The 63,042-nt window shown below is 41.5% G+C and overlaps 4 protein-coding genes across 5 annotated transcripts; 1 reads left to right on the top strand and 3 right to left on the bottom strand.

The window, feature by feature from the left end:
* Window positions 1-2,707: 2,707 nt before the first annotated feature.
* Window positions 2,708-5,356, bottom strand: c24hxorf58 (chromosome 24 CXorf58 homolog). The gene is made up of 8 exons (XM_053485923.1): window positions 5,269-5,356; window positions 4,327-4,435; window positions 4,145-4,239; window positions 3,955-4,060; window positions 3,725-3,856; window positions 3,627-3,646; window positions 3,291-3,420; window positions 2,708-2,929 (listed from the first exon to the last, which is right to left on the bottom strand). The coding sequence occupies exons 1-8, from the start codon at window positions 5,280-5,282 to the stop codon at window positions 2,750-2,752; spliced, it is 786 nt and encodes a 261-aa protein (XP_053341898.1). The 5' UTR covers window positions 5,283-5,356; the 3' UTR covers window positions 2,708-2,749.
* Window positions 5,357-6,693: 1,337 nt separating this feature from the next.
* On the top strand, window positions 6,694-17,002 carry apooa (apolipoprotein O, a). 2 transcript variants are annotated; one of them, XM_053484837.1, is made up of 8 exons: window positions 6,694-6,750; window positions 7,450-7,548; window positions 7,642-7,761; window positions 14,906-14,960; window positions 15,161-15,256; window positions 15,429-15,520; window positions 16,478-16,573; window positions 16,769-17,002. In XM_053484837.1, exons 1-8 carry the CDS (start codon window positions 6,742-6,744, stop codon window positions 16,814-16,816), a joined length of 615 nt encoding a protein of 204 aa, XP_053340812.1. In that variant the 5' UTR covers window positions 6,694-6,741; the 3' UTR covers window positions 16,817-17,002. The 2 variants fall into 2 exon arrangements, with proteins under 2 accessions (XP_053340812.1, XP_053340813.1); XM_053484838.1 differs by lacking the exon at window positions 6,694-6,750 and adding an exon at window positions 6,752-6,773.
* A 1,846-nt stretch (window positions 17,003-18,848) lies between these two features.
* sat1a.2 (spermidine/spermine N1-acetyltransferase 1a, duplicate 2) lies at window positions 18,849-21,800 on the bottom strand. The gene is made up of 6 exons (XM_053486050.1): window positions 21,563-21,800; window positions 21,335-21,386; window positions 20,251-20,334; window positions 19,697-19,798; window positions 19,310-19,350; window positions 18,849-19,175 (listed from the first exon to the last, which is right to left on the bottom strand). The coding sequence occupies exons 1-6, from the start codon at window positions 21,626-21,628 to the stop codon at window positions 19,011-19,013; spliced, it is 510 nt and encodes a 169-aa protein (XP_053342025.1). The 5' UTR covers window positions 21,629-21,800; the 3' UTR covers window positions 18,849-19,010.
* Window positions 21,801-41,838: 20,038 nt separating this feature from the next.
* LOC128512576 (paraneoplastic antigen Ma1 homolog) lies at window positions 41,839-43,892 on the bottom strand. Its single transcript, XM_053485922.1, has 2 exons — window positions 43,766-43,892; window positions 41,839-42,719 (listed from the first exon to the last, which is right to left on the bottom strand). Exons 1-2 carry the CDS (start codon window positions 43,890-43,892, stop codon window positions 41,839-41,841), a joined length of 1,008 nt encoding a protein of 335 aa, XP_053341897.1.
* Window positions 43,893-63,042: the final 19,150 nt, after the last annotated feature.

The following is a 63,042-nucleotide window of genomic DNA, read 5'->3' as shown; positions in this document are numbered from 1 at the left end:
AGCACTGAGCATTCCTCATGTATATTGTAGCATTTTATATTGATTGAACAGAAATGGGTTTTTCTCTTTTATTTAAGTCTTAGAACGGATTATCAACTTCATAAAACTTGTTTTTTTTAAATCTCTCCAGCTACGTCATTCTATTCAGTCTGAAATGAGACCGGGTGGAATCGGCTGGGAAATGTCTGATATTGGGAATCAGCTCCTTCTCCCCAGGGGGCGCTGATGGGTCAGATCTCCCTTTGATCAGTAACATCTTCACCTGTCAATCCTCCAGGAAAGGTTTGGGGAAGGGACGTGGGTCGATCCTTCACCGATGAAGAACGGCTCTCTACATGTGCGGAGGTTTATAATGAATCAACTTCAATCTCTGTGCATGAGCAAAACTTTTCTTTAAATTCTTATACAGAACATGTCTCACCGTTAAATCTCCCCAAATGTATCTCAGCTGTGTTTAAAATATAATTCAGAAACAGGAACATTAATGCATCTATTTTGGGAATGTAAATAAATTCCAGCTTTTTTGGCTAGAAAATTCACTTTGTCTCGTAAAATTGTAAAACATCACTAGATCTCCCTTCTGATTTAAACTGTTTACTAAATTTCATCACGTATCTGACAAAGCAATGTTTACTTATCTTATAGTCATCATCTTGTGTAAACTCTAAAGATGTGTTTGGTACAAGTGGCTCATCTTCTCCCTTTGGAAAAACTTTCATACAGAACAAATCTGAACCATTCAGATGGATATCGGCACCTTTATGGGATTTACGTGAACAATCGAGACCCCAGTCCTGTTCACTTTTTTCCCTTTACTCTCTTTCTTTTATGTTTTCTTTCATTGGACTGTTTTGCCATTTGACTTTTCCATAATCACTCTTTAATATGAACAGAATATCGTTTGTATTGGTATGTTTGCTGTGGGTGTGAAGTGTCTCTTCATCTGACTCTGCTTTGTTTGTTGTTGTTAAAAATCAATAAAAAGGAAATGAAAGAAAACTGGACGTGACTCACGTGTTCTAAATAAACTTTCATGCTGTTTGTACAATATAAACCCTGAGATCCACATTACACAGCCGATATCCCACAATGCATTGCGGGTGGTCAGGGTCTGAACCCTGTCACTCGTGGTGTGTAGATACACAAATTACCCATAATGCACCGCCGTTTATAGGAATAAGGTGTGACACAGCTGTGCTCTGATGCATTAGACCTCGAGGCAGTGCATGAGATTAACCACGTTATTCAGAGACAGAGGAAGTTGTGTAAGATTGTTCAGCAAAACCAAAACCACACACACACACACACACACACACAAAAAGGATTCTTTTCCTCACAGCAGCTGATGATATTTGGGTATTTTTTTCTGTTTTCAAGATGAAGAACAATAACGACTTTTTTTTATTTTTTTTTATTAAAACTTTAAAACAACACATATGGATTTGGGTAATTAGGTAACAACAGCTACAGTCAGTGGTTATGTTAAGACATGAAGGTCTGGTGTTCTGGATCAGTTCCTATAAGAACAGTATTGTGTCGCGTGTGTTTGTAAAACCCATCAAGCTCCATGATGATGAAACTGTCTCTCATGAAGACCAAACCTGAGCTCTGCTGCAGAGGAGAAGTTCCTTTAGAGTCACCAGCCTCAGAAATCACCAATTAACAACCAGCAGCTCAGATTAGAGCCGTTATGAAGCTTTACAGAGCAGAAGGAGCAGATAAACATCTCAATATCAACTGTTTAGAGAAGATTATTGTGTGTTTGGGATAATAAACGCCTTCAGTGTTGTTTTACAGTGTAGAGAGAAATAAACCTCAGGGACGAGCGTGGGGTTAGAGAGGGGTGTACAAACTTTTGACTGATATTACCCATCAGCCCCTGCAGTCACTAATCACTCACACCTGTTTCCTGTCTCGCCGTGATTAGCACCACTGTTTAAAGCACACTGCCTCGAGGTCCGACTGTCGAGCTCTTGGTTGTTTTTGTCATGTTTTGTTTTTTAGTGATTCGATCCAAAATCATCCACCGACTGAATCGTTCCTCTGGTCCAGTTAAAAAACTCCAGCTCTAGTACTAACACACCTGGGACTAATTATAAGACACGGATATAAGAGACGCGCGTACGTCCGGTCCTCACGATGTGACTGGGTCCCGTGTCGTTACCGAGTATTTTTAATCTTTTGGATCTTGACCCTGTTTGTTTTTACCTTTCTGGGTTTAGCCAGTTCCAGTCCGTGCCTGGTTACTGGACTTTGGATTTGGATTGTCCTTGCTGGTTTTGATTGTCGTGTTTCTGAAACAGTGTATTGATAAACGTCTCACCTGCACTTGTGTTCTCCGAGTCTGGGTTCTAACAGATTCTTATACTTATTTATGTTTAATGTAAATTAATTAGGTCTTATATGTTTATCTACACGGTTATCTGTGACTTTAAATATTAATCAATTCAATTCAATTTTATTTATATAGCGCTTTTAACAATGGTCATTGTCTCAAAGCAGCTTCACAAAAATAAAAGAAAATCATTTTTTTCCAAAAAAATAAAAAATAAAAAACATAATAAAATAAAATAATAAAAAAAAAATAATAATAAATTGTGTATGTGTGAGAAAAATGTGTAAATCTTAATAAGGGCTGTGACCAACACCACGCTGAGTCTCACTCTGACTGACTGGGTTGGAGGAAGGAGTCAGGGACAGTGTAGACTTTATGTCAAAAATGAGACTGAAGTCTAAAGACTGAGCTGAATTAAATCCAGTCCAGTGTGAGCTGATTGGACCAGGAGCAGAGTAGCTCCGCCTCCTCCTCCCACTCGCAATCGGAAACGTCGCTCAAAGCCACACCTTCAGACGCAGCAGGGAAGAAAACACACTCCTCATCAGCTGAGCGTCGCTCGCTCACATTTATCACCTGATCTCCATCTTTAACCTCAAAGTCAAAACACACACACACACACACACACACACGTTAATTTACACTTTGAGTTTTAAACCTCAGCTTAACTCCACTGTGTGTGATGTTTAAGATCATGGATGCTGATTACACGTCTACAGACTCTGCGGCGGAGCTCAGCGTGTGATGTCAAGTTTTTAATCGATCATTTTCTTATTTGAGAGGCCATGGTGTGAAAATCTTGTTCCTCAACACTTTTATTCCAAATTATTATTCTTGCTAAGCAGCTTAGCCAGCTGTGTCTGAATTAAAGTGATGAACAGATGTTGGTGGTCGAGTGAATGTCATGAAACAGAGGTCGGGTGTGACGGTAATGTCATGAAATGTCACTCCTCACTGTCTTTGTCCCTCGCAGCGTGTAAACACGTCTCATGCGGTCAGTGAGTGTCCGAGCTTGGGGTGAGCGCCGTTTTGGAGTCCTGGGTCCCCGAGTGGACACTGCTGAGGGCGGGGGGGCAACTGGGGACCTGCAGGTGGGGGACAAATGAGTTTCATATTAACATTATATCTGTTATTAATATAGGGGCCACATTGGGGAGAACATACGGATCAACATCATGACAAGGGCAACTTCCTGTTCAGAGTTTTAATTAATTCAAATGAATTTGTTTATTATTTCTATAGTGCTGTAGTGTCACAATAATCATTTTGCAAAACAGCTTTACAGAATCAAAAATCCAGGTGACTCGAGTACTGAGAGGCGAAAAGACTCTACTGCGCTGTTTTTATCTCAACGTCCATGAACTGAGTAACGAGCGTAGCATCTCTCACCTGCATGTAGTCTCTGATACACGTGACGTCTGCAGGACGTGAGATGATGCGACCCTGCCAGTGAACCTCGTCCTGCTGCATCAGGTCCATGAACTTCCTGTTTCCCATCATCCTGCAGGAGTCCACTGTGGCCTGGGGTCAGTAACGACTCTACACGTCACACACAGAAAAGCCTTGCGCTTTCAGCAGGTGTAGTATAAGCGTCAGCTGGAGGGACAGGGAACTCTCACCTGATTGGACGGCTGGAAGACATTTTTCCCGGACAGGTAGCGTCCTCCTCGACCTGTCTGGAAGATCTTAAATACAATCACAGGAGGAAACTGAGGACCTGAGAACCTAAAGAACACAAGAAACACAAAATAAATACAGCTTCTGAGCTGTGTGTGTGTGTGTGTGTGTGTGTGTGTGTGTGTGTAAAACCTGATTCGAACTTTACACTGAAGACTCTGGTCTTTCAGCAGATTTGCTTCTCGAGGACTGAGCTGTCGGAGAACTGCAGGGGTCAAACACTCCTCCTGTGCAAATCATCATGACCCTGTAGTGACCTTCAGTGACCTTAAGCTCGTCAACAGTGAGAGTAATAAAGTGTGATAGAGACTCACAGCCGAGCGCGCGGTGCTCATGAGCAGCTTAAACACTTTCCTGTCCCGACGAGCTCTCCAGAACACCTGAATTCTGCGAGCATAAACCTCACACACGTCCTGCTCACACCTGTACATCACACACACACACACACACACACACACACACACAGGGCGATTTTAAAACTCTGCACAAAACATAGAAAAGTTTCCTGAAAGCTGCACCGGCCAATACTCGAACCCTCTTCACCACAGTCGATGGTCTCCCACTGCACCGGAGAATGTTTACAGGGACGACACCAGGGACGACACCAGGGACGACACCAGGGACGAGAGAGATGTGCACGGATGCAGAAAGGAGAAACCAGCATCAGAGACAAACCACATGTTATGACATGGGTACAAAAGTTTTATCGGAAGGTTTTAAGAGGGTTGGAGAGCTGGTGATGACGATGGTGCAGACACAGGCTTGTGATGGAGACTGTGTCGAGTCGTACCTGTATATAGAGACAGAGTTCCTCTAACAACATGTGCAGTTTAAACCAGCTGTGTTTGAAATGTTGTACCCAGTTTTATGTTACTTTCGGTGCAGCCCGTGTATTAAACCCTTTATTTCTCAATGTCTGCTTGTTTTATCGATTTATTTCAATTCAATTCAATTAATTAAGATTTGTATAGCGCTTTTAATAATTGTTATTGTCACAAAACTGCTTTACACAATCAAAAGAGTTATGGAAGTTTGTATGAGATGTGAGTGTGTATGAATCAGAATGATCAGATTATTTCTATTCTCTCGACTGACTATGAGAGATATCTGACTCGAGGATCAGTTTGTCTTTAATATTCGCTCATTTCATTACACTGGACTGATTTTGCCTTTACGTGACCTCTTAAAGAACTTGTTCTGCTTTATACTTAACTATTCACAATCTCATCTCTCACATTCCACTGACATGGACTCACCCAGAATCCATCATGTCGGCTCGTCTGTTACTCCGAAACAGCTTTCGATCTGTTTATACTTTTAGTTAAAGCTGAGTGCTGATGGACGTCCATGCAACTCCACTTCCTGTTTAGTCTTCAGTGCGTCTCAGTTGCTAGGCAACACAACAACCAAGATTTATTTATTTATTTTTTAATCTGATTGCCTTAACTTTTGTAGTTAAATCTTGTTTAAAAAATACTTCAGAGCTGAAATGCAAGAATGTAAGATATCTTTTAGTTACAAAATATGAAATAATATAAAATATCTAATATTTTTCTAAAATTATATAAATTACTTTATATATCTTTATTCTATTTGCTTGTTTCAAAATCTTCCATTATTTTATAACTGACTAATCTATATAAATAAAAGAACGGTTTGGTCCCTCGTTCTTTCTATGATATCTTTACACTTTACATTGGAGGACCAGAAACCAGTCTCAGAAAGAATTCTGTGTGTCTGTGTGTATGTCTGTCACAGCATCACGCAAAACAGTCTAAACAGAATTGAATAAAAACAGCAGTGTAACTGCCACCATAAATTAAATCAAAATGTTGAGTTGAAGTGAATAAGCAGTTTTGTGCCGGATTATAAACCTAGCAAATGTTTGACAGCAGACTGCGCATGCATCAAACTGTGGGCGCGTCTTAAATCGACCGCTGGACAGAATTGACTGAATCTCCTGCAGTCCTTAGATCTCTACCTGAAGTTTAATCTGCACCATCAGTGAATCTAAATGTGGAGTAAAAGTGATGTTATGAACAGTTATGTGTGGGATTTAATAATCTACTGTAAAATAATCTACTAATGCGCTACTGTCTCAATGTAAACAAACACCTGCACCAATAGATATTAATTAGAGAAGATAAAGTGAATATTTTTACTGGGATTAGTTCATATTTTCACTTTGGCTGAAATAACAGCGCTGAAGTGGTATAAGTGAATTTTAACACGCTGGAGTCGTTTTAAGACAAAACTTCATCTTTATCCTTTAATCTACTTTTTCCATTTCTCATCTGTGATTCACTCTCCGATTACCGAACAGGGAGTGTATTTGTCTGAGCACCAAAGAAGGACAACTTAGTGTAAACAAGGCGTAAGATACTCAACCTTACAGAATGGGATTTCTTTGTATTAATAAGTTAGACAGAGAGTTCTGCTGTACAGAGAGACACACAGACATGGACGTGGGCTTCAACCTCTAATAATAATCATAATAATAATAATAATAATAATAATAATAATAATACAGATTATATTAAAGATCTGATTTTTTTTGCTTTAACCTTTTAACTATTTTCACACACCCTGTAAACACTAGTGATAGAATATTTCATCCATTCCATCCATTGTCTCTGAGACGCTGCAGTGCCCGGTTTAACCGATAGATGGCAGTGCCGAACAGGCGCTCACAGACTCGCCGCCGAACTGCGCTGAAGAAGAGCGAGATCATGTACAAGGTGAGGAGATAAACTTTTGAATGGTGAATATTTCCGCAGCTACATGCTAACGTCCCGAGCTCTGGGGAATATTCATGTTAGACTCGATAGATTCTGTTGGGTTTTAACATTATAGCGCGTGTAATAAACGTGTGACAGAAGAAGGGTCGATTTCTTCTTCGCCGGTTGTTTGGGCAGAAGGACATTACGAACTTATTTGTTTAGAGTGAAACAGTTTTGCTTTTGCTTCAGTTTCGAGCAGTTTTTAAATAAACAAATAAATAAATATATTACTGAGTGATGTGTGTAGTTCTGGTGTGTTTATAAAAGCAGCTCGTGACGTGTTTATCTCATATTACAGTGAAATTTAATACAAAAACTGGAGATTTCTTCGAGTGAGGTTGTTTTAATTTAAAACTCGGATAATTTATTTTATGTAAATTGTTGGACAAATGATTAAAGATTTAAATAAACTCCCACTCGAATTTGCCCTATGTTACTTCCCTAATTTAAAACAATTTAACTGGTTCTTTGTTCAATGCAATTCCATCTCTTGGCCACCAGATGGTGCTGCTGCTCTACATTCAGTTAGCTGTACTGTACATTACACATAATGCACAATTGATCATTATTCCATTAAACACACTTTAATTAAGATAATGTCTTCATTCTGATGATGTAAATGCCTGAGTTAGTGTCGGTCCTGTTACTCTGTGGCAGGTTGGTGGCGCTGCTGCAGGACTCTCAGTCGCTGTCACAGCCATGGCCTCGACTGCATCGGATCCAGAAAAACCTAAAGAAGAAATCAACCTTGACGAGGTTCGAACTCACCTGATCGACCTGATCACATTACACCAGTACTGCAGGAAATACAAGTTCTGATTCTTATGTGTGTGTGTGTGTGTGGTGCAGCTCTCCCTATACACAACCCCTCAGCAGAAGTTCCACTATTTGGAGCCAGAGAAAGGAAAGATGGAGGAGAATGTGACCAAGCTGAGGAAAATGGCTGAGCCTTATATAACGTGGTGTCAGGTATAAACACACACACACACACACACACACACACACCCTGGTGTAAGTTTATATCAGGTGCATAGTCATAATGTGCATCACTCCGTCCCATGTCTTCAGGTTCAAGTGAACTGATCTGAATGAACTTTGATTTGTTTTATTGCGAGATGAAGTGTAGCTCACACTCCCCCCACCTCAGTGCTGCTTTTGCAGAGCTCAATTTTAGCGTTAAAACTGTTTTATTTTAAAATTAAATACATTTCAAACAGTGTATAATGTCTGAATCAGCTGACACGTCCCTGGAGTGTTCTCTCTCGCTCTCTCCCCCACTTCTTTCTTCTACCAGAACAGATGATCAATCAGTTTGTATCAGCTCATCTAAGTGACTCTCTTAAGAGCTGTTCCCAGAGAGACTGATTTTCTTCCTGAATTAAAGTTCAAGTTAACAACGTAGCCAAAGCTCATTAAAATAATTAATAAGATGAACAGATTATTATTAACAAATGTAACGGGTTCGACCCTTTGTGCACGGGTGACACCACATGTCATATGCAAAAGGTAAATTTTATTTTTAAAAAATGGGGAAGGAGAAGGTTAAAGCAGAGAGGAAGGATAAAAGGGGAAGGAAAGAGGTAAATATGTGCACGTGCAGATCCATCGGTGCTCAGCTGGCAAAAGTCAGCAGCAGGCAGAGTGGCAGACAGGGGCACACGGAGGTAGCACTCCTGCACGCTCCCATGACAAGGACCTCTCCCGCAGAACTCGGGGGCCTTTTCCTCTTCGGCTGCGGGGATGCGAAGACGGGCTCTGCGCAGGACTGAAGGTGCCGCGGGAGCTCGACCAGCTCTTTCCAATGCTGTTCATTCGCTGAGATTCAAGGGCAGCATTCCGGTCCCCTCTTTAAAGTGTCTGGGTGTGTACCATCATCGCGCTGGCATGCCACTCTCAAATAAATCCACTGTGAGACGCTTTGCTCTGCTTCCGGACCCCGGACTAAACTCCGAGCTTCGCTTTTATAATGTGGAGAAAGCCTGCAGAAGTAGGGAGCCCCCCCTTCTCGCACCTGCAGAAGGGGACGGGTGCCTACGTAGGGCCAACAGTGTGAGCACGGAGCTATCACCAAATAGATTGAGGTGGACTCCTGTCACTGATACGCTGTGACCCAAATTATAAGGATGTATGAGGAGAAACACTAACATGAATAAACATGCGGGAGAAATGAGTCGGCCTCATCAATTTCAATAAATCAGTTATTCAGTCAGTAAAGCCATCCTGATGGTTAATAATCCTAATTTTAGAACAGAATAGAACAGAGTTCACAGTCCAATACAGTGGAAAACAGCTCCGAGACAAAATGGCGTTTGGTCACGATTTAACTTCTGGTTGCGCCACAGGATGGCAGCACTGACGAGGGCTCCGATACAACTTATTATACTTTTGCTTATACAGTGGAACCTTGGATTACAAGCATATTTTGTTCTGGAAGCGGACTCGTATTCCAAAAAACTAAAACCCAAAAATAACCAAATCGAAGAATTCCCATAAGAAATAATGGAAACTCAAATGATTTGTTCCACAACAGTAGGCGCTGTGTATGTAGGTATGTGTGTGTGTGAATCTAAACTAAGCTACCCACTCCCTCATCTTACACAGTTACCCTTTCTCCACTCTTTTCCACAAATTCGCGGAATAAAGATTGATGCAGACTCCGGCAAAAGGAGATGATTTGCTGACGTAATGCAGGAACAGTACACTACCAGAACAGCAAAATTTCCTAACCACTTCCTTTTCACTACTGGGAACACATTTACATTTAGGCATTTGGCAGACGCTCTTATCCAGAGCGACTTACATTTTTATCTCATTACACATCTGAGCAGTTGAGGGTTAAGGGCCGCGCTCAAGGGCCCAACAGTGGCAACTTGGTGGTTGTGGGGTTTGAACCTGGGATCTTTCGAACCGTAGTCCAATGCCTTAACCACTGAGCTACCCCTGGCCTGTGAACACGTGACACACATGTGCGTTCAAGACAAGCAAACTACTGTATATTTTGGCGCATACCGTATTTAGCAATGAGTGAATAGTTTAAAGTGCTGCAGGATCATAGAGGAACAGCAACGTTTTACTGTCTCATGCAAACCTATAGTGGTGTATTATAATTAGAAATTAATTATAAAAATATATAGTTTGGACTCAGTGTGGGGATACATGATTTGTCACACAATTTTTTCATTTTTGCTGCATGTTTCCTAGAAAGTTTTTTCCAGATTGTTACGACTGTTTGTTTGGTTAATAGAGTTTTGTTCAATTGTTTCTTCTATTTAGTTTAATTCTGTGTTAATATATCCTTTGTTCTTTACAGACAAGTTGCGTGTTAAAATGTGTTGAGTTGTCGTGTGCTGCAGTCTCTGTATTGTGAGTTTGTTGGGTTCTCAGCTGCTGTCTCGAGCTTTTCCCTGCACTTTACCTTTGAAAAGGATCGTAACAGAGCAGTGTTTCTGTGTAGAGCAGAGGGATTGTGTGTGTGTTTCTGTGAAGGTAAAAGTAGAAGGGGTCTGTGCGTGTGTGTGGCACGGTGTTCAATGACGCACACACACGCTACGCAAAGAGCAGGCTGAGTCTAGAGCAGAGAGAGAAAATGGATCTTTAATCTCTCTAATGAGACTTGATTTTGCTTTACATGCGCGCTGTACAAACACGCATACAGACACAAAATAAAATGTTTTACACACACGCACACATGTGATCACAGTGTTATAGTAAACAGTACACACGTGCACGGATGTTGATTATACCAGTGAGAGACGCGCACTAAGACCCAGCAGGGAAGACGATTACCCACAATTCCGCAGTGCAAGAGAGAGAAAAACCGTTTGTGATCACGTGACGCTCGGTTTCAAAACAGGAACGCATACATGATACTCGCTACTCGTAGACCAAGACTTGTTCGTTTTCCAAGTCAAAATTCAAGGAGAGGAAATCGCGTAGGCGTGCTGTGCAGAGCCCGGCAGAGAAATAACAGACCCTCTCTGTTCTTCATACTGCTTCCAAACGTCCAGTCTCTGGATAATAAACTAGACGGACTGCGTGCACGGATTAAATACCATCAGGACATCAGAAATTGCTGTGTTTTTGCACTCACAGAGACATGGCTTAAGCCCAACATTCTTGATTATGCCGTTACGTTGGACAACTTTTCCTTCTACCGACTGGATAAAACAGCAAACTCGGGCAAATCCAGGGGCGAGGGATTGTGCGTTATGGTTAAATCTGTGTGGGCTACAGATGTCTGTAAGAATAACTTACTGCCTACGTGACCTAGAGCTGTTAGGCCAGTCTACCTCCCAAGACAGTTCAGCACAGTCCTCCCTACAGCTGTTTACGTCCACCCACAGGCTGACAAATCACAAGCCTTGGAGGAACTGTCACAAGGTCATAAACGGATTTGAAAACTTACACCCAGATGCTGCTTTAATTGTTTTGGGGGACTTTATCAGGGCAAAGATGATAAAGGTGCTTCCAAAATATCAACAGCACATTACTTTTCCCATCAGAGGAGAACAAACTCCTGATCATTGTCTCACTCCTTTCAGAGACGGCTATGAACTTCTTCCCCGGCCCGCTTTTGGGAAATCAGTCCACTGACAAATTTTCTTGTTACCAGCATACAGACAAAAGCTAGGACAAGGTAAACCGGTTTTTAGAGGCATTTACAAATGGACCAGGGAGACTGCTGAGACACACACACACACACATACAAATTTACAAGTTGTCTGTCTCTTCTCATCCTAAGTATTTCATTGTATTGTGTTGACATGCATATGACAAATAAACTCGAACTTGCAGAGACAACACTGTTAGATTAAGTACTTCTTGGCCGCAGTTACGTTTTTTGGCCACATGATGTCAGTGTTGGGGAAAGGGGACGGAGATTTAGTCAAGTGGATTGGTTTGCTTTATATAGTATATTTTTGTCAAAGGCGTATAAGACTTACTTTGTTGGACTGAAGAACAAATTGGACTTACGATCGTGCTCCTGGATCGTTTGGTGTTCATATCGTACACGCAGCTTCTCAAACAAATTCGCGGAACAAAGGTTGATGCAGACTCCCGCAAAGGGAGATGATTTGCTGACGTAATGCAGGAACGGTACACTACCAGAACAGCAAAATTTCCTAACCACTTCCTTTTCACTACTGGGAACACATGACACACACATGTGCGTTCAAGACAAGCAAACTACTTTGGCGCATACCGTATTTAGCAATGAGTGAATAGTTTAAAGTGCTGCAGGATCAAAGAGGAACAGCAACGTTTTACTGTCTCATGCAAACCTATAGTGGTGTATTATAATTAGAAATTAATTATAAAAATATATAGTTTGGACTCAGTGTGGGGATACATGATTTGTCACACACAAGTATTTCAATAACCGAGTCAATATTTTTCTCCTCTCTCAATATTACTGTATTTATTCATTCTGTTGCTGATGTTATCTGGTCCACATGTTCTGGTGTTTGAGATGTGCTGTCTCTGGAATTTGGGTGTGTTTTGACATCATTTTTCATTTTTGCTGCATGTTTCCTAGAAAGTTTTTTCCAGATTGTTACGACTGTTTGTTTGGTTAATAGAGTTTTGTTCAATTGTTTCTTCTATTTAGTTTAATTCTGTGTTAATATATCCTTTGTTCTTTACAGACAAGTTGCGTGTAAGAAGGTGTTTAGAGTTGTTGTGTGCTGCAGTCTCTGTATTGTGAGTTTGTTGGGTTCTCAGCTGCTGTCTCGAGCTTTCACACTCTTCACTGAACCGTGCCTGTGTGACTTTTGTTTCTTATTAAACATATCTTAAGAGGTTTAATGTTAGAGATCAGTGGCTGAACTCAGGTCAGTGTTAGAGCTGGACACGGCGTGTGTTCGTAACAATGTCACTGTCATAGACACACACACACACACACACACACACACAGTCCACATGTGCACAAGGTCTCCATCTTGATTTCCGCTGTAGATATGGATACAGCACTGGATCAGCAGCAACCTAAACACCATCATTGTAAAACAGGGTTGTTTATAGAGAGAGCTGCACACAAACACACACACACACGCACCCACCCACCACACATCAGAACCTGTATTTCTTGCAGTATTAACGTGAGAAGGTCGATCAGTTGAGTTCATACCTCATCTTGGTTGGGTTCCTCTTCAGGTTTTTTATAAATTAGCTTTGCTTGACTTTCCATTGACACAAACAAGTTCTGAACGGCTCCCGGGCATGCGTGCGGCCGGCTCAGGCACTTGTATGTCAACAATGCTTTGTACGTCGTGACAAATCTTGAGGCGAAAATTTGTAAGACAGGACATCCCCCATGCCGTGGTGTGAAAATAATTTCTTGTGCTCCCAGAATCATTCTTACACACTCTGAGTCCTGGATCATGTCCGAGCCATCAGGGAAGAAGAAACCCTCCATAGATGTGATCCTCTGGTGGTTCAGTACATTCAGGTGGTCAGCTGACTTCATTTTATTGCCCCATAACGTTACTGAGTCTAGACCTGAGTAACTGATCAACCCCAGATCATAACACTGTCTCCAGAGGCTTGTACAGTGGACACTATGCATGATGGGAGCATCGCTTCATGTCCTTTTTTACTAACTAATCTTTGTGTGCTGACGGACATCACCTGACCGTGTGTGTGTGTGTGTGTGTGTGTGCGTCTTTGGTCATATTTCTGCAAAAGAATTACTCAAATTAGACGCTGTTTGTAACGTACCAAGAATACCAACCACTGTAGTGTTATTGGTGTTAAATTCCAGTAGTTCTGTCGGGTAGTTTGAAAAATCGTTGTTCTGTATTTACTTACGTTTAAGTATACTTTAAACTAATACTTGTAAGTTATTAACTTTAGTTTTTCTAGAAAAAGCTGTTTTAATTTTATCCACTATTTATTTTTATTTTTCTGAATGTATCAGTTCAGCCACTGTTTAGTCACTGGTACCATTTTAAAACTACGGTTTTGGCACCAGTGTAATAAAAACCCCAAACGATACCCAACCATACTCATCAGGTCACATGACCTTTTTCCATGACACCAAAGTCCAATCTTTATGCTCCCTAGCAAACTGAGTCCGTTTTTTCCCTGATGAGTCTCACTAACGAGAGGTTTTGTTGTGGACACGCAGCTGTTTTGTCCCAGTCCTGTAGGTTCTCAGCACATGACTGTTTTCTCCAGGTGTTATGGTGGTGGTGTTTTGGTTGCTACTGTTTCAGTGTTGTATCCATGTCAGATACAGAAATCAAGAAGGAGACCTCATGCACATGTGGACTGTGGAGTATGTGTGTGTGTGTGTGTGTGTGTGTGTGTGAGAGTGTATTGAAATGCTTTATCACTGGTTTCTACTGGACATTTTTTACCATGCTTCCTCACCGCGTGTTTACGTGATCTCCATTCAGGACGTGTTTCTGAAGTCGAGGGTTCAGCTCTGTCCCTCCAGGGTTCGATCAGCTTTAACTCCTTAGCTGTGTTGTTCTGAAGCTGTGATTATTGTGGGTGTGTGTGTGAGGCTCTAACACTCGACTGCAGGACACATGTTCTGAGCGATTAAGTGTCACAGTGTCATGTGGTTATTGTGCGCCTCTCACTGATGGTGGTGTTTTTGATTGTGTGAAGTTGTGTGTTTTATATCTGTGTGTGTGTTTGTGTGATCAGCAGTTCATTAGTTACACTGCTGTAGGATCTGTCGGTAATAAACGAGTGTGTAAAATGTCTGATCACATCAGCTGATTGGCTCGGGTCCAGTCCTGACACACTGTCCTCTGTAGTGTGTGTCCTCAGTGCCCTTATGTAACTTTATAACAATCACTTTCCCCTTCAGAGGACCATAAACACATAAACATGTCATAACTGCTAATAAACATCAACCCATTAACGGCCGAGTCAGAAACCTGCTGAACTTCTGCACCTATAAGGAGACCTTATGCAACACACACACACACACACACACACACACAATGTGTCTACTTCAGCTTCTTGCTTTTATTGTCTTGGTTAGAGGTTAGAACAGCATTATGGGTAACACACACACACACACACACACACACAGTGAAACCGAGAAAGGCTGAGACAAAATTTTAATTTCCTTTTTTTTTTCTTCCTGTGTGAACTGTAGGGCGTCTACGGAGTGATGAAACCCAAAGTAGACAGAACTGTTCAGTTTGGCCAAGGTGACACACACACACACACACACACACACACACACACACACACACACACACACACACACACACAGACAGACAAATAGACACTGTCTGTCTATCTCTGTGTAGATCTGCCAGTCTGTAACTGTCTGTCAGTCTGTCTGTCTGTCTGTCTCTGATAACGCAGCTTGTTGTTGTTGTTGTTGTTGTTGTTGTTGTTGTTACAGACGGTTATGCGTACGTGAGCAATCCTCCTCCTGAGTTTTATCCCAGAGCTGGAGTCATCGCATTCGCCGGCATCCTCGGCCTGTTTCTGGCAAAACGTAACACAACCACACACACACACACACACACACACACACACACACACACACATATACTCTCATACACACGCATGCACACACATACTCTTATACAGTACATGCACACACACATATACAATAACAAGTCATTGTGTGTGTGTGTGTGTGTGTGTGTGTGTGTGTGTGTGTCCAGGCTCCAGGATGAAGAGGCTGATTTACCCGACAGGTTTGATGACTCTTGGTGCTTCTATGTACTACCCTCAGGAAGCAGCTACTATCGCAAAGGTGTGTGTGTGTGTGTGTGTGTGTGTATATATAATGTGTGTGGGTGTGTAGCTGAGTGTTTTCTTTTCCGTTTCTTGTAAGTTGAATCTGTTTATTAGACCACGCTCCTCACTGCAGGGTGATTCTAACCCGTTAGCGAGACGTTCCTGTCTCGGCTCCATATGATGAATCACAACTATATACACATACGTTACTTAATTTTAAAAGTTTATGGGCGGAGTCAAAGGACAGAGCCTGTTGTTTTTATTTCCTCTACTCTCACACAGACTGCAGGTGGAATTCTCTCAGACACTGTGACTGTTATAGAAAACGAACTAGCCAGAGTTTGGGAGCCGCTGATCCTCGGTACAGTGGAGGAGTTTCGTCGTGCAGTGCTGCGATAAAGTCTCGTCCACGTTTCATCATGTTTCACTCCCAGTGTCGGACTTCCTTATATGTGCTGGACAGGTCGAACACAGATCTCAGGGCGGCTCAAGACTTCTGCACAGTAACACAAACCGAACAGAAAATTAAATTAAACATTACTGATTGCTTTTAGCTCCGCCCACACGCCCCTGTTTGGTTGTGAAGCACAGAGACCTGCTTGAACACAGAGACATTCAGAATAAACACCGTTAGAGCTCGCTCTCATGTTTGGCACGGAGTGTATGTTTATCCAGCGCTGCTCACACTCACCCCTCACTTCCTGTTCCCTCCTGCTGAGTGAGATATGGTGAGAAAGCGGCAGAGGAAGGGAGTGGACCAGTGATTCGCCCCGCCTCGCCCCACACACACACACGGGGGACGCGGGGTTTAAAACTGCTGCGGTTCATGAAGAGAGAGAGCAGGGTGGTTTTAAAATAATGATAAAGGTGGTGATTATAAATAGAAATAGTTGGTTTGATGGTTATTTTCTTCTGTATTGCCTTTCTCTAATTACGTGTGTGTGTGTGTGTGTGTGTGTGTGTGTGTAAACAGAATACAGGTGATGCTGTGTATGAATTCACTCTTCAGACGTATGTCACCGTTGAAAATCTCATTAAAGGGAAGTCTGCAGCAAAGTCCGAGGAGAAGGTGTGTGTGTGTGTGTGTGTGTGTGTGTGTGTGTACAACAGCACACTGGGAGTTTACAGTCTCATGTTTTTTTTTTATAAAATAATATGTGAGTACCACAAGAAACATTCAACACATTTTTTACACACACACACACACACACACACACGTGCTTCATTATGCATTGTGACCTTTAACCTTTTCTTAAATTTCTAGGTGATAAAGGCAGAGGAAAAACCGGTCAGTGGAGAGACGAACACATAGGTAGAGATGACATCGTAAAAGAGCTTCTGCTTTTGTACTAGCCACGCCCCTTAGCCCATCAATCTGTGCAGAAGGGGCGGGGCCTAGTGAAGCACTTTTAACCTGGAGTGTGTGGGTGAGGCCACGAAACGGCATTGCAGCGTGTATTTATGTACAAACATCAATAAAAACCATTTACATATTTCATTCCACCTCTAAGCTAATTTTTATAATGATGGAATTGATTTATAATCTTGTTTATTATTTACATCATGGTTTGTACATGGTGTGGTGTTCGAGTCAAACTGGGACTTTCGATTGTACAGAATAAATAATAAAAACTTTCTTTCTTTCTCTATATAATCTCCTGATACACTAATGCACTTATCACAGTGTTTCACGAGTGCTTGGACACCATCAAGGTAGAAGGTTCTCTCACGGTACAGATCAGGTCTGTCTGATTCACATCCTAAACGTCGGCCTCCCAGGAACTCCTTTAACGGCCCAAACGCGTGGAAATGTCTTCGAGTGAGGTCAGGACTGAACGGGGGGTGTGGCAATAAGCCCAGCCGAGTTCCTGTAATGTTTGAGTGGTGTCGGTGAATGTGTGTGTGTACGGTTCCTACACACAGATGTGTCTCTCTTACACAATCTGGTGACGTCGATTTTTAAGGACCCGGCGTTCCACTCTCTGAGTGTTGACAGGAACGACTACAGTGAGCTCTGAGCCACCTCGGCCGAGATCATCATGCAGAGACGTACAGCCTCCTTTAAAATGTCTGCACCATTCGGGTGTTTTACCGCGGCTAGGAGTCTCATCACCGTACTTGAAGCGAGAATTCAAGTCTTCTGTAAATTTCAATCACTTTTATGCCTTTGTTCACCAAACATTTTAGGTGAATAAGTCCCAGTTTGATTTGAACCTACCTTGTATTTGTTACTAGAACTATTTGGTGCATCAGGTACCATGAGCAAAGGTATCTGATAAGTTATATTCATAATTATGTATCGAATTATTAACACAGTCATTAATCCTGGCGTTAACTGATGTTAATATAATAGCTTTAATTAAATGAAATTTTAAATTATATTATCCATAAACATTATGGAGTCATGAAGAGACATTTAGGGGTTAACAGGCTGAGGGTGTGTGTGTGTTATTTCTGTGGAAAATCCGGGCAGTCTCAAACAGACCTCTGAGTTTGTGGTTAATCACTCTGACCTGACTCTGTGTGTGTGTGTGTGTGTGTGTGTGTGCATTACCTCACAGCACCACGCCTGTGTCTTTCCCCAGTGTGCACATTCACGCAATCCCTCTTCCTGTAGGTTTCACCCCGAACACACAAACACACTCACTGTTCCTCTTGATACTGGAATGAACTGGTGTGAATTTTATAGTCCTGCTGTAATAAATCTCCTGTGGCAACTGCAGGTTAACTATTAATGATTCATTTCCTCGGCACAAAGTAAATTTAACTAATAAGCTGATTATAAGTGTTTTACTTTCTTCAGTGTAAGTAGCACCGGTGGTGTAAATGTTCAGTAAGTGCTGCCACGGGAGCTTTTTCACGAACCTGGAACTCAATCCTCAATAATGTTTTTTTACCATTAATGAGCAGAATATTGTTTTTTCCAACCTCAGGGTCCCCGCACATGATGTTTAAGGTTCTCAGAACTGTTCTTCTGTGGTGTCAGTGTTTGTGTGTTAGTTCTGTTCACATAGGAGTGCTGGCTCGATTGTATTTATTGAGCCTAACAGGAAATAACAGCAACTGTAATAAACTGCAGCCTTTTGCGATTAATTAATTCCATGGGTCTGTAGTGCAGCCCAACACAGATAATAAAAAAAAAACTGGAACTGTAAAATGTTTTGTCTACAAGCCTTAAGACATGACATACATGAAATGCTCCACATTAGTAATTGTAAACACTGAAGTATATTGCGATGTTTTCCAACACACTCGAACGATCCTCACTCCTTCCTACACTCGCCGTTTCACTCTACACAATTTCAGAGATCCAACATCTGTTTCATGAATCACAACAGAAGCTGTTTATAAGTGTGTGTAAAAATTTTATTTATTCCATCTATTTATTTTTTTCTAAAAACATTGTGTGCAATGTTTATTAAAGCAGATTAACTTTGACTTCAGCGTTATAACACCAAGTAACTAAAATTAAACACGCAGCGTTGTCTTCATATTTTCCATCTCGTCTACTTGACCATTTTGATCAGATTCTCCTTGCTGATGGCGAACAGCCTCCAGCCCTCCTCCAGAGAGAGGTCACTGGCACCGCGCCGCTTATAAAACTCGATGGACGACTTGTTCCACTCCGCGACAATGAACTGCAAACTGCTGCAGCGAGACTTCACCGCCACCTGGGGAAAAATAATCAATTTAATGGTTTTTTTTACCCCCCAGGATCATTTGTTTCAAAATTAAACATCACAAACATTAATGATTTAAATCATTAATGAAACAGTGCAGGAGGTTCCTGAGGTGTTAAACTCACGTCACTGAGCTGCTTCAGGATTTCGGAGCCGATGCCGTAACCTGAAACACAACGTGACAAAACTAAGGTTAAATAAACTTCGAGGATGGAAATTGGTTTGCAAATGTTAAGCACTTACTAACCGTACTAATATACTGACTGGAATTATTTATACTCTACTGCAATGGAGCTCACAATGACTGTACAAATCCACACTACATTGCTGTATAATTAATTGTAATAATAATACATTAATTTTAATGAGACAATGTTACTATGGTAACACATCTGTAGGTAATGTGGGAAGACTGATCTGTAGGTTTGAATGTCTACTGGACATTTATGGAAGGAGTCTCCAGGGTGAGTGCTTTATGTGATTGGCTGAGGACTATAACCCCGCCTCTGTACCTCTGAACTCCCCCATGACGTAAAAGTCCTCCAGGTAGAGCAACTTCCCGATCCAGGGGTCGTAGGTGAAGTAGTACATGGCGAAGCCGACCACCGTGTGACCTGAACGCAAGAAAAAACAAGAACAATTACACACATCACATGCACTGTCTGAAGCCTGACTCGCTCCTTTATTGGATCGATGTTAAAAGAGCTTCACTGATGTTGATGCATTTAATAATAAACCACATGTTCAGAAGGAAGAGCCGAATCCTTACACAACTCCCTCAGAGTAAATTGCTACACAGCTTAAGGTGTAGAAACCTTTCAGTCATACATTACGTAGGGAGTGAGGATCTTTATTTATTTAATGTAATGTTTAAAAAAGGAAAAAGGGAGCAGTTTGGAACACAGCCTCGGTCCTAAGCTACAGTACGTGCTGCACTTTTACGTCCAGGCTGTGTGAGCGATTCTTCTCACAAGAGCCAACGAATCTTTTCCAGGACTCTGAACGGAGAGAGAGAGCGAGCTGCATCTAATCAGTTTTATTTTACAATAACTTTACAGTAACTTGCCCTGTGAACTTTGCTTGTCCTTGGGCACTTCGGCGATGATGCAGTGGTAGAACGGATGATCTCCGAACCCGTCCTCCAGCAGCTCTAGAACACCAACAGGAACATGCAATCAATAAATTACAGTTGTAGAGTACACATAAACATACTGTACAGCCTGGAGAATAGACAGGTGTGCTGCAGCTTTACGTTTAACCATCACTTTTATGTTTTTTGTGTGTATATATATATATATATATATATATATATATATATAGCGGTACCTTCAGTTTGGTTTTTAAAGCAGCTGGTGCTGAGAGGAATCATCATCAGACTTTATTTCATTTACATGACTTTTTAAAAAAATGTTTAGATTTTTTGCATTAAAATGCAAAAATATAATTTATGTTGTAAACTGGTAATATTTGTGTGTGGCTGGAGCGGATTATCTGCATTTACATTATTTCCTATGGGAGAATGCGTTTCACAATATGACATTTCACCTTAAGAACTCGCCTCCGGGGAACGGATTAAATCATATGTGAGGTACCGCTGAACTGTGACTGTAAAGTGGGCGTGTCTGTACATTAAAATATTTGAAAAAAAAAATGTTTTGTGTGGAAGCAAGATAAGTAATAGAACACGTCAAGATTTCAGTTTCTGGAACGTCTGTGTGTCTGTGGACGCATCACGTAAAAACTACTAAAGGAATTTTAATGGCGAGCTTGAGGAAACCAGCAGGCTCTGTTTCATTACAGTCGGGATGAGGAGATATGATACTTGGGAAATTAAATGGAAAACACCATTAAATCACTAAAACATTTTTTTTGTCATTTCAAAATTCAACAGATGGCGCTGTACATTTTTAACACGCACTTATGAGTGTGCAACACACACACACACACACACACACAGTACTTTGCTGACTGAGGGAAGATGTCTTGGATGATAATCAGACACACTCCTGTCACACACACACACACACACACTATATCAGAAGTTGATATCCTCGGGCGTCACACCCTGATTTCTACAGAGAGGGGGTGGGATTTAAAGCGGGAAAAGGTGGCCAATCAGAGAAGAGGGGGCGGGACATCCGGGTGTTTACCTTTCTCGGTCAGAACGACCTGCTCCTCCATTTTCTCAAACTTCGCGAGTTCCTGAAACAATCCGGAGAATAAACAGCACGATTAGTTACTTACAGACACATTAGGGATAAAATTATTTTTATATATATTTATATTTATATATACACACACACTGTATAATTCAGAAACAGACAGGCGATGAACCTTAATAAATGATAATAAATAAACAATAGCTGTGTTTTTTGTACCTTTATGAGACGGAGAATATCGGACACATCCTTGGCTTCTGCGTTCCGTAATATAAAACTGGCCATTTTCTCCTTTTGCTCTTCTTCCCTTTTCTCACTTGTCCTCTGTATGTGAAGTAAAGTAAGATTCGTTTCTTCATTCGGTTGTAAGCGGAGACCCTCAGCGCGGAGTCGGAGCCGGGCTGTGCGGATCACATGGACGCAGTGAGGCTGAGAGACGGAGATCTGACCGCCTGCCGCCTCCACAGCCTATTAATACCCCTCATTACGTCATCCGCGTCTGTGTCTGTGTGTGTGTGTGCTTCCCCATGACTAAGAGGCTCGGTCTCACACACACACACACACACACACACACCGCACTAGAAAGCGAGCAGTAGTGATTGTGTGTGTTCCCTGTGTAGGGCCCCTAGGTAGTGAGGATGGAGCGGTTCGGGCTCGAGCCCGTGACTCAGTGTCTCAGCGGCTCCGCTTCTTTCCAGATCAACGCCAAGTTACTCACCAGTCGGAGGGATTTTCCAGGAAGTGACGTTAAAAGTCTGATAAATTTGCTCTGTCTAACCGACTCCTGTTCTTTTAGGAAGTTTAGCTTGCTCAACCCCGATTATTAGATTGATTAATCAATCAGTTTGTAAGTAGATTTTAGTTTATTTATTTTATGAATGATTAATAAATACAGTAAAACCTCGGATTGTGAGTAACGCGGTTTGCGAGTGTTCCGCAAGACGAGTAAAGATTTGTAATTAATTTTGACTTGGAAAACGAACGAGTCTTGGTTTACGAGTACCGAGTATCATGTATCATACATGAGCTTCTTGTTTTGACGCCAAGCGTCACGTGATCACAACTGAGCCAACTTTTTTTACTCTCTCTTTCGCTGTGGAATTGTGGGTAATCGTCTCCCCGCTGGGTCTCTCACTGGTATAATCAACATCTGTGCACGCATGTACGGTTTACTACAAGAGCCTTTTTCCATCTTAGAAATATCGCCAAGCTTAGGAGCATCTTATCCGCAAAAAAAGCTAGTTCATGCTAGGTCCTGGACTATTGTAATGCATTACTAGCTGGTTGTCCTGCATCCTCAATAAAAAAGCTTCAGTTAGTCCAAAATGAAGCTGCCAAGGTTCTCACTAGATCAGGAAAATATGATCATATAACACCTATATTATCATCTCTGCACTGGCTACCTGTTCAGTTTAGAATTAATTACAAAATAGTACTACTTACACACAAGGCTGAGGGTGTGGTTTAGCTCCCACATACCTAACCAGTCTTCTGATACGCTATAATCCACCACGCTCCTTAAGATCCCAAAACTCTGGACTTCTGGTAGTTCATAGAATATCAAAATCTACAAAAGGGGGTAGGGCTTTTTCATATTTAGCTCCTAAGCTTTGGAATAGCCTTCCAGACAGTGTTAATCTGGCATACGCGTAACTCATCCCATAACCTCATACTCCAGTACACCTATCCTGAATGGCAACTACGCTAATTCTCTCCATCTGTTCTGTACTTTTCTACCCATCCCGAGGCATCTGGAGATTGTACCAGCTTCAGTAGACAAAGGCCAACCCTGTGAGGATCCTGAGGCATCCAGAGAAGGACCAGCTCCAGCTGGATTCTGCTTTATGATGGCTGGAGCTACACATCCTGCTCCTGTGCTTCCAGTGACCCAGACCCCATCTGCCCTCTGCACCTACTGACTCCCAGCGCTGAACTGGACTTCATGTTAATTTAAAGAATCTCTGTTATATTGAACTTTCAGCTGCATAACACACATGATGTTATATCATCTCTATCTGTTATCACCCAGATGAGGATGGGTTCCCTGTTGAGTCTGGTTCCTCTCAAGGTTTCTTCCTATTACCATCTCAGGGAGTTTTTCCTTGCCACTGTCGCCGTCACCCTTGGCTTCTCATCAGAGAAATTTCATTCATTAATTATTCATTCATCTCATTATTATCTAGAGACAGGTTTCTTACTCATACACACTTCCAAAAATTTTCTTTAAAAAATTTCTTTTATTTTTGTGAAGCTGCTTTGAGACAATGACTATTGTTAAAAGTGCTATATAAATAAAATTGAATTGAATGGAATTAAATAATTTTAACACGTGTGTGTGTGTAAAACATATTTTATTTTGTGTCTGTATGCGCGTTTGTACAGCGCGTGTATAAGCAAGTCTCATTAGAGAGGTTAAAGATCCATTGTCTCTCTCCCTCTCCGTATCAGCCTGCACTTTGTCACTGGATACCATTCTCCTTCACACACACACACACACACACACACACACACACACACACACACACACACTCTCTCTCTCTCTCTAATGGAAACACTGCTCTGTTGCCATTCTTTTCAAAGGTAAAGTGCAGGTTCATTTGTTTTATTTTTACTTTACAGCAGTTATTCCGTTAGTATGCGAATGTCATTAGCGATGTTCCTTGTTTTTTTCCGATAAATATATGTGTGTGTGTGTGTGTGTGTGTGAAAAACTCGAATAAAAGAGGAAGAAGGGTTACTGTGTAAGACGAGAACAGGTAGACGGGTGTCTAATTCCTCCTCTCCGCTTATTTAGCTTCACACACACACACACACAAAGTATTTTTACTTTATATTTTGTATTAATTATTTTTATGTCTTTATTTTTGGAGGCTGTGGAACAAATAATTTTCCATTATTCCATAGTTTCCTTTATTTCTTATGGGAAAATTTGCTTTGGTTTACAAGTGTTTTGAAATACACGCCCGTTTCCAAATTCAGTTATGTTACCGAATGATGCTCGTAATCCAAGGTTTCACTGTACATCTAACACAGAAACAAAGAGTTAAACCATTTGTCCAGTACAAGAGACCCAAACATTTTCTATACCGCTTTATCCTGTGAATATAAAGCTTGTCTGTTGGTGATGGTGATAGACTGTCCTCAGGTGGCATCACAGTGACAGTGCAGTGTTATTATATTCTCATGTTAATATGTCACATTGGTGCCGTGACCCGGTGTTTCCTCAATCAAGAGGGTATCTGAAGCGACCGAGGATTCATTTGAAAGTTTTCGCGTTAGAAAACCAGGTGGACACAATTTTGCTTAGAATCTGAGGTCATTTTACTTTTGACAAGAGACAAAAGTAGATGTATTCACTCCTTTATTCACTTAGTGACTGAATTTGAGAAATTTGAGATCTGCAGACATTTGTAAATCATCATTTGCTTTCCAGTCTCTATATTTTCTTTTAAATTAATTGTTGTGTACTGATATTACCAATGAGTGGTTCGGATGACTATCGCACTCCAGTCTGTGGAAGTAAAGGTAGAGGATGGGGTTCCCGCTACTCTGTTATTTGTTTTAATTGCTTCCCTTTTGAGTATATATAATAAAGAAATGGAAAATAAATATGTTTTGTTTTATTTGAGGTTAATTAAATGAAATGATGAATACACTCAGAACTGTTAGAAATAGGCTAATAATTCTGCAGTGAAACAAAATAATAATAAACGTTGATTTCTCAAGTTGTCAAGCAGAAAAGCATTTGGCCTAATACTGCTTCAGAACGTTAGGCTTTTTTGCCTTCAGCAATGTCCAGTTTTGTATGTTCCTTTCTTTAATAATGAACTTATATCTGTAACACTAAGTGTTCCACCTGCGTCATGCACTTTAGACATTTTGCCTGTGGTGTGGGCCTGTAGCCCATAGTTCCGCGCATGAACCATGCGAGAATTAGCTTCTGACCTTGCGCCTGTACATTGTTTTCATTTTAATTTAGTCGTTCTTGTTGCTTTTGTGCAGTAGATAAATATTTGTTTTCAATAAATAAATTTTAAGACAATTCCATTTCGCGGGAGATACATGAGGACCTTACCGCCCGCACCCGCATTCACCCATCAAGTCTTGTCCCGCGCCGCACTCCATCTGCTGGGTCTCGCGGGAGTGCAGGTCTCTAGCTCAAAGCTCAATGTAAGTCTAGGCCTCAATGACCTGCCGTGCACTGTCTGTTCGAGCCCTGATCAGTCCATGCATTGTCATGACAAAAGTTATGTTTCCAGTGTCACCCTCCTGACCATTGCCGTTCTGCCTGTCCAGAGAGAGGGGTCTCCATCTTCTCATGGGATGGGAAACTTTACTTTCGTTGCTCCAAACTCAATATTAATTTGATTTTGTCTCTATTTTTTTTAGTCCACCCACTCCCCCTCACAGCCAAAGAAATTAAATAAAATACATAAAAACGTTCTTTTGTAAAACAGATTGTGGAAGGAATTGAGCTGCACCCCATTCACCCTGTCCCAGATTGGCTATGTTTCTATAAACCTCCATCCAAAGGCGTAACTTTGTGCTCCACTTTGGGCAGTTTTTAATTTAAGGGGAAATTCCACCATATCTAACATTACAATAGATGTTTTAAAAGCCACCAAACCTCCTCACTGTAATAAGCATTGGGAACGTTAAATTCTCCTCCTCTAAGGCAAGTTGATTTTCCAATACTTTTCTTGATCTTACAGCGACCTCTAGCGGCCTTTTGTTGTAAACACCGTTATCTACCTTCTCAGGCGTCCTTTCTTTCTGGTTCTTGTCCTCGTGAGAAAATGAAAAATTCTGCAACTCTTTTCTAGTTCAGGTTTTGGTTATAAGGTTTTTAGTTTTATACATTTATTTCTCTATATTTTGATTTCATCTGTGCCTCATGTTTGGGTGCTGTGTTTTATTTTCTACACCTAATGCCTAAATAGATTTTTAGCAAAAAAAACAAAAAAAAAAAAACCCAGATATAAGATTATTCTGTTCTAACTACTCTCAAATGATACGGAACACTTTATGTAGGGCTTCGGTTTAATAAAAACAGAGCCGAACACTTCTGCCTCTACAGTTTATAGACTCTTACGCTCCTTATACAGGTTCACATGTTTTTCCATCAGGTACGCTGTGATGGTGTCCTGGGCACACAGCTCACTCAACAAGTTACTTAACAAGGTAATGCAAAACTATTACACACTTCCTCCCTCGATACGTTCACTGACACAGAATCCCCACATTCTAAAGCACATGATTGTGCCAAATACAAACTCATTAAGCCAAACTCATTCAGCGGTATCTTTGTCTTAATATGAACTCTGTTTAGGAATTGGGTGACTTCTGAAGGCAACTGTATCGACTGGATGTTAGTTAGGGGTTTTAGAGAAAAGGGGGGTGAAAATCAAATGCACGGCACACTTTTCAGATGTTTATTTGTAAAAAAATAAAATAAAATAAAAATCCCATAATTATGTGTTCACATAACTATCACATAAACTCCTGATAAAATAAATTTATGTCTGTTGTTGTAACACAACAGAATGTGGAAAAGTTTAAGGGGTATGAATACTTTTGCAAGGCTCATCAGGATGTGAAGGTCAGATTAGTGAATAGAGAATGAAGTACTTCCATCGTCTAACATTGCTGAATATCACATGCTAACATGCAGGACTCCACACCTTGTCATGACGGAGTGATGGCTGAGAAACAGCCAAAGAGTAGAAAGTCTAAAGAGGAAAAACCATGCAGGTGCAGAATAAAATTATGATCTCATACAAACTTGAGGCTGTGCATTAGCCTCAAATTCTAATTTTATTCGTATTAAGTTCAAACAACATTTAGTTGCAATCAATAATAATATTAAACAAGTTTGCTTCATATTTTGTGTAACAAATGGAAAGGTACACAGTAATATAACATAAAATTAAAAACCTACAAATGTTTGGGTCAAACAAATGTTACCTAAATACTAATATAAAGTGTGGGGGTAAAACAAAGTTCAGGGTGTATCCGGTATGTTCAACTGTCACTCTCAAAGGCCATCTCCAAGGGAACAGTGACCCCTCCCCACCTATCCTTAAACTTTTACACTAAATGAGGTGCTGTGAAGGGAATCTTCAAGATCTGTTTTGACAAGCTCAAGAGAATGGCCACAAGAAAAAGGAGTGACATTTAGACACGTTTTCTGGCAACTTCAGCCAAATTCAAATTCAAATTTTATTTGTCACATACACAGTCATACACAGTACGATATGCAGTAAAATGCTTAGACAACTGCTCGTGACCTAAAATAGAAGACTATGAATAGTAAAGGAAATAAATATGAAAATTAAAATATAGGGTAAATAAAAGTAGGAAAAAATAAAATAAAATATAAAAACTAAAGTTAAAAAAAATAATAAATAACTGTACAACAAAAATACACAATACAGAAAATATTTGAAGAATGTATGAAGAAATATAGAACAATAAGAGCAGCTGAACGGGTAGGTATATATTTATGTAATTTTTGTGTGGATAAATGGTAGAATAAATGGTAATGTCCAACGTTTGTGCAATCCACATATTTAAAGTGTCTAGTGCAGTGCAAAATATGCTTAAAAGTGATTTATTTAAAGTGACTTGTGACAGAGTGATATGATGACCACCAGGTGTAGTTGTGCACACAGAGCCACAGAGGTTAAAGGTCCTACACATCATATTTTTCATTTAATGTTAATATGATCTTTAGGGTCCTAATGAAAAGTTTGTATTATACGTTAATTAAAAATTCTAAATTATTGTGTAAAAAAAAACACTAATTTTACCTGGTAAAAACTAGCTCTGTTCTCAGCAACCTGTTTCAGTACATGCTAATTTAAATACTCATGACCTCTGCTGAGCCCGCCCCCCCCGTTCTGTGGGGCGTGTCTTCACAACACACGTGTGTATAGCCACGGGAGTGTAGTCCAGTGCGGGCAATGCTTTGGACTGCATTACCCACAAAGCATTGCCCACAACGCAGTGCTTTGTGGGTAATGCAGTCCAAACTGGAAAACGCTGTAATATAGAGCCTGAGCCTGTTTTCTTCAGTCGTTTTTGGTTTGATTTAAGTACGGAACCTACGCGGAAGTTTGTAATATCGCCTGACAACGCAGAAATTAAAAGAATGGACATGCATCGACTCGATTTGTCTTTCTCATCACTGCATGGGCATAAATTTACGGGCTGTTACGCTGCCGCGAGCAACAACAACAAAAGCGGAGAAGCTTACTGAGAGAGATATGGACGTGATGTGTTTACTGATGTGTTTACATGACTTCTTAATCTTCGACAGACATCGTTATAAACCATCTAACGTAACAAAGGTAAGCATAATATAGTTTTCCGACTACGTACACAGTTTGCAACTAGACAATCACCTCAATGCATTGTTTATTATAAACGGGCGATTAGGAATTATATAGAGACGGATGTACACAGAGAAGAAGCCATAACCATGTTCTATGAGAGTATAAGTTAACTTACACTCCGCATTCATCGTGATTATTAGGAAAGGCGATCTGCAAAGAGTCATAGTAAAATAAATTACACTCACCGAGCCTGGTGAAGATGAAGCAGGAACACGAAGCGTTAGTACAGATCCATTTTTTAGGAGCAGCTTCCTAGTAAAACCTGCTTTATATTGACCTGCGTTTATAAAGCAGTCTGGTGAAAAATGATTATCGCAAACATGAACGCATTTAGGTAAATCGGCGGGGACGTTAGCTTCAAAAACTAAATTCAGCCACTGCGTCCTCACCCTAGGTAGGTACCCTAGGTCACTAACCCTAGGTAGTGAGTGACAACTGCTGTGTTCGCAATTACACCCAACAACTGTACACAACACTCGCTTAGGCGCCATTTTGCTCCAGCGGCGAAAAACAATGGCCGACAGCTTCTTCTCACTCGGGGCGGGTCTTTGCTAAAACACCAGTGTCAATCAACTTGTGTAGGAGTGGCCTCTTGTGGTGTGGCGTCACATCGACAGGCATTTGCGATTGGCCTGATTTCAGAAGGGGCATGTTATTGTAATAAATGAAAAGAAAACCACTAGGCGGCTCTTTATCATTGTAGAGTGGTTGTGTACGCACTCTCCTAACACACAGTTCAGTCCAAACAGCTTAAAAAAGTGCATGTAGGCCTGTATGACCCCTTTAAGTGTAATTTATGCAAGAAGACTTTTTCCACAAAAGAAGGAACTACTTCAAATTTGAGGAAACACGTGAAATCTATGCACCCAACTGCGCTGTTAGCACAAGTGAGAACAGAGAGTGGCCCTTCTGCAGTTGGAGTAGTTTACAGCATCACTTTAGCCAGACCCTCAACTAATACATTGACCACATCCACAACAACCAATTTAGCAGCAGCACCCACCATCATCCAAGAATCAGTTAGGGCACCGAGACCCCATCATCAAACCTCAACGGACAGTTGTCTTAACCATGATGAACCCCATTGAGACACAGCAAACTTGATGAGGTCATGGTCAAAATGATTGCTTGTGACTTTCAACCATTTCCAGTTGTTGAGGATAAGGGCTTTAAAGAATTTTTAAATCTTTTGGCCCCATCATACGTTTGACCACGAAGAAAAAAAAAATCTTGTTTAACAAGCAAGGGCAGACATAATGGACAAAATCAAGGGTGCCTCTGCTGTATATCTCACAACAGACTGCTGGACTTCCACCATAGGTTACATGACTGTGACTTGTCATTTTATAGAGGATTTTTTAAAATCTTTTAGACTGCTTTGTTTTTACAGAAAGACACATTAACTCTCACTTGGCAAGAGAGTTGTCCAGGGTTACTAATGAATACAATGTGAATAACAAAATTGTAGCTTGTGTAACAGACAATGCCAGAAATATTGTTTTAGCTCCCATACCATGCTTTGCTTATATGCTAAACCTCACTGTCAAAGCTGCACTGAAGGAGGACCAAAAGTAGTGATGGGCCGATCCACGATTTTCCAGTTCCGATCCGATTCCGATACACGACTGTCGATACCGATACAGATTCCGATATAATACATCTTTTTACTTTAATATTAGCATTATTTTTGTTGAAATTGTGCTGTTTGTAAGATTACATCACAGAATAAATAAACTATTAAGCACTTGTTAGAAGCGCAAAAAAATATACACAACTACTTTGTATTTAAAGGCATTCCAAAGGAATTTATGTCACACTTCACAAAAAGGTAGCAGCAACAGCTGTAAGATTTTGTAAATATCAAAAACACAACAATCTTGTTTGAAACAAGTTCAAGTATTATGTCCATTTTAGCAGCAACAACTGTGTAAAAAATAAAAGTGCAAAACTAATACATTTTAAATAAATATCTTAACACTCAAAAAAGTAAGTTAAAAACAATAAGCCCAGACGCATCTATTTGACAGGTCAAGCAACAGACCAACAACAGCACCAACTGAATAAGGCTTTAAAATAAAACTGCAAAGAAATAAACATCTTCAGAGTAAAAAAAAAAAGTCAGTTAAAAAAACCCGAAACAATGTGGCTACCTCCAAAATCTGGAAAAAAAAAAACAAGAAGTCAAATGTGGAAGTCAATCTAGGGCATTAAACACTTTTATCAAGAAACCTTGGCAGGTTTTTCTTAAACAAAATAATATTTTCTGCTCTCTCTGCCGTGTCTTTTTTTCCTGTTTGCTAGCATAAACCCCTGCTCTTTCCGTGAAATCTCTGCAGGTGCTTGATTAAATTAGTTGTATGTATGACGCAACCGTACTTCCACCCCTCGGCACGCTGGCTTTATACACATTGCAAGTAGCCGTCTTGCTTTTCGGCGTTTCCAAACTAAATTATCTCCAAACGAGCGACATTTTGTTCACAACAACGGCTAATGTTATTCGCTTGCTCAGATCGAAGTTGCCGCAGGTTTATGGTATGGAATAAGGAGCGGTGCATTGCGTCGAGTTTAAGGTCCAGTGCAAGCTGCGAACTGGAATATATAGATCGGGCCTGTCCGACCAATATCCGACGACGGACTTACAGCTATATCGGACCCGATACCGATATTATATCGGATCGGGCCCATTTCTAACCAAAAGGTGATCTCTATTGCAAAAGGTGATCTCTATTGCAAAAGGTGATCTCTATTGCTGAATACTTCCACAGAAGCCCAGTTGCTTCAGACAGACTCAAGACCACACAAAAACAGATATGACAGAAGTGTAAAACAGGACGTGTCCACAAAGTGGAATTCAACTTATGACACATTGAAAAGGTTCACTGATCTGAAGGGTACAATCATCTCTCCACCCAGGCACTCACCAATGCTTCCTTGTCAACATTAACACAAGAGAAATAGGAAATTGCCAAAAAATATGTTGATACCATTAAGCAATTGGAGGAGGTCACCACTAAAGTGAGTGCAGAAAAGTAAATAATTCAAATTCTTTTTGCTTAACATTCATATAAAACAGGATTTTAAACTCTCATTTCCTTAAATATATGAATACTTACATTACAAAACATGTGTACAATATGGATAATAATAATAATAATTATGAGAAATTACATTCAATATAATTGTTCATCTTTGTAGGTTTGTGACTGCCTTCAAAGTCATTGCCAGGTTTCAGAGGAGTCACTACTGTTTAGAACCTGTTAACAAATTAGTGGACACCCTCATGTCTGAAATAAACTGAGGGTTTGGGAAAGTTTAATTTATTGAGAAGCTTGATTTAAGATTCAAGATTTAAAGAACGTTATTAATCCCAGAGGGAAATTGCTTATGCTAGGTTATAGTTGCTCTCAGTTGTTATCCAAGGGAAGGTTATAAAGGTAATTAATAATAATAATAAGCAAAAAAAAGGTCTTGAAACATAAGTTCTTAAAACAGTATGCTAGTTGCTAATGCTACTTGCTTGGACCCAAGGTTCAAAAAGTGAGCTTTTGTCAATTAATAGGCTGCAGATGCGACAGTAAACAGGTAAACTACACCTGCAGCGATCGCCACTGCAGATGCCATGTTTTGAAAAGACTTTGACGAAAGGGTAGTTTTTTTTATATAAAACAATATTGTTGTTAGGCTTTATATTGTAATAAATTGATAGCTATATATTATTGTTGAGGCAAAAGTGGCAAACTAGTTTATCTAGTGTAAAAACTTTCCCTTGTTTAGTTAAACTTTACAATTTATTTAAAAAAAATTTTTAATTTAACAAAATAAAAAAATAAAAAGAATGGTGTAATACTGTGTTTGGTGTTTATTTTATATATGTAAATATGTAACGCCCCTTTGACCTATAATTAGACCCTATAAAGTGGGCGTCCTGGGTTCTCTTACCCAAATCTCCAACGTAACAAGTTATACTAATGTTGCGTTCCTAGGTAACTATTAACTACTAGCTATCTACCTACTTCAATGTATTATAAACCTCAAATGCAATAATCCAAATATATTAAACACACACACAAGACAAACGTTTGCCACTCAGTAGTGATCTTTCAATAATTGTATTCTTAAAGAAAATATAAACGGCCAGATAAATGCTTATAAAACATAAATTAATTCAATGAAACAAAAATATTAAAGCATTCCCATTTGTTATAAAATAAAATATTAATTTGGCAAAGTTACTCCATTCAATTCAATACAAAATAAACATTCAATAATTTCCCTTCTAACTTATTATACTAACTATGGGCCCCCTTTTTTTAAGCTTAAACTAAGCCGGCATCCCATTTCAGTTAAACTCTTGAAGACAGTTTTAGTTGCAGGCCTGAATCGTTGCTCGTGAGCGGTGAGGCCTTTAAAACTAAAATGGCCGCTTCACGCCAGTGGCGCAACACAAAATAAAATGGTGACTCACCACGGTTCGTAGAACTTAAACGAAATGGTCAATTCCATGTCTCTATTCCATGCACTCACTCCTTAAGCTCCTCGGGGCGATTCTCCTCGCTGCCTTACAGTCCATACAAAACGGTCGGCGCACAACGCGTTGTCCTCGCGCCGTCGGTCATTCGAGAAATTCACGAACTGCAGCATGCGAGTCTTGCTAGCACAATTTGTTCGGATTAGCGTGGCGCTAACCGTGATGTCGTCAAACACGCCGCGAACTAGGTTAGTTCACGCGGGGACAAACTCTCGCGACTCCGTTTCCGGACATCCGCGCTTTTACTCAGTAAACGTTCGGTTATCGTTCTGACTACCAGTCACTCTTAATCTCACAGAAAACGCGCGTTACGCTTTCTTCTCAGCAAAGTTCTGTGTCACTCCATTAGCGCAGCAGGAAAAACTCTTTCTGACAGGAATCTGCAGCTTCCGGGTCACGCGCTGTCTTTCTCAGTCTTTTTCCATTGCTTGCCTCCGATTGGCCAACTTTAGGTGCATGCACAACACTCTCACTTTCATTTCTAACTGTGACCATTCATGTGAAACAATGCAACCATGGGGGGGCGCAATCCAGTGTCTTCTTGTGCCAGTCCCAAGTCTGGATAAATGCAGAGGGTTGTGTCAGGAAGGGCATCCGACGTAAAACATTTGCCAAATCAATGATGCGAATCAAGAATATAATTCCCATACCGGATCGGTCGTGGCCCGGGTTAACAACGACCGCCACTGGTGCTGTTGACCTACAGGGTGGAAATTGGGCTACTGTTGGTCGAAGAAGGAGAGGAGGAAGGCGTGTTCGTAAGCAGAGAGAGAAGAGGAAAGGCAAGAGTTTAGGAGTGATAGTAGGGACTTTGAATGTTGGGACCATGACAGGGAAGGGAAGAGAGTTAGTTGATATGATGCAGAGAAGAAAGGTGGATATACTGTGTGTACAGGAGACCAGGTGGAAAGGTAGCAAGGCTAGAAGCTTAGGATCAGGGTTCAAATTGTTTTACCATGGTGTGGATAGGAAAAGAAATGGAATAGGAGTTATCCTAAAAGAGGAGTTTGTAAGGAATGTTCTAGAGGTGAAGAGAGTATCAAATGAGTGATGATGAGTCTGAAGCTGGAAATTGAAGGGATAATGTTCAATGTTGTTAGTGGTTATGCCCCACAGGTAGGATGTGAGTTAAAAGAGAAGGAGAAATTCTGGAGTGAGTTAGATGAAGTAATGCAGAGCATCCCCCGAGGTGAAAGAGTGGTGATTGGTGCAGACTTCAATGGACATGTTGGGGAAGGGAACAGAGGTGATGAAAATGTAATGGGCAGGTTTGGTCTTCAGGACAGAAATGTAGAAGGACAGATGGTGGTGGACTTTGCAAAGAGGATGGAAATGGCAGTGGTAAATACTTTCTTCCAGAAGAGGCAGGAACATAGGGTGACATATAAGAGTGGAGGCAGAAGCACTCAGGTCGACTACATCTTGTGTCGACGTTGTAACCTGAAAGAGACCAGTGACTGCAAAGTGTTGGTAGGGGAGAGTGTAGCCAGACAACACAGAATGGTCGTGTGTAAAATAACCCTGGTGGTGAGGAAGGCGAAGAGGACAAAGGCAGAGCAGAGGACAAAGTGGTGGAAGCTGAGAAAGGAAGAATGTTGTGAAGTCTTTAGGGAGGAGTTGAGACAGGCTATGGGTGGTCAGGAGGTGCTTTCAGTTGACTGGACAACTACAGCCAATGTGATCAGGGAGACAGGTAGGAGGGTACTTGGTGTATCATCAGGTAAGGGGAAAGTGGACAAGGAGACTTGGTGGTGGAATAAGGAAGTCCAGGAGTGTATACAGGGAAAGAGGCTTGCTAAGAAGAAGTGGGACACTGAGAGGACTGAAGAGAGTAGACAGGAGTACAGGGAGATGCAGAGTAAGGTGAAGGTAGAGGTGGCAAAGGCCAAACAAAGAGCATATGAGGACTTGTATGCTAGGCTAGACAGTAAGGAGGGAGAGGCGGATCTGTACAGGTTGGCAAGGCAGAGAGATAGAGATGGGAAGGATGTGCAGCAGGTTAGAGTAATTAAAGATAGAGATGGAAATGTACTGACAGATGCCAGGAGGGTGATGGGAAGATGGAAGGAGTATTTTAAGGAGTTGATGAATGAGGAAAACGAAAGAGAACAAAGAGTAGAAGAGGTGACTGTTGTGGAACAGGAAGTAACAAATATTGGTAGAAGTGAGTTGAGAAGGGCGTTGAAGAGGATGAAGAGTGGAAAGGCTGTTGGTCCTGATGACTTACCTGTGGAGGTATGGAAGTGCTTAGGAGAGATGGCAGTAGAGTTTTTGACAAGTTTGTTTAACAAGATCTTGGAGAGTGAGAGGATTCCAGAGGAATGGAGGAGAAGTGTATTGGTGCCAATTTTTAAGAACAAGGGAGATGTGCAAAGCTGTGGCAATTATAGAGGTATAAAGCTAATGAGCCAGACAATGAAGCTGTGGGAAAGAGTAGTGGAAGCTAGGTTAAGGGAAGAGATGAGCATTTGTGAGCAGCAATATGGTTTTATGCCTAGAAAGAGTACATCAGATGCAGTATTTGCTTTGAGGATGCTGGCGGAGAAGTACAGAGAAGGTAACAGGGAGTTGCATTGTGTCTTTTTAGATTTAGAGAAAGCGTATGACAGGGTGCCAAGAGAGGAGCTGTGGTATTGTATGAGGAAGTCTGGAGTGGCAGAGAAGTATGTTAGAGTGGTGCAGGACATGTATGAGAGCTGTAAGTAAGTGGTAAGATGTGCTGTAGGTGTGACAGAAGAGTTTAAGGTGGAGGTGGGTCTGCATCAAGGATCGGCTCTAAGCCCCTTTTTGTTTGCTCTGGTGATGGACAGGATGACATATGAGGTAAGACAGGAGTCCCCATGGACTATGATGTTTGCAGATGACATTGTGCTCTGTAGCGAGAGCAGGGAACAGGTGGAGGAAAATTTGGAGAGGTGGAGGTATGCTCTGGAAAGCAGAGGAATGAAGGTTAGCCGCAGCAAGACGGAATACATGTGTGTAAATGAGAGGGACCCAGGAGGATCGGTGAGGCTACAGGGAGCAGAGGTAAAGAAGGTGCAGGATTTTAAGTACTTGGGGTCAACGGTCCAGAGCAACGGAGAGTGTGGAAAGGAGGTGAAGAGGCGGGTACAGGCAGGTTGGAATGGGTGGAGAAAAGTGTCAGGTGTGTTGTGCGATAAAAGAGTATCAGCGAAAATGAAAGGAAAGGTGTACAGGACAGTGGTGAGACGAGCGATGCTCTACGGCTTAGAGACAGTGGTCCTGAAGAAAAGACAGGAGGCAGAGTTGGAGGTAGCAGAGCTGAAGATGTTGAGGTTCTCTTTGGGAGTGACAAGGATGGATAGGATTAAGAATGAGTTTATCAGAGGGACAACCCACGTTAGATGTTTTGGAGATAAAGTCAGAGAGGCCAGATTGAGGTGGTTTGGACATGTTCAGAGGAGAGATTGTGAATATATCGGTAGAAGGATGCTGAGGTTGGAACTGCCAGGCAGGAGGTCTAGAGGAAGACCAAAGAGGAGATTTATGGATGCAGTGAGAGAGGACATGAAGTTAGATGGTGTGAGAGAAGAGGATGCACAGGATAGAGTTAGATGGAGGCAGATGATTCGCTGTGGCGACCCCTGAAAGGGAACAGCCGAAAGACAAAGAAGAAGACCATTCATGTGAAACATAAAATAACAATCTGTACAACAGAATAACATAACTATACAAACACATCAGTGTCAGACAGTATATATAAATACATGTCGATTACATTGAACATTATACTCCTAAGAATTTTAACCCCTTCATTCCTCATCGGGTTACATCTTCCCCCTTCTAAACGGCTGATGTCCTCATCAGATTTATCCTCTGAACATGTTTGACTTCAAAGAATCAAACTCGTAAAGGTCTTGTTCAGGATTCTTAATTACACCCAATTGTAATTACTATCCCTCTGTGAACTATGGTTATGGGTTGGTCCGTTGCTCTACCTGGCTTGTCATAGGTAAGTCTAATGACAGGCTTAACCCTCCTTTTCCCAACCACATTAACCCTCTCTGGCAACTGAATCTCAGTATTCTCTCCAACATCCCCACTGATCTCTGAAACTTGATTAGAATCAGGATCCTCGATAACAATCATCTCTACCACTTCGCTTTCTTCTCCAGCAGTCCCCTCCAAGATATCAGCCCCTGAGTCAGTCCCTGATTCTGGTTCCGACAACGACTCTAAGCTGGGTACTCTTTCGGAGTCTAGTCGCACTAATTCTGTCAACCTTGGGATGCTGGGTGGACAATACTCTCGGTGATCAAACTCTGAAGATGACTCACTTAACTCACTCTCTGTTCTATGCCCTATGGCCTGCTCCGTCTCTGCGCTCTTTCGCAGTTTTCTCTTGACTACCTGTGGTTTCTCCTCTTACTCTTACAAACTGTCCAATGGGCAGAAGATGTTCCCTATGCAGGGTCCTCACTTGCCCTCCCCCATTCTCTGGTTGGACACGATATACTGGCAGGTTAGGCATTTTGTCAATTACAATATATGGAGTAGGGTTCCACCTGCTCTGCAGCTTGTGTTTCCCCTTTAAGCCCAAGTTTTTAACTAAAACCCGGTCTCCATCCTTTAGCACTTGAAAATTCAGCTTTTTATCATGGTTTCTCTGGTTTCTCCGATGTGTCTTATTTGCTGTCGCCGTAGCTAAACGATATGCACTTTTTAGCTCTTCACTCAGTTTGGCTACATACTGAGAATGAGGGACCTTGTCATCGTCAGGGGACACACCAAAACACAAATCAACCGGTAACCTTGCTTCCCGCCCGAACATGAGATAATAGGGAGAATAGCCGGTGGCGTCGCATTTGGTGCTGTTATATGCGTGGACCAAATATTTAACATGCTGACTTCACTGACACCTTTTCCCTGTACTCAACGTTCCAAGCATTGACAGGAGTGTTCTATTGAACCTCTCAGGTTGAGGGTCACCTTGTGGATGATACGGTGTTGTTCTAGATTTTCGTATACCAAAAATCTTAAAAGTTTTTTTTATCAACTGACTCTCAAAGTCACGTCCTTGATCTGAGTGAATCCTTGCTGGTAGTCCATAGTGGACAAAGAATCTCTCGACCAGTATCTTAGCAACGGTCAAGGCTTTTTGATTCCTGGTCGGGAACGCTTGAGCATACCTACTGAAATGAACAGTCACTAAGAGTATGCTATTCATTCCTTTACTGTCAGGCTCAAGAGACAAAAAGTCAATACAGATCAAGTCCATAGGCCCACTACTTGTATCTGGTGCAAAGGTGCTCTCTGCACTGGACTTTTACATGCTACACATGTCCCACAATTATGTACATAGCTCTCAATCTCGCTGGACATTTTGGCCCAGAAAAATCGGGTTCTTACTAAATCAGTCGTCCGCTCTTGTCCCAAGTGCCTAAGTCGTCATGCAAGGACTTTAGAACAACAGGTACATATCTGGACGGCAAAACTAACTGTTTGATCTCTACTCCTGAGGGCTTTTTGCTTATACGATGCAACAGTCCATCTTGGAACACTAATCTGTTCTGTTCTCTTTTTAACAACATTACTTCAGGTGGCAGGCCCTTGTCCTCCGGCCACTTGCCGTGCTTAACAGCTTTAAACACTGGTCCAATGCACAAATCATCAATCTGTGCTTGTCTAATGTCCTGTTTGGTCAGTGTCTCCAGACCTTCCCTATTCAAGCGCACCGGATGAGCATAAGCATCAGGTATGCATTCTGGTGATGCGCCTAACTCAAGTGCATACTGAGGCGACATGTCTGCTGTCTCAACTTCCACCCGCTGGCAGATGGCTTTCACACCAGGTGATGGAATGTCTTTCCAATCACCAGAACAGTCACCCTCTGGTGGGTTTCGCGATAGTAAATCAGCATCTACATTGTTTCGGCCAGGGCGGTACTGGATGCTGAAATCATAAGTCGCTAAACCTGCGAGCCACCTATGCCCAGTTGCATTCAGCTTAGCAGTGGTCAGCACGTAAGTTAGAGGGTTGTTGTCAGTGCGAACCGTAAACTTAGCCCCATACAAATAGTCATGAAACTTGTCCACAACTGCCCATTTTAAAGCCAAAAACTCCAACTGATGAATCGGGTAGTTCTTCTCCGAAGGTGAAATCTTTCTACTGGCAAAAGCTACAGGTTTTAAACCCCCTAGGTGTTCCTGGTATAGAACTGCCCCAAGCCCCATGAAACTCGCATCAACATGCAGCACATAAGGTTTGTCAGGGTCAGCGAACGCCAAGACTGGAGCATGGGAAAGGCAGTGAATGATCTTGTGGAAAGCTTCTGAACAAGACATGTCCCATCTCTCTCCAAAGGGTTCTGATTCCTTAAAGTAAATTTGGTCACTTTTAGTGAGCTTGCGTTTACGTTGGGTAGGCGCATACCCTTTCGTTAGTTCTGTCAAAGGTCTTACTATGGTTGAATAGTTTGCAATAAAGCGTCGATAATATCTGCAAAAGCCAAGAAACGATCTTAAACTCTTTAGATCCACTGGTTTTGGCCAGGTCTTAATAGCTTCGACTTTTTTAGGGTCGGTTGCCACTCCATCCGCAGAAATTATGTGCCCAAGGTAGGACACCTTGGTTTGACAGAATTGGCACTTGTCTAATGAAACTTTTAATCCTGCTTCCGCCAACCGATCAATAACACTGAGAAGTCGTTCTTCATGCTCCTTTAATGTCTTTCCGAAGATGATAAGATCGTCCTGATAGACCAGTACCTGAAGCAAATTCATATCCCCCACTACCTTTTCCATCAGACGTTGGAAAGTGGCAGGGGCCCCGGTGATACCCTGTGGCATCCTCTCAAATTGATAGAAGCCTAACGGGCATATAAACGCGGTCTTTTCTTTGTCTTTTTCAGTCATTGCGATTTGATAATAGCCGCTTCTCAGATCCAGCACAGAGAACCACTTACTTCCCGACAGACAGTCCAACGCATCATCAATGCGCGGAGTGGTATACTGATCAGGCACAGTTCGTCTATTTAGAGTGCGGTAATCAATGTACATCCGTATGTTACCGGTTTTCTTACGAGCTATCACGATTGGTGACGCATACGGGCTTCTCGACTCTCTGATAATTCCAGCTGTTAACAGCTCTTGAAGATGTCTCCTAACATCTTCGATATCAGCAGGTGCTATGCGGCGAGAACGCTCACGAAAAGGCCGGGAATCTGTTAATCTAATGTGGTGATCAACGCCCTGGGCTAACCCCACATCCCATTCATGCATGGAGAAAGCATTAACTCTTTCCGCCAACCTTTGACACAATCTGGTTTTCCACACCTCTGGAACAGGAGAATCACCAAAGCTCAACAGATGTATGTCTAGACTCTTAGGTGAATTTAAGTCCTTTGATACCGAAATAACAGGGTCTACAGGATGTAAACGGCCAATTACTTTCCACACTGGAATCACGACTTCTCTCTGTGTCTCATTTTGAACCTTGACAAGGAGACTTTCTTTCTGTACTGTTGATTTGGCTAACACTACTGGTTGTAGGAGAACACCCGCTGGCAACGGATCAGTATCAGAGGCTTCAATCATGAACAGATCACTCATGGGTGATGATTTCCACTTCACACGACACTCTACACATTTACTGGTACATGGGGATATTGTCAACGGATTGGGACCTACCCACTGTACACAGCCAGCATCATCAGATGTAACCGATTTTGCAGTGGTTTCTTTCTGACAACAAATTTTAATGCCTAAACTCTGGGAAAGGTCAACCCCTGAGGTTTCTCTACATAGCGTGGCCAATCCTGTGAACAAACTTGCATTAGTCCCCAAGATGACTGGTGTCTGATCTGGGCTCTTAGGACCAGGACATATTAAAGCTAGTACTGAAATTGTTTCAGGATGGCCTGTCACTTCAGCCGGGAATTCCATTGTCACAATCACATACCCTTTATATGGGTAGCTTGAGTCACTTAAGCCCCATATTGCTAACCCAGACACTTGCTGAATTGGAATATTACTCAGAAACTGGTTGTACCATTCCTCAAAGATAATGATTACTTGTGAACCGCTATCCAGCAGAGCCTTGCAATTTTGTCCATTAATTTTTACAGACACCAGAGAAGTAGGGCCTACTAATCCTTTAGGCAACCCACTAACTCTGGGAGCCTTTACTACCCCCCGCTTGGAATAACACACATTTTGGCGGTTCTTATTGCTCCTAGATAGGGTGGTCTGATCTTTCTTCTGAAGGGAACGGACAAGTCTTTGGATCACTTTGGATTGGTTCCCTTTATTTCTACATGCAGCCGAAAAGTGACCATCCTCTCCATATCGATAACAGATGATTGGTTTTGACCCATCCTGACCCTTCCGGGTGACATCTCTAGAGGTGTCTACGGGCAAGACAATAGTCGAGCAGTTTGAAGGGCTTTTCTCCTGCCCAGCCACCTTCTGCTCAAGTCTGTTCAACTGTTTTTTCAACGAGGCTATTTCAGTGTCACTGTCAGGTTCTAGTGTTGTTACTTTCTTGCTCGTTACTCCCATACCAGCGCTAGTCTGAGAGGATGAATTTATCATGCCTACCACCATGGATTTCAGTTATTTTATTTCTTTCTTTAGTGCCTGAATGTCCTTCATCTGACCCTCATTGCTTAGATCAGTACTGACAGTTCGCACCGATGTATTTAATCTAGAACGTGAGGTCTCATACTCCTCTTCTTCACGAATCTCAGACAGCAATTCTAAGAAATCAGGGGGATTTTTCTTCCTCTCCCTCAAACGTAGTTGAATTACCATTAGGTTTGATGACACAGCACCCCGAATCAGTTGTTCTAAACGTACTCGATTGGCTTCAGCTGCTGAAATGCCACCTTTCCGAATGACCTTAGCCAATGTCTGCTCTAGTCTTTGTAAGAAATCAGACAGAGGTCCTCTCTGTCTCTGTTGCATGAGGCGGAATGAAAAGTATAGATCCTCGCCAGATTCTACCATTCCGAAAGCACTTTCCAGGGCTTTTAAACATTCGTCTGGACCAATATTGGCATTGACCAAGCGTGCTGCTGGCACAATTTCCAATGCAGGGCCCTTCAGACTCTCCATAATTCTGCGTCTCTTCTCCTTTGCAGAGGAGTCACTCTCTTCCACCATGAGTCTAGCTTGCCCGAGCCAATGCTCGAACTGTTCTTCTCCTGCCGGTGTGGGAGAAACACCAGAGAACACACGTAAGCGCCGGTACCCACTGCTCTCCGCAGGGGACTTTACAGTTTTTTCAAATATCTCCCCCATAGCGCGAATGATGGACTCGGGTGAGGACCCTGCATGACCCATTAGAGCTTGTAGGTCACCCAAAGTTCTCTGCTCTGCCCTTAAGAAATCCTGCAACCGAGTGCTAAACTTACTAGGCTCCGAGGCCTTTGCAAACAGTGTGATGAGCAACCAAGGCTCTTTTTGTGCAGGGGACTGAATCTCAGAAGGAACAGCTGGAGAATCCACAGATTCCTTACATTCACAAAACACCATCCACTTGTTTCCGGATGCAAGATATTTCATACCCCCAACACGCACACGACCCAGACACTTTACTGTGTGTGCTACCTCCTCAATTTCAGCAACCTCTAAATCCTTATCAATAATTAACATGAAAGCATGAGAGACATTAACTCTTCACTGCTACACCATTTGCGAAGTTCTTCTACAAACATGTTGCGGCTAGCCATTTTTACTATTTTTAGGTAAACTTTAATTATGATAATTACCAAAACCATAAAATTTCAACTAAGCTTACTTTTACTCTATTTTACTAAATCCCAGCGGTGCCTCCATTTTATGTAACGCCCTGTTGACCTATAATTAGACCCTATAAAGTGGGCATCCTGGGTTCTCTTACCCAAATCTCCAACGTAACAAGTTATACTAATGTTGCGTTCTTAGGTAACTATTAACTACTAGCTATCTACCTACTTCAATTAATTATAAACCTCAAATGCAATAATCCAAATATATTAAACACACACACAAGACAAACGTTTGCCACTCAGGAGTGATCTTTCAATAATTGTATTCTTAAAGAAAATATAAACGGCCAGATAAATGCTTATAAAACATAAATTAATTTAATGAAACAAAAATATTAAAGCATTCCCATTTGTTATAAAATAAAATATGAATTTGGCAAGGTTACTCCATTCAATTCAATACAAAATAAACATTCAATAATTTCCCTTCTAACTTATTATACTAACTATGGGCCCCCTTTTTTTTAAGCTTAAACTAAGCCGGCATCCCATTTCAGTTAAACTCTTGAAGACAGTTTTAGTTGCAGGCCTGAATTGTTGCTTGTGAGCGGTGAGGCCTTTAAAACTAAAATGGCCGCTTCACGCCAGTGGCGCAACACAAAATAAAATGGTGACTCACCACGGTTCGTAGAACTTAAACGAAATGGTCAATTCCATGTCTCTATTCCATGCACTCACTCCTTAAGCTCCTCGGGGCGATTCTCCTCGCTGCCTTACAGTCCATACAAAACGGTCGGCGCACAACGCGTTGTCCTCGCGCCGTCGGTCATTCGAGAAATTCACGAACTGCAGCATGCGAGTCTTGCTAGCACAATCTGTTCGGATTAGCGTGGCGCTAACCGCGATGCCGTCAAACATGCCGCAAACTAGGTTAGTTCACGCGGGGACAAACAAACTCTCGCGACTCCGTTTCCGGACATCCGCGCTTTTACTCAGTAAACGTTCGGTTATCGTTCTGACGACCAGTCACTCTTAATCTCACAGAAAACGCGCGTTACGCTTTCTTCTCAGCAAAGTTCTGTGTCACTCCATTAGCGCAGCAGGAAAAACTCTTTCTGACAGGAATCTGCAGCTTCCGGGTCACGCGCTGTCTTTCTCAGTATTTTTCCGTTGCTCGCCTCCGATTGGCCAACTCCAGGTGCATGCACAACACTCTCACTTTCATTTCTAACTGTGACCATTCATGTGAAACATAAAATAACAATCTGTACAACAGAATAACATAACTATACAAACATATCAATGTCAGACAGTATATATAAATACATGTCGATTACATTGAACATTATACTCCTAAGAATTTTAACCCCTTCATTACTCATCGGGTTACAAATATATAACTGCATAGTACTATGGGAACCTCTCTAATGACACCCATCGACAACCCTCACCTCACAATTGTCTATATGTTTATATTTAAAGTTTGGAAACTGTGCATGTATTGGTGGGATGAGTTTTGTTTCATTTTTGTAAACTGCTACCATTGTTTCTCCTACTGTTATTTAGAGTGTATATTTAAGTAAATAACATCACAATACATAAAAAATAACACGAGATCATGCAGTATTTGTGGAGCTATAATAACTCAAATAAAACTAAATTTAAATAAATTTTCCGTATTGTCTTGCCAGGTGGACAACAAGTAACACAAATTAGTGCTCTTGAGGATCTTCAAAGAGGAGTATATTTCATGTCCTCCTTAAGTAAACAACTATCTCTTTTGTTTTAATAACATGCAGAGACAGGTTGTTGGCTTTACACCAGTTTGTTAGCCTTGGCATTTCCTCTCTGTTTGCTGACTTATCTTTTTTGCTGATAAGATCCACCATTAGCATACTTGACAATGTGATTAGAGCTGTGTGTCATTACACGGTTGTGAGTCAGCAGTGTGAACAGCAGGGGACTAAGCACACAGCCCTGAGGGCTCCAGTGTCAGTGTGGTAGTGCTGGAGGTGCAATTCCCGATCCGCACTGACTGAGGCCTTCTGTACAGAAAGTCCAGGATCCAGTTAGAAGGATGTGTTCAGCCCAACAGGATCAGCTTTCCAATCAGATGATGGTATCAAATGCTGAGCGTAAGTCTATGAACAGCATTCAAACATAGGTGTCCTTGTTGTCTAGGTGTGTGAGGGTCTGATAGAATGTGGTGGAGATGGTGTCGTCCATGGAACAGTTAGGACAAAACACAAACTGCAGCAGGGTCTTGATGTGTCTCATGAGGTGTAAGTGTAACAGAATGGTAGTCCTTTAGATAGATGGGTATGAAGTGACTGAGTTTGGCATATCTTCAGCTACAGACTAAATGCAGTATGCCAAACAATGCAGTATGCAAGGTCTCTCTGGCATAAAAAAATCTGAGCAATGATATAATAATCTATGGTACCTCCCAGACGTAACATTTTTAGAGAACTATTCGAGAGGATTAAAAAGCATCATTCACGAAAAATGTTTGTTCAGCAGGTCCAGGCTAATTGTTTTTGGCTTCATCTTTGCAGCACACAATGTCTCAACTGATCCCAAGTTGGTTACTGCAGTTCGGCAAGCAGCAGAGCCCCAAACTAGGGGCTAGGGATATCAAAAGTTTATAAGCTATGACTAATTACTGCTCCTGGTTTATCAAAATTTTTTCTTCTATTTTAGAGCAACTATGTCGCCTTACAAAAAAAGACACACTTTGGGTGTGGGGCCCAGTGCAGCAAACAGCAATACAAAAGCTGAAAGATGCTCTCCCAAGTCACACTGTCATATTTCTACCCAAACAGTAAGACATAGTTGATTGTTGATGCCAGCCCTGTATTTTGAGATTTATAAAATCTCAGTGTATATGTGTACATATATAAGGGGATCTCTAGATAGATAAAAAGGGGTTGGTGCCCTTTTTTCTGGAGTGGAATGATGTGTGTACTAGTCTTACTTGATCTTAGTGCTGCATTCGACACCATAGATCATAATATTCTCATAGATCACCTACAAAATCATATAGGTATTCAGGGGCAGGCATTAAAATGGTTTAGATCATACCTGTCTGATCGATACCATTTTGTAGATCTAAATGGAGTACCATCTGATGTAATGCCAGTGAAATATGGGGTCCCACAAGGGTCAGTTTTAGGACCTCTGCTGTTCTCAATATACATGCTTACCTTGGGAAACATCATTAGAAAGCATGGGATTAGTTTCCATCGTTATGCTGATGATACCCAATTATACATCTCAACAAAACCAGATGTTAAAAGCGCTATATAAATAAAATTGAATTGAATTGAATTATAGTGTTCGGTGAAGCTATTCACACACTATACTGCTTATCCTGTACAGGGTGTACAGTGTACAGGGTTGCAGGGGGCCTGGAGCCTTTCCCAGATATTATATCTTTGGAATATTTACGGTGTGTGGAGGCAGATATGACATGTATACTGTTATATACTGGTGTGTCTCTACTGTTTTTGTATCACAACTCTCACTGGTACACTTACCGGAAAACATAATTCTAGAATTATGTAGTTAAATAACTATTATATTCTGGAAGATGTAGTTAAATAACCACATTAACAAAAATACATCTAAAGAATTTAAAAATTGTTTTGCTGTCTTTAATAAAAATACATGGGACCAGGCTAATGTCCGAGTCTTGAATACATTTTGATGGGTTTTGATCATTTGATTTAAGTTTGTATTCATCAATCAGTATAAAAGTACTCTTTATAGTTTCTTAACAGTAAAATCCGAATGCTTAGCAATGTAACTTCTATCTCTTTTAGCTCCCAGCTAGTGTGATAAAATGATGCTTTCACAGAATTGCTGAATGAATTCACTGTGGTTTTTCATAATAAAAAAATGATAGCACTTGTGTAGCAAGCATGGTAGTGTAGTTAGCATTGTCGCCTTCCACCTCCAGGATCCGGGTTCGATTCCCAGATCTACAGGATAAAGTTGTATAGACAATGAGTGAGAGTAAGTAAGTTTTGAGCTGTAAAAAAGATGGAAATAAACCATTATTATTACAAAATAAATCTTTAAATAGGACAGTTCTGAGCTGTAAAAAAAAATGGTTATGATCCGCATTTGTTACAATGTAAACCTTGGAATTTGATAGGAATAAACCTTCATTTAGGGTTTATTAGGGTTTAACCTTCAATAGGAATAAATTTCATTTATAACAACATAAACATGTTAATTAGACAGTTATAAACCGTAAAAAAAAAAAATCAAATCTGTAAAATATACAGTATAATGAGTGCAATCCCATACAACCAAAAACATTTTGACCATATTTTTTTAAGCTTCTGGCAACCACAGCTGCCATTTTTTTACCGTAAAATTTACAGTTTATTTATTTTTTACAGTGTGTATATTAGGGACACCAAAAAATACATGTCATCTTTGAGAAGCTCTAGCCCAGCTTTTTATCAATCACAATGTGGCCATGGTTAAAGTCCATCAGATCCTAATGCTTGGGGATATCCTTTTCAGTTGGATTATTACACCCCAGTCTGCTTCACCACTTCACTCCAGCTCCAAAATTGTGCTCCTGGATTATTACCAACACTTCCAGTGAGGCCGATCCAGCTCTCCCACGACACACACCATTCATAAATAATCTGGACTTTGGACAATCATTCCACTGACTTACACATTATCTGGTTGCATAGATTTTATAAATATTATTGTTGTTATTTGTTTTTTTTTTGTTGGTTTTGGTGCACCTATTTTGTTTAGTTGTTGTTTAATACACTTTGGGTTGTTGTTTACATTGGTTGTGTGTCTTTTCTTGTTCTTGAGTTTAGATAAAAGCTCTGTTTAAATTAATAACCTGGTTACATTATCCAACTGCTACAATGTGACAATCGCAGACAAAGCACATGAATACTACTCATATGTCAAGACCTTACTTGTTAATTAAATTTATTTTAAATATATTTTAAAATTTTGCTCGTATTTCAAAACGCTTGCAGACTAATTTACTCGCTACACACACGCAGCAGAATGTAAACATGATCAGTAATTATAAAAGATTTTAATGCATCATGTCGCAGACGTCCATTATGGATATAAAAAGCCAAACATGATAGCAGTTCTTTCAGCCTTCAATAGTTAATTAAAATGCAGCTGTGGTTTGATATAACTGTATTATTCCCCCCCTACAGGGCTCTATCCTAAAGATAGTGGAGTGTTAATATGTCTGGCTGTCTGGATATATAATAGACACCACAAAACTGTTCCCCACTCATATTCCTCTGGGACATAAGGGTAAACCATATAAACAGGTTTTTTGAGGTCTCGGGAGAATAGAGTAAATTGACCTATAGCGCCATCTGCTGTTTTGGAAAAGGAAGTTGCTCCATTGCATTTGTGAGAAAATAGGTTGGCGCATTTGTGAGTCGATTTTTTCTCTGCAAAGCAGATTGTGTTTGTTTGTTAAATATTGGGACATAATTAACTCAATAGAAGACGACCTGTGGATTCACTTGTATGACTTAAGGTAAGAATACATTTTGTGAAATAGTTGATTAAATTGTTAGACAAATAGTTATTGTTGGCCTAGGAGGTGGCATCTAAGTAGAACCATGTTTTATTAAATCAGCCTGTTATATTCAAGATTTTCTATATAATATAAGATATTATAGGTATTAATTTACAATTTAATAGCAAAGCGGTTTAAATTTGTTGAAAAACAGTTAAGTAATTAATTAAAATGCAACTTCAGATGCCTTTAGAGCTTAACTCCACTACTGATTAATTTTGAGGGAGGCAGGTTATCGCCATCAGATTTAAAAATGAGTGTAAATTTTACAGGGTGGGCGGAGTAGGTGAACTGCCGCCTCTGAGCAGACGGCATTCATTTCACGACATGGAGAAAAAACTCGGCATGCGAAGGTATAGGACCGACTGAACCGTGCCGAACTGAATGCCGGTGTTGTGTGTATAATCTATGACAAACGGTCAGCAAGGCTCAAGAACTCGGCATGCAAGGCATTTTTTCATAGGACCGACTGAACCGATCCGAGCCGAACTGAACGCCGGTGTTATGCGCTAAAATGCCCCCTGCTACGAATTGCCCCACACAATCTTTATTAAATATTATATTACAACATGAATTTATATATTTATTTAACAGTCATCGAGACTATTATGCAAAACTATGAAAAATCTTTGTGGCACATAAAGTTTGCAGATGTTTGTAATTGTAAGGGTCCGCCACTAGAGGTCACTGTTTTTATTTTGTAGTTTTTGTTGGCCGACTCAGTTTCCCAGCAGGCACCTCGGTCAGGTGATGCGAGTGCACACCTGAACCGAGGTAGCCATCAATCAATCTATAAATAGCTGTTTAGACTGGGAAACTGGGTCGAGCATTTTTGGTATCACCACTGTCACCACTTGTCTTTGTTTAGTTTATTTTGATTTTTGTTGTGTTGACTTGGGCTCTCTTATTGGCAATGTTTCTGTGTATGTTTTGTGTGTCTGTGTTGGTGGAGCTGATTCAGTCCTGTCCTCCAGTGTTCTTGTGTGTTTAGCTAGAGCCAGGTAAGTAGTTAGGTGTGTGTTTGGCTAGGAGCGTGTTTAGCTAAAATCTATATTGAGTTATAGTAACTAGCATGCTTCTAGCCATAGCCCCTCTGTTTCTCTAGCCTTTCTGTGTTTCCTGCCTCCCTAGATCCCAGTGAGCCTAGCCTTTGAGTGTCCCCTAGCCTAGCCTTTGAGTGTCCCCTAGCCTAGCCTTTGAGTGTCCCCTAGCCTAGCCTTTGAGTGTCCCCTAGCCTAGCCACTGGGTATCCCTTGTCTGTGTTTCTGTGCACCTATTCCCTAGTGTGTGGTAAGCTATGAGGTAAGTGTAGCTTAGTGCATGTTGGGGCTAAAGACATGCTTAGCTAGGTGTATGTGTAGCTAACTGACATGGTTAAGCACAGCTTAACCATGATTAGCTAAAAGCCATGCCTAGCTGATTGCCATGTCTTTAGCCCTCGTCCCGTCTCTCTCTTGGTCTCGTGTCTCCCTCTGGTGTCTCTACGTGTCTCCCTCTGGTGTCTCTACGTGTCTCCCTCTGGTGTCTCTACGTGTCTCCCTCTGGTGTCTCTACGTGTCTCCCTCTGGTGTCTCTACGGGTTATGCGTCTCCCCCTGCCTGTGTCTCGCCACAGGGCGGGTTATGCGTCTCCCCCTGCCTGTGTCTCGCCACAGGGCGGGTTATGCGTCTCCCCCTGCCTGTGTCTCGCCACAGGGCGGGTTATGCGTCTCCCCCTGCCTGTGTCTCGCCACAGGGCGGGTTATGCGTCTCCCCCTGCCTGTGTCTCGCCACAGGGCGGGTTATGCGTCTCCCCCTGCCTGTGTCTCGCCACAGGGCGGGTTATGCGTCTCCCCCTGCCTGTGTCTCGCCACAGGGCGGGTTATGCGTCTCCCCCTGCCTGTGTCTCGCCACAGGGCGGGTTATGCGTCTCCCCCTGCCTGTGTCTCGCCACAGGGCGGGTTATGCGTCTCCCCCTGCCTGTGTCTCGCCACAGGGCGGGTTATGCGTCTCCCCCTGCCTGTGTCTCGCCACAGGGCGGGTTATGCGTCTCCCCCTGCCTGTGTCTCGCCACAGGGCGGGTTATGCGTCTCCCCCTGCCTGTGTCTCGCCACAGGGCGGGTTATGCGTCTCCCCCTGCCTGTGTCTTGCCAGACAGCCCCTGTTAGCACAGAGTTAAGTATTGTTTGAGTTTTTGTTCCTTTGTTTGTGTCTTCATTTATACTTTGTGTTTAACTATTATTAAAAGACTCCTTTTTGATTACCTAACCCCTCTGCCTCTATGCCTGCTCCTTCCGCCCACGGCGTTCAACACCTGCCACAACACCCCGTTCATGACAGTAATGCAGTTCATTTTTTAAACTAAAATATTGAGAATAAATGTTAATTGGCATCTTTATATATGCTTCCATTACACAACTTTGTAATTATGTTACAAAACTTTATTATAAATCATATAAAAATTATTCATGTTGTATATCAAATCAATTGCATAAACAGCTACTCATTTAAAAAGCATAAATATTTAGTTATTTCACTTCGGAGAGACAAGATGAAAATAAATGTGCTAATATTTCATTAATGTTAAAGAAGGCTGTCACATGACTAGGAGCCATATAAATGATAGTATAAATGTAATATTTATATTTGTATAGTGGTTTTGGGGGAGGGGTCATTATGCATTTTAGCAAATAACACCCTATATGCATGCAAACAGTAACTCCACCTTAACCTGCCATGTATCAGTTCCTGAACAATCCTGAACCAACATGTGATCTATTAAAGAGAAAAATATATAAAAGTTAAAGGAATAATATATCAATTAATATATAAACATAATTCATATTTTGTGCTATGTCTGTATTGTAGCTAAGTCTAGATATATGTAAATATGGTCTAATTATCTGCAGTGGTTATTGCTTGTTCCAGGGATATTATGTCATTCATTAATTTTCTATGGATTTTTTTATTTTTTATTATTGGTTAGTTGCAAACTGTGACTTTTTATTCTTCCCAGATACTTTGATTTTCACACTAGATGAAGGTATGTATACATTTAATTTGCGGTGGGGAAAGTGGGGCAAAATTCTATTTGCATTCACTTATCTCAAACTAAAGATGGTATCAAGTTGACTTTTTTTGTATTGTTTTTGCATTTACTTTAATGCACTCTTACCATAGTCGAGTCAACAATGTAACAACAATATTTTGAGTGTAATTCACTCACTTGTAAAATGTATTATGCTGCTGGGTGGGCAGAATCTGCCATTAAATGAATGCAAAATAGCCCTGCCATTTATTGCCTTGGTAGGCCGACTTTTGCCTTGTAAAAGTCACACATGTCTTCCTGTTTTTACGATTGAAAAGTGTTTTGGGTGCAGACCTGTTTGCACTAGTGTTACTGTACATATGTTACTGTATATGTTACTGTACATATAGTAGGCTGAATAGTGAGGGATGAGTGTCTGAGTCAGAGGACATCCTTGCTGTTTAGCCTGGCAGATGCAAAAGTTAAGGAGCTTAAGACAAAATGTGCTTACTTTCTAAATAAATGCTAAACTATAATCCAGCAACCTGTGGGACGAATGAACTGTATGTTTACATGATCATCAATTCAGAATTTAAGCTTTCTTTTAGTTTCATCCTGAACACTTGTATACTCTTGAACACTCATATGCCTGAGAGTAATGTGCTTTAGCAATATCATCTGTAGTATTTGACCAATCATGTCAACTCCATGTGTACAATGTGTGCCTCAAAGTCACTGCAAGTAAGTGATGTGTGTTACTGGGATCTGTGTGATGCGAATCTTCCAAACACAAGTGTAAAAATCACATAAGTGTCATTTTAAGATGAAGGTGAAGAGGTTCGATTTCTCGTGTTGAATTTGTTTAATTTTTATTGAATGTATGATTTGAAGGCATTCCATATTTCAGGGAGCATCTAAATATTTATTTATTTTTTACTTTTGGGTATGGATGGATGGACGGACGGATAAGCAAACGGAGGAATAAATGCTTCTGAATGTCTTTCCTGCCTACACGCTGATTGCCCCTGCTCCTTCAAAACTTTGAATGCTCTCAAATCACATTTATCAAGGAATCATTCAGTTAACAAGCCAACACCAGAAGTAATTTCTTTCAGTTGTGAACTTTGCAGTTCTTGTTTCCCCACTGAAAAGGATTACTTCCAGCATCTTGGAGTTCATCTTAAGAAAAAAAAACTGTACACTGTCTTTCGAGAGTGTGATTTTTGCACAAATGTATATGGAACCTTTGCATCACACAGATCCCGAAACCATACACCACATTTTTCAAGTGACTTCCGGGAACAAATTATACACAAGTACACAGATCAGCCAAATGTGGCAGATGATATTCCTGAAGCACATTGTTCACAGGAATATGAGTGCTCAGAAGAATGTAAAACTGAAGAACTAAGAGAAGAAAAAATTGATCTGAAATTAGGCCATCTTTTATTAAAATTAGAGAGTGTTTACAATGTGTCAAGCAAGTGCATTACTGAAGTAGCTCCCGAGCTCCAGTTAAGATCCTCTTCAGTATCAGTTCCTGGCATAAGAAAGACCGTAAACTTATGTTTAAGAAAACCTGACTGTGTGCTTGATAACCTAGTTGTGTCTGATTTAGTCAAACAGTTGAGCGAATCAAACCCTATTAGCTTAGCTTTAAGAGCTGATGGTTCTCTTGCCACATATTACAAAAGACTGGTGTTTTATAAGGAGAAATTTAATGTGATTGAGCCTGTTGAATATATCCTGGACAAGAAGGACCGTCAAACCTTTCAGTATGTCCCTATTCTTCAGTTACTGTCTGTAAAGTTTTTCTAAAGTTACGTAGTACGAGAGGCGAGTTGCTCGGTCTGTCCGCTGTGCTTCGGTAAGCTTCTCTGGCGCCAGGAGAGACTCAGTCAAACACACACACACACACGTTGTCTGTCAGAAAGGTCTCTGTTTATTAACAGCAAAAGATGGGGTTTATATATGTTAGACCAAACGCCTGTGCCATAGACATATGTTACTACAAAGAACATGAACCATTGTAAATGTCCTGGTGAGATCCTGAAGAATCAAAGGAGAGGAAGATGGAGAGGTGTCTGTCCAGAGACAGATCACAAGATGCTGGCTCGAGTTAGGGGGAGAGAGGGAAGGAGACAGAGGGGGAGAGAGACGTGAAACGAGAATGGGAAGGTGAGCGTGGGAGCGTTCACACTTTAAGGAGCAGATGCAAGAGGAGACAGGAAGATAGCAACAGGAAAGATTTAACACGTTAATATCAGATCTATGAGGAAGAGAGCAAGTGAGTAGAAATAACTCCATTATATATAAAATAATTCTAACAGTTGCCCCCTTAAATTCTAAAAGAATTTGTGAATGTCAATTAGTTAAACTGCCTTCGAGGTGATTAAGGTCCTGCACATGAAGAGCCACATAAGAACTATTAAGCAAGGCGGAAACATAACGAGAGATTAGTGACCGTAGGCAGCTGAAAATACAAGGGCCAAACAAAAAGAGAAGTAGGAAGACAAAGAGTACAGGAATAATCATTGCAAAGTAAGGGGCAAGTGAGCCAAACGAAGAGTAGAGAAGTCCCCAGTTTGTGTTACCCCGTTCATCATTGTTTAGTTGTTTAGAGATTTTATGCATTTGTTCAAGGGCAATAGAAATGTTACCATGAATGTCGTCGTTAGGGGGTATGTATGTACAACACTGACTACCAACCATAGCACAAACACCACCTTCCTTAGCAAGTAAAATATCCAAAGCCATCCTGTTTTGTATAACGGTCAAACGAAGAGCCGTCAATTCTTCCTTAATGCCAGAAATGGCGAAGCTGGTAGCATTCACAAAAGATACCAGGTGATAATGAGTTACTTCTAATTGATTCCACAATTGTGTTATGCCATATTGTGGAAAGAGTGCCTCCCAAAATTTAGCGAATTTAGATTTAAGTTGATGCTCAGGTGGTGGAAAATCGTCATCCAAAGAGTCATAGATAGATCGTTTTGTTCTTCCATGATTATTTTGCGGATTTGTGTGAATGGGAGTAATGGGATCCTGTAGAGGAGCCAGGGCACACCGACCTGACCAATCATGAGGCAAATGATCATGGGCAAGGCCACCACATATCCACCACCAGTCTACAAGCATCTGGGTGCCTTTCTCATTAGGAGTTGTAAACGAACATTTATGTTTGGCAGACGGTGGGGAGCAGATACAGTCCCTACCTGTGCCGGGAATATAAATTGTCTGGCAGACATATTCTGGTAAAGTCCCTACAAAGTTTGTGCCATTTCTCTGAAAGCATAAAGGAAAAATCATCATGGGTTTTAAAGTCACGACAGAAACGGGCATGGAATAATTAAGAGGAAGAGTGACAGTGTAATCGTCCTGGAAAGAAACACAGGCATCCTCACAGTAAGAACTATTATTGCAGGTTCAGGGGTGGGGAATGGTCGTCCCATTATAATCTCAAATGGTGAAAGTTTGGTTGTGGAATTGGGTGTCATTCTAATTTCACAAAGCCCAGACGGTAACAGGTCAACCCAGTTCTTACCTGTACCCATCATGGCTTTGGTCAACCTATCTTTGATTGTTCTATTCATCCTTTCTACCACACCAGAACTTTGGGGATGGTAGGGGATGTGAAATTTCCAATCAATGCTTAAAAATTTACACAATTTTTGTGTCACTTTGGAGACGAAGGGCGTGCCATTATCACTGTCAATAGATGTTGGAATACCATATCTAGGAATGATTTCTTTAGCCAGAATTTTAACTACTATTGTTGCATTTTCTTTTGAGCATGGAAATGCTTCTACCCATTTAGAAAATCTGTCCACAATTACAAGCATGTATTTAAGATTTCTGACAGGTGGCATGTGTGTAAAGTCAATTTTTTAAACATTGAAATGGTGCAATAGGCATCGGCAAGGCATCATGTTTAACATGTTGTCCTTGTGTATTTGCGCGAGCACAGATCAAACAGGAATCTAATAGAACAAGTGTAGCCTGTTTGATATTGCGAATGCAGAATCTGTCCTCGATCATACGGATTACCCCCCGTTTTGCGACATGTGAAATACCATGAAAATGTCGCACTAATAACGGGAGGACAGATGCTGGAAGAGCTATACGGCCAGTCTCATCCCGAATTAACATATCGCTGCCAGGTGAACACTTACGGGAGGACCAAAAATGTAGATCTTCGGGTGATGAATGGGTTTGCAAGAAGGCTATTTCAATGTCAGATGACAAACTTGGGACGGAGACATGGGACGCAGAGAGAATACTGTATCCCTACAAACCTGTGTGGACAAAGGTGCTTCTTTAGCGGCCCATTTGGCAACTTCATCAGCTAAACAGTTACCCATAACCTCTTCATAGTCACCAGATGCATGACCTTTGACCTTCACTATAGCCAATTGTGAGGGAAGCAAACTAGCTTGTAAAAGATCAGTTACAAGAGTAGCATGTGAAATAGGCTTTCCATCGGCTGATTTAAAACCTTGCGAAGCCCAAATCCTTTCGAAATCGTGTGCGACACCATAAGCATAACGTGAATCTGTAAGGATAGTAACAGGTTGATTTTTAAATAGGAGGCATGCATGAGTAAGAGCGGTAAGTTCAGCAGCTTGCGCTGAAAGAAAGGGCAACGAATAAGCTTCTAATACAATATTGGGCAGTCGACAGATAGAATAGCCGCAATATGTCACATTATCATTAGGCCTCAAACAAGAGCCATCAACATAAATATGGGTGCGATGCTCTAAAGGAGTGGTAGATAAATCGGAGCGTACTGCCGAGGTAGTGGTGATCTCATGCAAACAGTCATGATCAGCCCAGTCTGGTTGGGTCTGATCGGGGCCACAGAGTGTCATGAGGCGGTGTAAGAGTACAGCTGGAGTGTTGGGTGTTGATATTGGTTTAATAGTTAGATTATGTGTGGCACAAAGAATAGCTTCGTATCCTGAACGACGTTGAGCTGTCACGTGCTGTGTTTGAATATTATTAAGGATCGTTATAACTTGGTGAGAAGAGTGTAATACTAAGGGGTACGAGAGAACAATTTTTTCAGCATCCGTGACAATGAGAGCAGAGGCAGCCACCGCTCGCAGACAAGCAGAAAGTCCTGATGCTACAGGATCCAGGGTTTTAGATAAGTATGCAACTGGCCGATAAGACCCGCCGTGATCTTGGGCTAAGACCCCCGCTGTGACTCCCCCGCCTTCAGAGACATACAGGTGAAATGGCTTGCCATAATCAGGTAGACCCAATGCCGGAGCTGAACTTAGAGATTGCTTGAGGTAACAAAAAGAGTCCTTCATCTCAGATGTCCATGTGATTTTTGTCTGGTTGAGTGGAGGAGCATGACTGTCGCAATATCTTGTCATAGTAGGAACAGTCAGGAATGAACTGCCTACAATAGTTTATAAGTCCAAGAAAGCTCATCATTGCTTTTTTTTTGTGGCAGGTGGACAAATCTCGACAACAGATTGAATGCGATCAGCAGATAATGTTCTTTGTCCCTGGGCGATTGTGAATCCCAGATAGGAGACCTGCAGTAAGCAAAATTGAAGCTTAGTGAGTGAAGCCTTGAATCCAACATCAGCCAGATGTGTCAGCATGCGCAGTGAATGTTTGCGACATAAGTCCTCAGTTTCAGCTGAGAGGAGGATGTCGTCTGCGTATAACAGAAGGCGGACGTTCTCAGGCAGGGTCAGGGAAGCCATGGCATCTCTTACAACAGAGGAGAACACAGCTGGAGAGTCTATGAACCCTTGAGGAAGACGAGTCCAGGTCAGTTGTTGGTTTTTGAAGGTGAAAGCGAATATAGGCTGCGTCTGCTCACTGACAGGGACACTGAAAAAGGCAGAACACAAATCAACTACTGTAAAATATGAATGATTTGGAGGTATTGACGTCAAGATGGATGGGACGTCTGGAACAATAGGACTGGCAGGAATTACAGTATCATAACATGTTGTCCTTGTGTATTTGCGCGAGCACAGATCAAACAGGAATCTAATAGAACAAGTGTAGCCTGTTTGATATTGCGAATGCAGAATCTGTCCTCGATCATACGGATTACCCCCCGTTTTGCGACATGTGAAATACCATGAAAATGTCGCACTAATAACGGGAGGACAGATGCTGGAAGAGCTATACGGCCAGTCTCATCCCGAATTAACATATCGCTGCCAGGTGAACACTTACGGGAGGACCAAAAATGTAGATCTTCGGGTGATGAATGGGTTTGCAAGAAGGCTATTTCAATGTCAGATGACAAACTTGGGACGGAGACATGGGACGCAGAGAGAATACTGTATCCCTACAAACCTGTGTGGACAAAGGTGCTTCTTTAGCGGCCCATTTGGCAACTTCATCAGCTAAACAGTTACCCATAACCTCTTCATAGTCACCAGATGCATGACCTTTGACCTTCACTATAGCCAATTGTGAGGGAAGCAAACTAGCTTGTAAAAGATCAGTTACAAGAGTAGCATGTGAAATAGGCTTTCCATCGGCTGATTTAAAACCTTGCGAAGCCCAAATCCTTTCGAAATCGTGTGCGACACCATAAGCATAACGTGAATCTGTAAGGATAGTAACAGGTTGATTTTTAAATAGCAGGCATGCATGAGTAAGAGCGGTAAGTTCAGCAGCTTGCGCTGAAAGAAAGGGCAACGAATAAGCTTCTAATACAATATTGGGCAGTCGACAGATAGAATAGCCGCAATATGTCACATTATCATTAGGCCTCAAACAAGAGCCATCAACATAAATATGGGTGCGATGCTCTAAAGGAGTGGTAGATAAATCGGAGCGTACTGCCGAGGTAGTGGTGATCTCATGCAAACAGTCATGATCAGCCCAGTCTGGTTGGGTCTGATCGGGGCCACAGAGTGTCATGAGGCGGTGTAAGAGTACAGCTGGAGTGTTGGGTGTTGATATTGGTTTAATAGTTAGATTATGTGTGGCACAAAGAATAGCTTCGTATCCTGAACGACGTTGAGCTGTCACGTGCTGTGTTTGAATATTATTAAGGATCGTTATAACTTGGTGAGAAGAGTGTAATACTAAGGGGTACGAGAGAACAATTTTTTCAGCATCCGTGACAATGAGAGCAGAGGCAGCCACCGCTCGCAGACAAGCAGAAAGTCCTGATGCTACAGGATCCAGGGTTTTAGATAAGTATGCAACTGGCCGATAAGACCCGCCGTGATCTTGGGCTAAGACCCCCGCTGTGACTCCCCCGCCTTCAGAGACATACAGGTGAAATGGCTTGCCATAATCAGGTAGACCCAATGCCGGAGCTGAACTTAGAGATTGCTTGAGGTAACAAAAAGAGTCCTTCATCTCAGATGTCCATGTGATTTTTGTCTGGTTGAGTGGAGGAGCATGACTGTCGCAATATCTTGTCATAGTAGGAACAGTCAGGAATGAACTGCCTACAATAGTTTATAAGTCCAAGAAAGCTCATCATTGCTTTTTTTTTGTGGCAGGTGGACAAATCTCGACAACAGATTGAATGCGATCAGCAGATAATGTTCTTTGTCCCTGGGCGATTGTGAATCCCAGATAGGAGACCTGCAGTAAGCAAAATTGAAGCTTAGTGAGTGAAGCCTTGAATCCAACATCAGCCAGATGTGTCAGCATGCGCAGTGAATGTTTGCGACATAAGTCCTCAGTTTCAGCTGAGAGGAGGATGTCGTCTGCGTATAACAGAAGGCGGACGTTCTCAGGCAGGGTCAGGGAAGCCATGGCATCTCTTACAACAGAGGAGAACACAGCTGGAGAGTCTATGAACCCTTGAGGAAGACGAGTCCAGGTCAGTTGTTGGTTTTTGAAGGTGAAAGCGAATATAGGCTGCGTCTGCTCACTGACAGGGACACTGAAAAAGGCAGAACACAAATCAACTACTGTAAAATATGAATGATTTGGAGGTATTGACGTCAAGATGGATGGGACGTCTGGAACAATAGGACTGGCAGGAATTACAGTATCATAACATGTTGTCCTTGTGTATTTGCGCGAGCACAGATCAAACAGGAATCTAATAGAACAAGTGTAGCCTGTTTGATATTGCGAATGCAGAATCTGTCCTCGATCATACGGATTACCCCCCGTTTTGCGACATGTGAAATACCATGAAAATGTCGCACTAATAACGGGAGGACAGATGCTGGAAGAGCTATACGGCCAGTCTCATCCCGAATTAACATATCGCTGCCAGGTGAACACTTACGGGAGGACCAAAAATGTAGATCTTCGGGTGATGAATGGGTTTGCAAGAAGGCTATTTCAATGTCAGATGACAAACTTGGGACGGAGACATGGGACGCAGAGAGAATACTGTATCCCTACAAACCTGTGTGGACAAAGGTGCTTCTTTAGCGGCCCATTTGGCAACTTCATCAGCTAAACAGTTACCCATAACCTCTTCAAAGTCACCAGATGCATGACCTTTGACCTTCACTATAGCCAATTGTGAGGGAAGCAAACTAGCTTGTAAAAGATCAGTTACAAGAGTAGCATGTGAAATAGGCTTTCCATCGGCTGATTTAAAACCTTGCGAAGCCCAAATCCTTTCGAAATCGTGTGCGACACCATAAGCATAACGTGAATCTGTAAGGATAGTAACAGGTTGATTTTTAAATAGCAGGCATGCATGAGTAAGAGCGGTAAGTTCAGCAGCTTGCGCTGAAAGAAAGGGCAACGAATAAGCTTCTAATACAATATTGGGCAGTCGACAGATAGAATAGCCGCAATATGTCACATTATCATTAGGCCTCAAACAAGAGCCATCAACATAAATATGGGTGCGATGCTCTAAAGGAGTGGTAGATAAATCGGAGCGTACTGCCGAGGTAGTGGTGATCTCATGCAAACAGTCATGATCAGCCCAGTCTGGTTGGGTCTGATCGGGGCCACAGAGTGTCATGAGGCGGTGTAAGAGTACAGCTGGAGTGTTGGGTGTTGATATTGGTTTAATAGTTAGATTATGTGTGGCACAAAGAATAGCTTCGTATCCTGAACGACGTTGAGCTGTCACGTGCTGTGTTTGAATATTATTAAGGATCGTTATAACTTGGTGAGAAGAGTGTAATACTAAGGGGTACGAGAGAACAATTTTTTCAGCATCCGTGACAATGAGAGCAGAGGCAGCCACCGCTCGCAGACAAGCAGAAAGTCCTGATGCTACAGGATCCAGGGTTTTAGATAAGTATGCAACTGGCCGATAAGACCCGCCGTGATCTTGGGCTAAGACCCCCGCTGTGACTCCCCCGCCTTCAGAGACATACAGGTGAAATGGCTTGCCATAATCAGGTAGACCCAATGCCGGAGCTGAACTTAGAGATTGCTTGAGGTAACAAAAAGAGTCCTTCATCTCAGATGTCCATGTGATTTTTGTCTGGTTGAGTGGAGGAGCATGACTGTCGCAATATCTTGTCATAGTAGGAACAGTCAGGAATGAACTGCCTACAATAGTTTATAAGTCCAAGAAAGCTCATCATTGCTTTTTTTTTGTGGCAGGTGGACAAATCTCGACAACAGATTGAATGCGATCAGCAGATAATGTTCTTTGTCCCTGGGCGATTGTGAATCCCAGATAGGAGACCTGCAGTAAGCAAAATTGAAGCTTAGTGAGTGAAGCCTTGAATCCAACATCAGCCAGATGTGTCAGCATGCGCAGTGAATGTTTGCGACATAAGTCCTCAGTTTCAGCTGAGAGGAGGATGTCGTCTGCGTATAACAGAAGGCGGACGTTCTCAGGCAGGGTCAGGGAAGCCATGGCATCTCTTACAACAGAGGAGAACACAGCTGGAGAGTCTATGAACCCTTGAGGAAGACGAGTCCAGGTCAGTTGTTGGTTTTTGAAGGTGAAAGCGAATATAGGCTGCGTCTGCTCACTGACAGGGACACTGAAAAAGGCAGAACACAAATCAACTACTGTAAAATATGAATGATTTGGAGGTATTGACGTCAAGATGGATGGGACGTCTGGAACAATAGGACTGGCAGGAATTACAGTATCATTAATTTTGCGCAAATCTTGGGTAAATCTCCATCCTTTTCCACCTGCCTTTTGTATAGGATTAACAGCTGTATTGTATGGAGATTGGGTAGGAACTAGGACACCTTGTTGTATTAATGACAAAATCACTTTCTCAATGCCAGCCTCTTTATCTGGTGAAAGAGGGTATTGTTTACAATACACAGGTGTCAGTGTTTTAAGTTTTGCTGTGTATGGTGTAGTGCAAACTGTGCCCACTTCATTATCATGAGTAGACCACAACCTCGGAGGTACAGAAGACAAGTAGGATGGGATGACAATAGATTCATCAGTAGAATCAACCTGTGGGATCACATCAGAGAACATAGTCAGATTATTAGGGGTCTTCAAAACAGTTTTGCCCTCTGCAAAAGATATAGAACAGCCTAATTTAGACAGTACATCTCGGCCTAGTAAATTGAACGGAGATGAGGGTATCACAACAAATCGATGACGGAAATGCAAATTTGGATCATCTGGGCTAGTTACAGGAAGTTGAAAAGTTTTAGGGCATGAAATTGGGACCCCATCAATCCCTACAGAGCTGATAGTCGATGCTGAAACAGGTCCATGGTACTGAGAACCACTAAAAGAAGAGCATGTAGCTCCAGTATCTACCATAAAAGGATAAGGAGTACCATTGACATTTAACATTAAAATGGGTAGGTTTTGTGGATCCTTATTCAGTACCAAGGTCAACATACTCACTGTGGGGTTCTTGCTTTGTGGGCAGCCCTATGGGCGAAATTTCCATTGTGTTTTAACATGTGTAGGCCTAGTTGGGCCCATATTACCTGATGGGGTGGTCTGATGCATTTGATGAGCCTATGAAGTAGAAGAGACATACCTATTTTCCATATCGTCCTTTTTTTGTCTACAGTCACGTGCCCAATGTCCTTCTGCCTTGCAATAATTGCATATTGTTTGTTTGCATTGCCGTTCCCAGTGCCCTAGTTTATTACAGCGTTTGCATATAATAGTGTGGCATTTAACAGGTTTCTTTGAACCATTACCACTTATTGTAGGTAACTTGTGATTAGATTTTCCTCTGAGCGAGGCAATAAAATTGCTTCTAACATCCAGATCACATACCATCCTTCCCATGAGTTGTATGGCAGATTAGTGTCCGGTCCCTGCTAGAGAAATTTTAAGAGATTTAGCAGAATTACGGTCTATATTATTAACAAAGAAAGTCCCTGTGTAAAAACATGCAGTTTAAAAATTTTTTTAATATATTTTAATTCCTAAAACCTACTCCTGTCGAATAGGTGACACAAAAGGTTGAATAAAATTCCAAATCCTTAATTATACATCCAATCATTAGGAGTAAGAGACTGTTTGGAACGACCATTACCCATTTTGTTAGTAAGTTACAGTTAGTAAACAAACCAAGCTTATCGAAGTTAAGCGGACACTTTAAGCTTTTTTTTTTT

The sequence above is a fragment of the Clarias gariepinus genome, chromosome 24 (assembly GCF_024256425.1).
Source record: "Clarias gariepinus isolate MV-2021 ecotype Netherlands chromosome 24, CGAR_prim_01v2, whole genome shotgun sequence".
NCBI classification, from domain to species: Eukaryota; Metazoa; Chordata; class Actinopteri; order Siluriformes; family Clariidae; genus Clarias; species Clarias gariepinus.
The sequence above is the reverse complement of the archived record's forward strand: the minus strand, read 5'-3'. Positions and strand labels throughout refer to the sequence as shown.

What these genes read in the sequence shown, in the direction of transcription:
- LOC128512576 (XM_053485922.1), bottom strand. Translation starts at nt 43,892, where the DNA reads ATGTTTGACGGCATCGCGGTTAGCGCCACGCTAATCCGAACAGATTGT. An exon ending in CAACGCGTTGTGCGCCGACC is followed by an intron (nt 42,720 to 43,765) that starts GTTTTGTATGGA and finishes TGGATTCTCCAG; the next exon opens with CTGTTCCTTCTGAGATTCAG.
- c24hxorf58 (XM_053485923.1), bottom strand. An exon ending in TGAGCACCGCGCGCTCGGCT is followed by an intron (nt 4,240 to 4,326) that starts GTGAGTCTCTAT and finishes TGATTTGCACAG; the next exon opens with GAGGAGTGTTTGACCCCTGC. An exon ending in CGCTGCGAGGGACAAAGACA is followed by an intron (nt 2,930 to 3,290) that starts GTGAGGAGTGAC and finishes TTTGACTTTGAG; the next exon opens with GTTAAAGATGGAGATCAGGT.
- apooa (XM_053484837.1), top strand. An exon ending in AAGAAATCAACCTTGACGAG is followed by an intron (nt 7,549 to 7,641) that starts GTTCGAACTCAC and finishes TGTGTGGTGCAG; the next exon opens with CTCTCCCTATACACAACCCC. An exon ending in AAGCAGCTACTATCGCAAAG is followed by an intron (nt 15,521 to 16,477) that starts GTGTGTGTGTGT and finishes GTGTGTAAACAG; the next exon opens with AATACAGGTGATGCTGTGTA.
- sat1a.2 (XM_053486050.1), bottom strand. Translation starts at nt 21,628, where the DNA reads ATGGCCAGTTTTATATTACGGAACGCAGAAGCCAAGGATGTGTCCGAT. An exon ending in GGTCGTTCTGACCGAGAAAG is followed by an intron (nt 20,335 to 21,334) that starts GTAAACACCCGG and finishes TTGGTGTTCTAG; the next exon opens with AGCTGCTGGAGGACGGGTTC. An exon ending in CGTCATGGGGGAGTTCAGAG is followed by an intron (nt 19,351 to 19,696) that starts GTACAGAGGCGG and finishes GTTGTGTTTCAG; the next exon opens with GTTACGGCATCGGCTCCGAA.